This window comes from Amblyomma maculatum, chromosome 10 (assembly GCF_055883805.1).
Source record: "Amblyomma maculatum isolate TAMU_Amacu chromosome 10, ASM5588380v1, whole genome shotgun sequence".
NCBI lineage: Eukaryota > Metazoa > Arthropoda > Arachnida > Ixodida > Ixodidae > Amblyomma > Amblyomma maculatum.
The window spans coordinates 25,125,253-25,196,112 of NC_139353.1; the positions used below are offsets into that span (position 1 = coordinate 25,125,253).

The 70,860-nt window shown below is 43.9% G+C and overlaps 2 protein-coding genes across 6 annotated transcripts in view; both read right to left on the reverse strand.

Moving 5' to 3' along the window:
* Positions 1 to 16,766: 16,766 nt before the first annotated feature.
* LOC146175917 (protein-cysteine N-palmitoyltransferase HHAT-like) lies at positions 16,767 to 44,376 on the reverse strand. Of its 2 annotated transcripts, none has more exons than XM_084582282.1 (12): positions 44,093 to 44,376; positions 39,889 to 39,971; positions 34,808 to 34,884; positions 33,980 to 34,090; positions 31,159 to 31,302; positions 28,197 to 28,436; positions 23,206 to 23,321; positions 22,591 to 22,797; positions 20,751 to 20,786; positions 20,007 to 20,208; positions 18,633 to 18,774; positions 16,767 to 17,434 (listed from the first exon to the last, which is right to left on the reverse strand). In XM_084582282.1, the coding sequence occupies exons 1-12, from the start codon at positions 44,149 to 44,151 to the stop codon at positions 17,268 to 17,270; spliced, it is 1,584 nt and encodes a 527-aa protein (XP_084438408.1). In that variant the 5' UTR covers positions 44,152 to 44,376; the 3' UTR covers positions 16,767 to 17,267. The 2 variants fall into 2 exon arrangements, with proteins under 2 accessions (XP_084438408.1, XP_084438407.1); XM_084582281.1 differs by having other exon boundaries at positions 31,159 to 31,353; positions 44,093 to 44,372.
* Positions 44,377 to 51,409: 7,033 nt separating this feature from the next.
* LOC146175918 (uncharacterized) overlaps positions 51,410 to 70,860 on the reverse strand; it is a 23,800-nt gene continuing 4,349 nt past the window's right edge. The window contains exons 2-3 of one of the 4 annotated variants that reach the window (XM_084582287.1): positions 59,745 to 59,878; positions 51,410 to 54,325 (exon numbers count right to left, since the gene is read on the reverse strand). In XM_084582287.1, the coding sequence (XP_084438413.1) occupies positions 54,227 to 54,325; positions 59,745 to 59,878 (233 nt within the window). In that variant the 3' untranslated portion in view covers positions 51,410 to 54,226. Of the gene's footprint in view, positions 54,326 to 57,305; positions 59,879 to 60,450; positions 65,735 to 65,809; positions 67,312 to 70,860 lie in introns of those variants that run through there. The other 3 variants (XM_084582286.1, XM_084582285.1, XR_014701479.1) reach the window with 3 other exon arrangements.

Genomic DNA, 70,860 nt, shown 5'->3' on the forward strand with positions numbered 1-70,860 from the left:
CTGCCAGTGATAAATTAATGGATTCGCACTATAGTCTCTAGCGCTAAGGGTTTTTATCCAGCGCATAAATCGTCTTGAAGCTTTCGCATTTGATATCACGCAGACAAAGTGCTCAGTGCCATCAAGCACTTACTATTTAGCCAGAGTGGTCGCTCATTCTGACACCAAAAATGAAACTCATCCTTTAAGAGAAATTAGCTTTCGGGCAACACAACGTAACTTCTCGCCTCCATGAAAAGCCTGCAAGCTTTCTACTAAAGAGCTCGAAAAATTGCAGCTCCGAAAGCACCCTGTGTGTCTGGCAGCAGAAGATTCATGCAGTGGCGTTTAAAGTTCCTAAATCATTTTGCCGTGAAAATATAAATGCAGCCGTTCTTCTAATTTGCTTTACCCTAGAACACTGCCAGCTTCCTCGGTGCGGTGACTCAGGGGTTATAGCCATAGAGTTTCTTACTCTTACCTAGAGGGAAAGCTGTGCTGCTATCTATGGGAGTTTACATGGAGTTTCCAGGCGACCAGTTCAGCCACCATGGGCGCTCAAAGCATCATGGGCCAGAGAGCTACCGAGTGCAGAACTACAGTTCAGTTCAGTCGTTCAGTCGTGTCCGACTCTTCGTGACCCTATGAACCATGTCACGCCACGCTTTCCGGTCTCTCACTATCTTCCTAACATCACATAACTTCATCTGCAGTGCCTCGAGGATGCCATCTAACCATCGCGTTCGCTGTCTACCCCTTCTCCGGCGACCCTCAACCTTTCCCAACATCAAATATTTCTCCAGCGACTCCTCTCTTCTCATCAGATGACCAAAGTAGCTGAGCTTTAACTTTAGAATTTGACCCTCCAATGAGCAGTCAGGGTTTATGGTCGCCAATATCGACTGATTTGATCTTCTGGCAGTCCAAGGAACTCTCAAGAGTCTTCGCCAGCACCACAATTCAAACGCGTCAATTCTTCGGCGGTCAGCCTTTTTCACAGTCCAACTCTCGCATCCATACATCACAACTGGAAAGACCATAGCACGAGTTATACGGATCTTGGTTGGCAGACTAATGTCTCTGCTCTTTACTAGGCGGTCAAGGCTAACCATTCCTCCCTTTCCCAGAAGCAGGCGTCTCCTAATTTCATGGCTGCAGTCTCCTTCCGAGGTAATCTTGGAGCCTAAGAAGAGAAAATCTGTCACAGCTTCCACTTCTTGTCCATTGATGCTCCAGGACTTGATAGGGCAAAACGCCATGATCTTTGTCTTTTTAATGTTCAGTTTAAGCCCAAACTTCTCACTCTCTTCTTGTACGCGCATCAGAAGTCTCTTGAGTTCCACTTCACTTTCTGCCATTAAAGTGGTATCATCCGCATATCTAAGGTTGTTGATACATTTTCCAGCAATCTTCACTCCAGCCGAAGACGTCCAGGCCGGCCTTCCTCATGATGCACTCTGCATATAGGTTAAATAGGCAGGGCGACAGTATGCAGCCTTGCCTCACTCCTTTCTTAATCGGAAACCAATCAGTAAGACCATGCCCAGTTCTGACTGTAGCCTCTTGCCCTTCATACAGGTTCCTGAGGAGACAGATGAGGTGAATTGGAACTCCCATCTCTTGGAGAGCTTGCCACAATCTGCTGTGATCTACGCAGTCAAACGCTTTCGCATAATCAATAAAGCAGAAGTAGATGGGTTTCTGGAACTCTCTTGCTTTTTCCATGATCCAGCGAAGGTTGGCAGTTTGGTCTCTAGTTCCTCTGCCCTTGCGAAACCCAGCTTGCACGTCCGGAAGCTCCCGATCCACATACTGCTGCAGCCTACCTTGGAGAATTTTCAACATCACCTTGCTAGCATGCGAAATAAGCGCGATCGTGCGGTAGTTGGAACAATCTTTGGCACTGCCTTTCTTTGGAATAGGGATGTAAACTGACCTCCTCTAATCCTGTGGCCACTGCAGGGTTGTCCAAATCTTCTGACATAATGTATGCAGAATGTTAACAGTGTCATGGTTGAGGTTTTGAAGCAACTCAGCTGGAATGCCATCAATGCAAAACTACAACTTTTCACCAAAAGTAATACAAAGATAAACGTTGCTCTACCATAAATAATGTTCTAACATTCAATTTTGCGACTATAAATTGCAAAAAGAGAGAGAAACAGCATGGTCAGTGTGAAATGTATCCAATATAAGCGATGGCTCTTTCTCCTATTGGCTTAGATTTGAGCAGCACAAAATACCAATATTTTGCACTTAATAGGCACACTTTGCAAAGAAATGTTTTGGAAATACTTATGGTTGCGCAATCGCTTAAGGAAGTTTTTAGTGGCATTTCGGGAAACAGAAACATTTTATTGGCGACGTCTGCTTTTGCGCCTTCGCTATTATGGCTTTTGCGGTCTATGTACGCACCTCAAAACGATGATGACGATGATGAAAAAAAAAAAAACATCCTAGTAACGCCACTCCGTGCACCCGATAAAAACTGACTGTCCCGCACCAAGTAGTACACCGGCCCATGATCCTTAGCGCGCCCATGGTGGCTGAAGTGCAGCGCCCTCAGTTTTCCCTCTAGTTAAGAGTGTAAGAAACTCTATGATTAGAGCGCTTGATTACTGAACCGGTGGACCAGCGTACAACCCGGTCAGCCGTGGAAGCCGCATTTCTATGGAGGATGAACGCGAGGCGCCCGCGTGCTATTATCAGAAATATGGCACAACAAACACAAACACAAACACAAGAGAAGATACACAACACACGCGCGTGTGTTGTGTATCTTCTCTTGTGTTTGTGTTTGTTGAGCCACATTTCTGAATACGATGCAGCACCAACTAGCCCCTCAAGCCGTTATTTTGTGCTATTATTCGTTGTGCGGCATCTGTGCATGTGTGCGCTGATACCGCTCGCACAGTGCATGGTTGAGAACCCAAGGTAGTCAAAATATTCGGGGCCTCCCACTGTGGTGTCCCTGCAAGCATGAGTCGCTTCGGGAAATTAAACCGTTAAGCCCCATAAGCCATAACCAGAACACTGATAGCTACGTCCTAGTGCACCTGTGAACTGCGCATGCCTATCATCCATTCCATGGATAATTAATATAGCACTTGATTAAGCAATTATGTAATAGTAGTAGTAATAATTGAGTCACCAAAACGGTTAATTGGTTCAATAAATGATTCAGCAGATTAATTTCTTGAATTATTAAATTTCTAAGAAATTGATGGGTCATTTAATCGTATAGGTGAATTAGGTAATTAGCCATGTCGTCTAAATTATTTATTATAATTGATCCGATTATTAATTGCTTGAATGAATAGTTACATGGATTTGTCAATTGCTTGAAAATTGGTGGGTCACTAAGTAATATAGGTTATCCGTTAATTATTAATTTAGTCAATCAATCACATTACATAATTTATTAATCGACAAAGACATGAAGTAACGAACACGCAGCAACATAATCGACAATAGTCAGAGCAATGCCTTCGCATTACTGCGCTTTAACAGACGTAAGTGCAACCCCGATTTTTTAATTTATTGATTCGGCGTATCTATATAGTGATTTTTATCGGAGCGGGTTTCTTTTTCTTTTTTGCCTGCAGACACGCAGTCGACAAGGCATAACACTGGCGCAAGCCACTGGGAAATATTGGGCTAATGTGACGACGCATTGGAAAAAGGCATAGAAAACGCATAAATCATCTCCCTTTCACATTGTACATGGCCATGACAATGCAAAATACGTGGAAAGTCTCAAAAAGTTCAAAAAAAAAATTAAGTGCATAACGTTTTGTTTCTTGACAAACCGCTTTTGTAAGCCGTTTCCAAGAAGTTCTCAATTGTTGGCACTCAATCATCGTATCGTTTAGCACCGCTCGCGGAAAAAGGGAAAGCATAAAACGTATTACTTGCGCAGAAAGGTTCTTCTAGTTTGAGTTCATTCTTAGGACGCATTTCTCTGGAAATATTGAAGGTAATGTATATGGGAAGGTCAACATTTAAGCTTGTTAGGCAAGAGCACATAAAGAAACTTTAGCCGATAGGTCATCGCGTGACTAGCTGCCGTATCGAGCCCAATTTCAGACAGCATCTGTATCAGTGAATCGGTGCACCTATATTTCCTATAGGGGGTGTCCTGCGTAATTTTAGCCAAAGTTAAAAAATAAAATATTTTAGATAGGCCAGGGAAACTAGTTGTATAAATCTGCCAGCCGTCTTGAGTGCCACAGGCATTTTTTTTGTCTTGCAGTAAATTAATTAGTCAATAAAATATGTTTCCTAAACTACCAAGCATGACTGTTAGATTTGCAGAGTTCGAGAGCACCTTCAGAAACTCCCATTCCATTTTTTTTTTTTTTTTGCGATAAAAAAAGTCTCGCGTGTATCTTTTTTCCTAGCGCCAAAGAAAGCCTGCGAAAAAAAAATTAGCTGCGGTTTAGCTTGTCGTTGAACCTGGAGTTACGCGAAAGCAATCTGCATGGCTACGCTTAGGCTCGCGCTTGAAAGTAAAGACATGGATTTTGTACACAATAGTTTCCTCTATGGTTTCAGCTTTATTTATGCCATAGGGAAATCACTTCTCGTATGAGCACCCCTTGCCTCTCATCAATGGCCATTCTCGTTCGAGTGTACAGTCTTCTCCTTCTTCTTCTTCTTCTTCTTCCTCCTCCTCCTCCTCCTCCTCCTCCTCCTCCTCCTCCACGGCGCCACGGTAACAGTGTCACGCCGATGGCTTGACAACCTAGCGCAGTGTAGCTTTCGGTACAATACAAAAAAATATCACGTGACGCGCATTCGCGCACCACGATTGAACTGCTCTCAACAGTGGTTTTTAAGTAAACGAAAACAGCTAAGGCATGGCTCCATGGCCCCGTGTCAGCGGCAGGCCGATATGACTGCGATGGTTTCGTTACCCGCGTCAGCCAGTCGACGCACGTAACGGTGCAAGTTAGAGCGGGCTCGACCACCGCCAGCATATAAGCCTACCGCAGGAACTGGGCCGTTGAGTTCAATTCAGTTCAGTCGTTCAGTCGTGTCCGACTCTTCGTGACCCTATGGACCATGCCACGCCACGCTTTCCGGTCTCTCACTATCTTCCTAACATCACATAACTTCATCTGCAGTGCCTCGAGGATGCCATCTAACCATCGCGTTCGCTGCCTACCCCTTCTCCGGCGACCCTCAACCTTTCCCAACATCAAATCTTTCTCCAGCGACTCCTCTCTTCTCATCAGATGACCAAAGTAGCTGAGCTTTAACTTTAGAATTTGACCCTCCAATGAGCAGTCAGGGTTTATGGTCGACAATATCGACTGATTTGATCTTCTGGCAGTCCAAGAAACTCTCAAGAGTCTTCGCCAGCACCACAAGAGTCTTCGCCAGCACCACAATTCAAACGCGTCAATTCTTCAACGGTGAGCCTTTTTCACAGTCCAACTCTCGCATCCATACATCACAACTGGAAAGACCATAGCCCGAGTTATACGAATCCTGGTTGGCAGACTAATGTCTCTGCTCTTTACTAGGCGGTCAAGGCTAACCATTGCTCTCTTTCCCAGAAGCAGGCGTCTCCTAATTTCATGGCTGCAGTCTCCTTCCGAGGTAATCTTGGAGCCCAAGAAGAGAAAATCTGTCACAGCTTCCACTTCTTGTCCATTGATGCTCCAGGACTTGATAGGGCAAGACGCCATGATCTTTGTCTTTTTAATATTCAGTTTAAGCCCAAACTTCTCACTCTCTTCTTGTACGCGCATCAGAAGTCTCTTGAGTTCCACTTCACTTTCTGCCATTAAAGTGGTATCATCCGCATATATAAGGCTGTTGATACGTTTTCCAGCAATCTTCACTCCAGCTGAAGACTCGTCCAGACCGGCCTTCCTCATGATGCACTCTGCATATAGGCTAAATAGGCAGGGCGACAGTATGCAGCCTTGCCTCACTCCTTTCTCAATCGGAAACCAATCAGTATGACCATACCCAGTTCTGACTGTGGCCTCTTGCCCTTCATACAGGTTCCTGAGGAGACAGATGAGGTGAATTGGAACTCCCATCTCTTGGAGAGCTTGCCACAATCTGCTGTGATCTACGCAGTCAAACGCTTTCGCATAATCAATAAAGCAGAAGTAGATGGGTTTCTGGAACTCTCTTGCTTTTTCCATGATCCAGCGAAGGTTGGCAATTTGGTCTCTAGTTCCTCTGCCCTTGCGAAACCCAGCTTGCACGTCCGCAAGCTCCCGATCCACATACTGCTGCAGCCTACCTTGGAGGAGTTTCAACATCACCTTGCTAGCATGCGAAATAAGCGCGATCGTGCGGTAGTTGGAACAATCTTCGGCACTGCCTTTTTTTGGAATGGGGATGTAAACTGACCTCCTCCAATCCTGTGGCCACTGCAGGGTTGTCCAAATCTTCTGACGTAATGTATGCAGAATGTTAACAGTGTCATGGTTGAGGTTTTGAAGCTACTCAGCTGGAATGCCATCAATTCCGCTAGCTTTGTTCTTAGCAAGGCTGGCTAAGGCCCATTCAACTTCACTCTTCAGGATGCCCGGCTCGAGATCAGTAATCACAACCGTCTTATGTTGGGTTTGCACATTCGGGTCCTTCTTCTACAGTTCTTCTAACTGCTGCAATTAATTTATTTCATTCAAACGATGATTGGAAGCATCACAATCGTGGTGCGCGAATGCGCTAGTCACGTGAAAGTTTTTGTATTTCGCGGGCTTTTTTTGGAACTCTGGAAAAGATACATGTGAGGCTTTATTTATAGGAAATAAATGAAAGGGGGATTTTAAAAAGTTATCTTCAGTTTTCAAATCACAATTGTAGTCTAAAAGCAGTATTAAGTTAGAAAAACTAGCTTAATTTCTATTCAATTACTTGAAAATAAAAAAATTGCATGTATTGAGCCAGGCGGTTCACAGGTGTATTCAAGTGGTTTCCTTAGCTTACCTCGAACGTTTTATTCTTTAACCATTGGCTAAAGTTAACTTCGACATCCTGTATATGAAACGCACATATTTTCACTGGTCGGCCTCCAGCATTAGTGATGTGATCTTACGTAAAAGGAAACCAGGCGAAGTTCGGCGTTTGCGTATTTTGGTTTGGTTTGGTTTGTGGGCTTTAATGTCCCAAAGCAACTAAGGCTATGAGAGACGCCGTAGTGGAGGTCTCCGAAAATTTATACCACCTGGGGTTCTTTAACGTGCACTCACATCGCACAGCACACGGACGTAACTCCGTTTCGCCTCCATCGAAACGCAGCCGCTGAGGTTGGGTTCGAATCCGGGTACTCCGGCACAGTAGTCAGGCGTCTTACCACTGCACCACCCCGGCGGGACGTTTGTGTAGATCGGACGTATGATAGTTACACACATACGCCAAAAGCGCCACTTCCTTCAAGGAATATCGCAAGGATCGTTTCAGAAATATCAGCTTTCGCACCACTTTATTTGCTACTCGCTTTATACATGAGCAGTCCTTCCCAGACTGGATGATATAGTGACCTTTAAGTATGTATCTTCGATGATAGTCTTGAGTTTAGCGCTGATTTAGCCGTAAGGAAAACTAAGTTTAGATTCCTTTTTCGTTATCGTAAAAACTGTTTTTGTCAAAGTGCCATTTGACACTTCGTACACCAGTCAGCTATCCTTACGATATCATATTGTTCAAGATTATTTGATCTTCTCGGCTTTTTTTTCTTTCTTTTTGTCTACAGTACGCAATCATCTGCAAACGACCTCAGTTTGGCTTCTGCCTAGTTTGCAGTTATGAACAGAAAAAACAGAATTAGGGTTGAATTAGGGGGATGGGGGACAAGGGTCACCCGACTAAAAAGAAGAGCATGTGAAGTGTGGCTGCTGAGCTGCATGAACTAGCGACGGTCAATTAAATAATTGGCGGTCCACTTAAATATTGGCCCATCTCATATCATGTGATTTAGTTTCTGTAACAATTTAGCGTGGCAAACTCGATCGAAGGCACTTGAGATGTCTAGAAAGGTTTCATCTATTTGTCTTTGGCAGTTTATTGCATTCGCGAAATCGTGTAGAATGTCGACAAGTTTCGTTACAGTTACCAAACCGGGTATGAAGCCATGCAGACGAGGATGGAGTATTGTTTGACTCAACTAACTCTATAGTGGATTTCAGGATATTGTGTTGTAATATTTCACAGGAAGTGCATATAAGAGAAATAGGCCTGTTATTTTATTAACAAGACCTATCACCTGATTTATGAACTTGTTTTACTCTTGCAACTTTGCAATCCGCTGGGAGGCAACGCTCGCAGACCGACTTATTGAACACAAGGCGTAGGTACTTGCTTATAGGTTAGGCATAACATTTGAGGAAGACATTAGGCAAGGCATTCTGTCAGGATCACTCCTTCTCCGGATATATCATGGGGTGCATATTACACGGTATATTGCGCTCTATCATGCTTGCCTACAATGATGCGTAACGTAATTGTCACGTGTAAATGCGAATCGGAAAAATGCGTTAAACGTTTTCGATGATCTCCCTCTTCATAGGGAGGCAAAATATTGGCGTTTTTTTTTTTTTTTGTTCGCTAATAGAGCTCCAGAATTTGTGGGGCCATTCTTTGCAAACATTTCTAACTGTACTTCTGCAGAAACGCTGATTTGCCTCCTTCGTCTTTGCGTTTCATTGAGCGCTTTGTTTAATGTATTAATCTTTTGGCAGTAGTCTGAGACCAGTCTTGACCTGTTGAATTTTCTCAACCCTTTAGTGGCATTAATGATGAAAATTCTAGCATTTCTTCAATCATTAAAAAAAGCGGAAGAATTGAAATTGTATACATAATAGAGAATTTTATAACAGGGTGGCCATATCGATTAGAAAAGGGAAGTAGGGGAGTAACAGGGTTCCAGTGCGCGTGACAGTGTGCTACGCTCAAAAGGCGAAGGGTATAGAGCAGAACCCTTACTACGCCTCCTCTCGTGGTGCACACTTGCGACGTCAGACCACGTCAAAATGCTGCTCCAGCCTGTTGGGCACAATGTTAGGTGACTGCGGCTATGAGTAGTCGGTCGCTTGACTGTGCGGGAGCAGCTATGGGCGTGCCCTTGCTGCGCTTGCTTGCCCGGTATATTGACCATCATCGTTCATGCCGTCGTACCCGATGCTCATCATGTGCACGCTGCAAAACGTAGAAAGCACGAAACGAGGCCCAAACGTCGACTAAGTGCTGCCAGCTTTGCTTGTCTTCGGCGCAGCTACAAGTAGGTGTTGACATCACATGCCCCGCCTTGCACACGAAGCCAGCTGTCCCTGTATTCGGCCACGCACACGACCATAGAACGTAAAAAACAATCCTGATAAACCCGCTGAAATGTCGATAAAGTGGCTTCCCAATAAAGTAAATTCATTTTCTAACAAGGCATCTTAAAGCTTCTTCTTCTGCTGGATAATGAGAATGCGCCATTTGCAATTATGGGACCCACGTTTGTCACCCATGTGACCCAGAATAGGAAAGGGCCGTGACAGGAGCATCGTGCATGTCACATGGACCGGCTTCGGTCCAATGAGACTGCGATGCCAGTAAGGGTCTCGATGTAACAAATTCATTCAAGTGAAAAAAGTTCGATTTTTGCCTGATCCTGTCCACATCTCTGTGGTGTAAATATATATGAAATGAAATGAAATTATGATGATCCTGAGCAGCAACTGCGTCCATAAGGGTTTTACGAACTGCTTGATAACGTAGTTTTTCTAGAACGAAAGCACAGTCTACATTTCAAGCTCTCGACTACGAATGCTGACGCAAAATCTGTCGTTCTGTCTTCACTAAGGACACGAGCAATTCTGGTCGGTTTGCTTATTAGTACGGGGCTAATGACAAATTAACAATCATTTTCGACCTTAATTTTCCTTATCTGGTTGTTAACTTTGCTATAGCTGGCGCGATCCTTCGTCTTTTTAGGTAACCTTCAAACTAGAAAGGAGAAGCTTCAGGCCTAGCGTATACCTCCAAGCGTCAAAATTTTTAAGGCCTAACATGTCACGACAGCGATCAAAGGATGGCGCTCTATGGTTCATTCAAGTGAGGAATTGGAAACGGGAAGGGTCGAGCTTGTATAGCCTTCAGGGCTGGCACAGCGGTGTCATTTATTAAAACAGTTGTTTGATTGTAAAATTCGAGGACAGCTTTTTTAAATCAGTTGATAAAACGAAGTCATGCCCAATGTGACGACAGTAGCTTTTCGGAGACAATATGCCGCCCCCATTTTTTATAGATCCAGTGTAGATTAAATTACCAGGCGAACGGTGTTAAGAGCGCAGTGACATCGGCGCACTGAAACATGCCTGATATTTTCTATTTGCTTTTTAGAACCTCACTGCAGCTTTAAGAACTATTTTCCTTACCTCTATTTTACTTGGTGGTTGCATTTACAACCGTTTCTACCCTTCGCGAAACGTGTTCTGAATGCGAGTGAGCAGACTTCTGCAACAATGTCCCCTCGATCAAATAGGCACCGTTTGAATCCAAAGTATTAAAAATGAAGTACTGCGTTATCTTCATCGATGCCTTCTTTCCCGAAAAAGATGCTGTATTGTACTAAATCGGGTGACGCAAAACATTGCAAAAATATTGCATAAACGTTGGGTGAGTGTGTTGCAATAAATTTACCTGCGATATTCTAACGCTTATGTGAAGTTAATAAAGAAAACAGATGTTTGCAACGGGGCTCAGTACTTAGAGTATCCGCCTCGTATGTACGGGGCTCGAATCCCAGTGCTACCGGCTGCCCACCGGCGATGCAATGGGTACAAGCAGATCCTTTTTTAGTACAGAGCCTGCAGCTTCGGCGCGCGCAGTGTATGTTTCGCTCAGGTACAGTGTGCTGGCGGTAGCCTATTACCCAACCTGGCAAGGTCTCTCTCTCTCTCTCTCTCTCTCTCTCTCTCTCTCTCTCTCTCTCTCTCTCTCTCTCTCTCTCTCTCTCTCTCTCTCTCTCTTTTTTTGAGGGGGGGGGGAGCATTCGACGCGTTGCACTGCGAAGCAGTAGAATGAAGATGAGGAAGTTGAAGAGCTTTTGCTTTTTGTGGTTTTTTGCTCTTTGCGTGTTGTATGCTCGTTTTCGTGAGTTTTGTGTTTTGGGAGATAGTTCGTACTCATTGCAAGTGCATACAAAGTACACCAACAGCCACTAGTGGCAAGAAAAGCATAAAAAATTTTGGTGTTGGTTAATGTGAATTAATATGATTATGAGGTAACTCATTAGAAAGCAAGTATAATAAATAATTTGTAGCAGTTTAACCATCGTCGAACCGAGTTATCGAGCGATAGCTTCGTTTCGCATGATTTTGCGATATTATTCACCGAGACCTTTACCGATATATAACTTAATTCTGTAGCATAAATCTATTTTAGTCACAATCAATTAATTAATGGTCCTAATTAGGATCTTTAGTTAGAATTGTTCCTTTGTACTCGATATAAGCTAGCCAACAATATATGATTTCATGCTGCAGCATAAAATTGTTTAATCTACAATTACCTCATTAACGATAATCAATATGCATAATTAGTTCAGTGCAATAATACTCGCCAGAAGATCTTCAACGATATATAACTTGATGCTGTGGAAAGTTTATTTTAATCACAGTTAACTAATTAATGGTAATTGATAGTACCAACAATTTGTCTAGTTAAGGATTTTACTTGATGACACCTTTACAACGATGTATGACATCACTTTGCATAAAATTCAATATCTGATGAAGATTAACTAACAGTATTTAATAAGTACAAGTATACCTAACCTCAGTCGTACTGATAAAAGCTAACCAATAATACATCAATTAATTATGTAGCATGATGTTCCATTTTTATTCGCAATTAACTAAAATACAATAAAGATCTATGTTTGTGTAGGGTATAACATCCGACATAAACTATCCCGCGATAATAACGATGTACAGTAATGTTTAATAATTCACCGCAATTAATTATTTAAATGTAATTAATTATGACGTGCAATAACTAAAGCGGTCAGTTAGTCATGTGGTCATGCACCTGTTCATCACAGCACACTACATGAACGAGACTTGTCGCTGGGCAAGCGAAGCCCCAGTTTGACCTTGGCTGAGCTTGAAGGTCAGGTTGGCAGAATCAGCATTTCCTGGGCTTGTGCCGGGAGTACAGCAGAGCTACTTGCGCTAAAAATTGGCCAACGATTGCGATAACCAGTAATGCGAAATTTGAGTTCTGCTCTCCGGATATTTTGGTTCTGCCATATGCTGAGGCAAAGAATACCGCATGTATGTATATTTGGATATCAGTTTCGCAATCATCACTCAACTGACGCTTATTTCTCAGTTGATTGTTAAAAGGAAGCATGTTATCGCAGAAGTTTTTCAGGTGTCGGATCAACGCGTGCTTCTGAAAGCCGAGGTCTGTTCATGAACATGATGTCACAGAGTGAGAGGAGTCGCCGTACCTCCTCAACTTCGCCGGCATGTTTCTCTTCAGCGCGCCCATATTTCTGCATAGCACGTTACGCAACAGAGGGTACAAACTAAGCGCGAGCTGCGCGACCGCTCTGCTAGCCCCCGCTTTTCACTTCACGCTTCTGCATTTCCTCTTTTGCCACTGCTCTCTTTTTTCTTCAGCCAAATTCCCTTCATCCGCATTTCATTGTTTCCTTCGTATTGTGTCATCCACCTGTTCTCGCAATAACCGTTTTCTTTTACGGTACTCATCCTTCTGGCTCACGTAGCCCTACCCTGTAGTTGCGCCTTACTTGGCACTTGTCAAGACCTCCTCTTTTTACGGTAGCCATCCTGCGGGCTCTTCACCCATAGCGGCCACCTTCCGGTTGCGCACGCCTCCGTTCTCGCCGGGGGATTTCTTTCCGCTTATGCATGGGTTCTGTTGAGTGATGACATTTCCATGGTGGGAGTGGGTTTTGCTCCATTGTTGCGTGCGCTTCTGGTAGATAGATGCCTTTCGGGAGTGTGGGTAGGCTTGAGTTTCCTTGTGTTTCTTTGTGGGCTTCTGGTGGAAGGAGGCCTCCACCATGCAGCATCCATGCAGCATCGTTCCGCTGCTGCATGGAGACTTCTTGAAGGTAATGGTCGGTGTTGGCATGGAAGGAAGGTTGTGCTTTTAGAAGAAGGGGATTTTAAGATCTCTGACATGTCGATGCAGGATTTTGCTCAACACCGCTAATACTGTCGTCGCTGAAAAAGAAAAGTGGCTTTCAATATTTGAAGCGCTTGGATGTTGGATGGGCAGCGGGCGGCGTTTCTGGAAGCCGGAGCTTTAGTGTGTACTAGCTGGGGACGTGATCAAGGGTACCGGCAGTTCGGTTGGTGAGTGGGTGGACGCCCCTGATGCTAGGAAGGTATGATGAGGAGGTTGCCGGTGATTCCTGGGGGCGAAGGCTTCACTCACCGATAAAATCAGCATATTCCTCAAGTGCCGCTTTTACTAATATCACGGTAGAAAAGGCAAGGTAGTGCACACAAGGAAAGTGAGCAGTGTAGAGCCTCTGTCAAGAATAAAAAGTCCAGCAGGTTGGCTTTGGTGCCGCGCTAGTCGTGCTGTTCGTTACGCATTGCCAGTGTTTTACGACTTTTACAAGGGAACAAGAACTGTCATTCACATCCCTCCAAAAACTATTACATCAATGGAGCTTACAAGAGACTCTCCTAAGATAAGCCCAACAAAATACACGAGTTACTGTCCTTGGTGCGGTGCAAGCCCCACACTCTATCACATCTCTTGGGAATGCCAGGACAAACCTGACCCAACGTTAATAGTGCCATGCCCGACACACGAGCAGTGGGAGGCGGCCCTGACCAGCGACAACCTGGGCCAGCAAGCCTGGATTATCCAGCTAGTCCGCAAGTCAGCTGCTGCCAGCGGAGCCCTGGACTAGGGGCACCGACCACCCAGCTCCTGCGAATTCTTACTGATTATTATGCTCATTAAAAGTTTTTTTTTCTCTCTCTCTCTCCTATCGACCTAGAAGCCCACTGGTAAGAGTCTTAGTTTTGACAAAGGGTGCACAAACGTTTATTACATGAGGACATTATGATTGCATTTTCCAGTTTTCAAGGCTTTATTAACATTTATTCATGCTAGCTGGTTCGTAAAACAGCCACCTAGACTGTAAAAGCGAAGCGAATAAATACCATTTACCATTTTATTCGTCCCCTCGAACTGAGAAAAAAAAAACATAAAAAATTGAGGGGGTGCCCGGACCAGCAAAAGCTTTGCCAGGCTTAAACCAATTAAAAATAAATAAAAACGAGCATCAGCTGGAGATAAAAAAAAAAAAACACTTTTTAAAAGCGATAGAAGGTATTAAAAAAATACAAAAAAAAACAAACAAACGAGGTCCATGTCGAAAGGTGGTCCACGCTGGTTTAAGAAGAATAAAAGGAAAACCCCTGAAGGTAGCATCCAGACCTGCAAGTGAAACAAAACACGAACCAGAACCAGAAAAGAAGAGAACAGCAGCAAAACCACCACCACACAAAATGACAAATAACAATACGGGGAGGGAGGCAGACGTACGAAACTCAAAGCATAAAAAAAGAGAGACTGGGGTAGAAAAGTAAACAGGACAGTCCCCAACAAGGAAATAAAAATCGGGTGAACAATAGAGAATTTGCTGTCTCCTACGGCATTGTAATCGTTGGTCCACAAATTAAAGAGAGAAAATACTGATTTTAGGAACAGAAGAATCAAGCAAAAGAAAAAAATTAACTGCCGACACCACAGAGAAGAGGTAGGGGATGAGAAAGAATGGCAAAACCTAGACAAAACATTAAGAGAGAAAAAAAAAACTATTAAATCTAGTCTGATGCGAAAAGACGTCCGTCACTATGCCAGATTATATTAACTGCAAAATGCACGGGTAAGAGAAAAGGTGGAAGAAGATTCATATAAAAAAAAAAAAAAACTACTGCACCACTATACCGGACTCGTGTGACAACCGCAGCAGAAAAGGCAAAATACGTAAAATGTCACATATCACAGAGGAATAAGAAAACAAAAAAATAACTCTACTCAATTCATAGCAGTATGCATGCTGCCCATACGGACCTGGCTCTGTAGGCAAGAGTGCCTGCAGTCACGGGCACATCCAGGAAAACTGAAAGGCATGCCTTAAGCACTCTGCTCAACACAGGAGCACGGAGCCCTCCCCTGTGCAGAGCGTGGTAGGGGGTCTTCAGGACCCTCCGACGAGACCCTCGCCCCCACCACCATCAGGCTCAAGCACAGGATCAGCAGGTCGTCCGCTGGTGCTTGTAAAAACCAAGATGGAGAGTTGGCGGCATCGAAGGGCACGCCACGACGAAATACCATTGGACACGTAGAAACGTGATCCAGTAGGCATAAGTGACCTGCGCACTACAGCCATAGGCGCCTCCATGCAGGCACGTGGGCGTGTCCGTATCAGACAGGCTGAAAGGAAGAGCAATCTTCCTCCTCTGTACTGAGCGTGGTTGGGGGTCGGCAGGAAACTCCGAGGAGTCCCTCATCCCCAGTCTCAAGTACAGTACGGATCTAACGGAAATCCACTGGTGCTTGTAGAGCCAGGGATGGACTGTTGGCAGCAGCAGCGTGCACGCCACAACAGGAAACAGGTCAAAATTGCACCCAAGTAATAAGGCAGCCAGAAAAAAAAAATAAAAATAAAGGGTACCTGAGAAGAAAAACCACACATTTCTGGCTTCTAAATATAGCTTAATGTAACAGGAGATACAGAATGTGCATTGCGAGCATGAAGAGAACGTTAAAAGCGACGCCAAGAGTAAAAGCATGCTAAGTCATGCGACAAGTGACACGGCATATGTACTTTATCTCCCATTATTATTAACGGGTCATGTGATGCGAAAAATGCAATATTCTGTGGACGAACGACAAAACAAGGGCAAAATTATATGTGGATTATGGTGGCAACTTGACCTCGCCTTTATATATTCGTCTTGGGAAATGGCTAAAAAGGTGCTAACAGAGAGTGGTAAGAGGTTCTCAGCGTCCTTCTTGTCTATGCACCGTCTTTTCGCCGTTTTGCAAAATAGTCATCATCATCATCATCAGCCTGACTATACCCACTGCAGGGCGAAGGTCTCTCCCATATTTCTCCACTTAACCCGGTTCTGTGCTAGCTGCATCCACTTGACCCCTGCGAACTTCTTAACCTCATCCGCCCACCTAACTTTCTGCCACCCCCTGCTACGCTTTCTTTCCCTTGGAATCCAGTGTGTTACCCTAAGCGACCATCGGTTATCTTCTCTTCGCACTACATGTCCTGCCCATGTCCATTTCTTCTTCTTAATTTCCGCTAGAATGTCGGTAACTTGAGTTATTTCTCTGACCCACTCTGCACGCTTCCTATCTCTTAATGTTAATGGGCTATGGAACGAAAAATGGTAGGGGTAACATTAAGAGATAGGCAAAATAGTAAGTTATGACAAATGGCTTATTCACTTTTACGCACCAATGAAGTGCCTGTGAGCCAGAACGCGTGGTGAAAGGATCTAGATTTATTTCTATCACGCAAACGCATTGCGTTCTCACACAGCTTTCGGCAGTTTCCGGGGCCCGGCCCACACCTGAGTCAAGCAAGTGAAGATGAGGGTCGGCTTATACTTTTTTAATATGAATCTACATATTTTGTGCGTATTTTTTTCTGCTCCGGCAATGATTTGTGCCTTATATGCCGCGCCGTCTAAAAAATTATTCACTGAAAGTTTCTGCGCGCTGTCTGTTTTTATTTTGAGCAGTAAATAAAGGAGTCAAAGTTCCTGCCTTCCTTTATTGTGTTCGTCCCGTTTTGCACTCGTTTTCATACACGGTACGCCTGAGGGACAAACAAATTGTACTGCACTCAGTCGTTGCCAAATACAGAAGGGATTGCTCATGATGTTTTAAGATAAGTCTTTCAGTCACGCTCGACTACGATGTCCACCACCATGTTTCTACACTCCGCAAGCAAAATGCACCAGCGCTTCCATTGTACTCCGACTTCGCTTTAAAGCTTTAAACGTACTCAATGCGACAATGAGGCAAAGCACGAAGCAACGTTGACGCTGCTACACTCAACCAGATATGAATCGCAATAAGACAGAAAAGCAAGCCAGTGTAAAATGTTTGTAAAGGAATAACCGTTATGAGAAGAAGCAACGCAAAACGGCAAAACGGGGCACAGAACAGTGGGTGGCAGTGTTCTGTGTTGTGTTGCACCATTTTATGCTGGCTTTCTGTTTTCAAACCTAGGTGCAACGTTTGTTTAAGCCATTTGATCACAAGGCTTCCACAGGGTGGACCTTGGAGTGCTTGGTCACCGGCAATGTGCGGCCTGGCGCTGTTTCTCTTGTAGCACCTGATGCCTCAAAGTCCATGGCATCCTGTGAAGCGTGGGCGCCGAAGTACAGGGCCACAAGCACCGGAACTAAAGGCAGGGGGAATCCTGAGACATGAATAAGAAGAGCAAGGAGGACTTCGTTCAGAGCAAGGATATACGAAATGAGCGAGCACTGCACCCGCTGCAGCAAAAATACGATTTTCAGCACTTAAGAAGGCAGCACCAGCTCTCCATTTGTGAGTTGTGAACTGTACCCTGGATATATGGGGTATCTGAGAAAGCAACTATCTAGTAGCTAACTTTCGCGTCCACTTCATTTTCACTATGTATTTGCGCTTTAGGCTCGACTTGGTTCTTTACCTCATCTGCGCTGTTTAACCGTTACTTTGTAAAGAACAAAATGACCCGGTGTCGGTAAGTGGGTACGATACGAGAGAGCACCAATGGTCCCAGTCTGGATCTCCAAACTACTGATTTGCCCAGCCATCGCATTAGAGGATTCAATAAAGCCCCGGACGTTTTGGGTGGAGGTGCTGGGTATATTGCTTATTTCTGCAGAATTGTATGTTTCTCTTTGCTTCAAAAACAATATACATATGTTTCGCTATTTTTTTGCAAGCAGCCGCTTTACGAAAAGGTTCGCTTTCACCATTGTAACGGCAATTTGCTGTAGTCTGCTCCATGAAAGAAAGAAGATATGCGAAGTGCACAAAGAAAATGGAATTTTAAAAGTGGTTATATAAGCAACACCAATTAAAAAAAAAAAAAACTCAGACCACTGCAGGTAGAAGCCCTGATGAGCTAATCATAGTTACGAACAGTAGACTAACGCAAGGTTTGGTCAGAAATACTTGCATTAACACGCCACGCGGCAACAATACCAAGAGAAAAGCCAAACCCTTTCACGGGTGACTCCATTTCTAACATTTGCGATTATTACCTACCTGGAAAACACAAATACATTTTCTGGATTTTGATAGCTTGAAAGGACGCAAAAACCATTAAAAAGGACAAGCAATAATAAAAAATGAAGTGGGGTATCTATCTCTGACAAAAATGATCATGTGTCTGCTTTATGTGTGTCTCATGTTACGTAATTATCAGATAAGTGTCGTACGAGCTCTTATGCTATATGCGCTCGTATCCCTCGTATGCGCAAGGAAAAAAAACGCATATATGTGTGTTTTATGTGTGACACGTACTATACCTGTGATAAGTGCCCACATATACGATATGTGTGTTAATCATGCACAAGTCCACAGGCGAGGACTCGAGGCAAAAACTGGGGAAAGTGCAAGCTCACCGAGAATAACCCTCTTGAAGAACATGGTGGTCACCGTCATGTCGGCGAGGTAGAACATGCAGGCGAATATGGTGAGCAGGTAGTGGGGCGATCCTAGTACTGCCTTGATGAACCTTCTTCGCACAGGATTCATGTGCTTAGACTGCAAAGAGGGGCGATTCGATTAGACTGATGCCTAAGCCGATCACCAATCTTCGTAAAAACATATATTCAGGCTAATTTTGCGCCGGCACTTCGACGTCACATTTTGCCTCTGCACTGCAGCTCCTGAATCCGGGCTTGCGTTTGTCTGGGCAAAATTACAGAGAACCGCCACATCTTTAAAAGCGCGCGCTGTACCCCCGGTGTTGGTTATGTGGATCAGATTTCGTGAATGTGCCCGCCTCCCCCTCCCCCCTCTTCGAAAAAAAAAGAACAAAAATAAGGAAATACCATGCAGTTCCTATGGATTACAATGCGGACACTGCGTACCATAGTTGGGTTATGCACCAGCCAGTGCAGCACATTACTCGAGCCAGCAGCTGAAGAATCATTGCATAGCCGAATTTACGAAAGTGGGAACAAAAACTGCATAAATAAAAGCACGTGCCTCGTACATCAAGAGCAACCATGTACGGCTGGCGGTGATCATTCAAGCCATCATAACATCGAAACATATGCTGTGCGGTGCAACCACACGGGGACCCGAGTTTGTTACTCCAACAGCTACAACTATGACCACCTGGGCAACGCATTCTCATAATCCGCTTCAGTAAAACAGTGGTGTTTTCCGAAAGCATTAGCCTTTTTCCATCCATCGAATCATGGATAGAATCTGCAATGGTGCTGAATAAAAAACGATACATCGCTGACGACCTTGACACCACCTCGCGACCACGACGGGACAATGTACTATATGAAGCAGTGACCGATTTATCGAGCCAATCACGAAAGTTCTCATGCCATTATTGGATAGCAACGCCTTCGGTAAGCCGCACCCGATTTGAGGAGACCGTTGGCTTCCAAAGCTTCTGATGCATAATTTCGATGAGGCACAATGATCTTTGTCATGGTAGAGCGAGCCCGGTTATGTTCACTGCAAAACAGTGGCCTTTCCTATGCGCCCCTTTCCTGGTCAAGCTGCGCCTACCCTTTCGCCACGGGTTTCTTCATTTCGTCTCGATATCTCACTATGCCACCCCTGCCTGTACATCTTCCTTCAATTGAAATCGACTTTTTTACACTCATTACCGATCATCGGTTTCTTTTCTTCCGTACGCTGCATCCCCCACCTAAGTACACGGGACGTAGTACCAAGTCAGGGTAAATAAAACATAGCGTTTCGTCCATTTATGATAACTCCTTTAAAAGCGGTAGATGGTGGCGTATACGTACTTCGAAGTTCTTCAAGCAGTCCAGCCTCCTGGCTTGGGCTAGCAGGACCTCGAGGGCGATGCCCAAGAAGCTGAGCGAGGCCCAGAAGGTGACAGCAGTAGTCATGCCATGCCACACCCAAACGCTCGTAAAGGCCATAGCGACGGCAAGCAGTTTCCGGTGCGCCTTCCTCTGGGTCCCCACGATGGGCAGATAGATGTACCTGCGGGCGCAAAGACCGAGTTCTTGTTCGATGCCGGAGCAAAAAAGAACAAAAAAGGAAGAACTAACGACTCGTCAAAATTCTTCTCCCTTTATCAGGAATGAATATGCCGCTGAAATATATGCAACTCGGACAGCTTGTCCAGGCCATCGTCAAACTTTATTGACTGATTAATTGGCGTTAAGGTTATATATAGTTTAACGTTCAAGTCCGTAATCAACTAGAGGAACAGATGTAACCACGTGTTCTGGTCTACAAAAGGCTTCCCATGATGACCACCAGTTATTGATGTTACATGCCGATTGTGACCGTCTAAGCTCTGGAAACTTCCCGACCTCGAAAGCTCAACGAACACTGCCGATCCCTGCAACGCTTGCCTACGCTGCGAATCCACTCAGAGAGTCTATCAAATGGCTACCTTCCCCTTAGCATTATATGCGCAAAGTAAATTTCATCGTCTCCTTCATATTAACTAGCATTCGTTAGCTCGCATTGGTTTCTTAACTCACTATTTCCTGCCATCAATAGTAAGTGCACCATACTTCTTAATCCACAGGTGAAGGCCATGGTCCAGATATCTGCAAAAAAAGCAAGAAATGAAGTTATTCTTGTGCAAGTTTCTTCTCGAGCACGTGTAATATGGTTAGGCAGCCCAAAAATAATAAAAAATAATATGGCTCTGCCTGTTCCACTAAGTATAACGGGCTTTTCCTCGAGCAAAGTAAAAGCTTTTCACCGCTAGACGCGAAAAAGACTTTATGGTGAGTATTCTCATTTTGTAAACTCTATGAAAAAAAAATTCTGCAGCCGCTCATGGGCGTCAGCAGGGAGCTGCAAAAGAAGCACTTGCTTGTCTCCCCCCCCCCCGCCCCCCCCCCCCCCCCACCCCACCTAACGCCTCCAAGCCACAACATGCAAAGACAAAATACTGCCGATGCCTATTGTGCCGTTAACTATTGGAACAAATTCAGCGCAGGAGGTAGCAACGAACATGAAAGTATTGAAGCAGATGGCTGCAATTGAGTTGTTTTCATCTGCATTTCTCTCAGCTGCCTTGCGTTTTCTTTTAGGTCATTCAGAAATACCAGCGCGAAATATCCCCAAGCTTTAACACCTCTTCAAATGTGCTCAAATTATATTTCAAGATTTTAAGAATCAGTCATGTGCTATAGGTTCCTAACCTCACGTGGAACTAAGAAAATCAAAGTCATCTACAGTTATTGAACTATCACTCGATTTCATGTGATACGTAAAAATTATAGAGGGACGCTCAACTGTCGCTTAAGAGTACTCGCGCACCTTGGACACCGCTTTATTATTCCGTGAATTTTCATCGCGGTCGCTTGGCTTCTGCCTCTCTGGCTAGCACCATGCGGATCGTCCAGTCGCTGTTGACGTCTGAGCGACTTCACGGCCACGTAGTTCGGTGTACTCACTTCGCCTTTGACATTTGGCTTCCATCTGTCCTACACAGTACTCAGTATGTCCTGCCAGCTTCTACGTTGCGTCCGCCTCCCTCGCTCGGTACTTAATCCTGCCGCATTGTCTCCGCCAGTCTCGCACGATAATAACACGGAGCCCTCAGCCCGCTTCTGGCACTTTGCGTCAGTGTCTTTTGCCATCAGCTTCTCGGCATTTTCGCATCACCTGACCATCACCGCACCTGCACTGCTAGCGTTCGTCTCCGCACACTCACCCTACGCGAGCGTACCCGGCGCCGAGTAGCAGCAGACGTAGACGCCTCATCCGCATTCGCAGGATACGATGATTTATGTGGGTGCCCCGCGCTGATAGACGGCGCCGCGTCCATCGCACACGCGTTCAAGAAACGTGCATACTTCGCTTCTTTACACTATGACGAGGATTACGTTGTTGTGGCCAGCCTCTTTAAAGCGCAGGACACGAAATGTTCTGACCTGATGAATGAGAGATTACATAGATTACATACGCTTTTTTGCTCGCGCGCCATACTTCGTGGTAGCACCGTACTTTCGCGCCACATGCGGCGCTGAAATCGCAGGTAAGTAAAGCGGGCGGGAGATATGCGGAAATGTACGCTGGTACTTGCTTAACTATTACGTCTGTAATCTGTGTATTTCCAATGATGCAACTACTCATTAGCTGACAGTCGTGAGGCAATGCATGCACTAGGCCTATCTTTATTCGAAGCACGCGCGGTTCTTTGGCTGAAAGGTGGAGGGCGCTCCTTGCAAAATTCATGAAGGGACTGAGTTCGATTTCGTGGTGAGCAAGACATTTTTTTCTTCTTCTTTGGTTCCTTCAGATAGTTTGAGTTACAACTATGACAGCTCTAACACCGGTTTTCCTGCGACACTGGGGGCATGCCACTGTCGCGTTAAAAATGTACTAGGGTGAATTTACCTCCAGAAGTGCGAACACAGGTAGCTCCTAAAGACACACTTGGGAGGCGCCGGAAGCCGATGACCCTCTATCATGGCAACGCTTCCGGACAAGCCGTACTGGATGCGGTACTTCATGAAGAACAGCATGTTGAGCGCGAGCCCATGGCCCACGAGGCTGGTGAGGTCCAGTCTCGCGACCAAGTGGGGTGCCTTATTCAAAGCGGAACTGCGTGGCATACAGCGAAAATAAGACAGAGACGCTTAACACTGTTTAGGTGTCAAAATGCGAAAGCATTTTAGTGATTATCAGTCAAGTCACTATCAGTGATATTTTAGCGTAGATAGCAGAAAAAATGCTACACCGTCATTCACTTCAAAGCGATGGCAAACTGCGTCCTTTTCGGTACGACGTCACCAGTTTTACTCTGTACTGGTAGGGATCGCTATAAAACAAATTTTGTCGGGGATAAATGTATCTTTTTCCGCCGGAACTATACTTCAGATAGAGGAGAAATAATGGCATGGATGAACAGTCCTCAGAGTTCATTTTATGTTTCAAAATACTACAAAATTTCCTCTTTTGATTCAAACAAAGGTTACGTCATCTATCTGCTTCACTTAGGCTATGGTTTACCTGTAGAAGTAGTGGCACATCAGGTCCATGAACAGGAAGTGAACAGCGAAACGGAGCAGTCCGGTGCCGCAAGCAACCAGCTCACGCAGAGTCAACGCCGGCTTCTGTTGTTCTTCCTGCGAATTATTGCGCCAGAATACCGTTCGCCACGTTCGTTACGTGCTTCCTAGAGTGCATCTTCAGCGTGTCGTTACTTTCAGTGATCGCCTGTCTTAAGCCTGCAGTACGATCGCGTTATTCCTCCTAGTATATAAGAAAATCTCTGTTGTGCATGACAAATATAAGGAGAAAAATTACTCGTTCTGAGCAGATGTCATTGAAAACTGGTGGATTAACAAAATATTCTTAATACCTGTCTTCTCCAGAAAATATGGCGTCGACGTTGCGAGCAAAAAATTACGAGCATGCATCTGACAGGTGGTACTAGTTAATAGGTGAAATGGCCGGGCACTTATTGGTCAATGGGTCGTGTGACGTCACAAGACCTACAGGAGGTGGCCGAGTCGAAATGAGCTTCCAACTTAGGAAATGCTTCTCATACGGAAGGATGAGATGTTAATTGAACACACCGGGACCCTCGCACCCTCGAATAATCACAAGCATGCCTAGGTCTGACTGGTGACACACGGCTGGGGAGTGATTGGGCTGGAGGTTTCCTAACAGGAAATTGGCAGAGCATAAGAAATGACTCCAAAGTGAGTATCAACATATCTGTCATTCCTTTACGTAGGCGACAACATAATCATGTATCGTGCTGCAGAAAACTAACGTGCACGCGTGTGAGCAGCATGAATCTCATTGATTGCACTTGGGCGGATACTAATGAGTAGAATTCTACTCCGGCATTGGTGTATGCGCCTGAACTTTGGACTAACACAGATTCCACTTCGAGTTACTGATAAATTCTCTCGTCCTACTATACTGCTAGTCTTTTTCGTTAGATCAGCTGGTAGAGCGAATGCCTCGGACATGCGGTGGTCCCGGTTTCGAACTTCGGACGAGGACGAATTTCTCTTTAATCTCGAAGCTTCTGATGAAACTACGCAGCTTTCCTTTCTTTGCACTTCTGTGGATGCTAAGGGGTAATCACCTTCTTAAACTTGACGTTATCACGCCAATTTCATATTTCTAGTATCTAGAATGCCCACACGTAAGTCATTGGCCTTGGCCACCACTAAGAACCACCGTCAGGTCATTGAACCGTCCCGGGGCGCCTAGCGATTGGAGCTGCGGCGTACCACGCGGCAGGCCTCTCTTGTTCGGCCGACGCAACCCATTACTTAAGCCTAGCGCCTTCAACTTAACAACAGGGGTGCCAGCGGAAACACAAAGACGCGTACACATGAAAGAGGAGGTAGACGCGGACGGACGCTGGACTATCAACTGTGCTTTATTGTGTACGCGTCTTTGTGTTTCGGCTGGCACCCCTGTTATTAAGTTCAACATGCCCCAACTGGCCTAAGAGCTAACGTTATAGCGCCTTCAGCCGCATTGCACGACCCGCCGGCGTCGCCACGTTGTCCGTCAAATATGAACTCCTTGGATGACGAGTAAGGCTCAATTTTTCCCGCGCATTCGTCTTGTAAGGAGAGATCACCAACGACTGCGATGAAATGCACAGACATCACTAACTAATCAGCCCTCATATCTGCAAAAACTTCGAACATTTCACCCTTCATGACACCTGCCTGTACAAGTAAGAGCGTTCGGAAGCTGCACATCAAGCTATGCTCGACACAAAATGTTTTCGCTACTGAGACTTACCGAGAGTCTGCGACCTGCAATCTCCTAACCATGACTTAGGTCACATAACTTATATGAGGGTGAAGTTTTAGGCCAGTGGGTGAGACAGACCGAACGGAAACCGCTGCAGACACTGTACAGAGTCAGAGAACAGCACAGTACTCTCGTCTTGCTTTGTTGTCTGCCTACGTCCCGCGCCTATTACGGTTTTAAACCCACCCTCTCGGGCAACAAGACACACTGTGTGCGCATACAGGCTCATATCATCCCCCCAACATCAGAGCAGTGCTGCACGTGGTAGCCCTTGATTTCTGTACTGGCCAAAATTCGGAAAGAACTCTGCCTACGGCCGCCGAATTACCAATGTCCGTCGCTTAGGTAAGTCGCATTCCATTCTCATTGCCATAGAACATTGCAACCAGCAGCATTTTCTTGCTTAGTGGACATCCGCCTGTACACTCCTCGCGTCAATTACAGACAGTGCGTGCACTGCCTTAATCTACATAATGGCACCGACGTTTGCAACTGTTTCATACTGACCAAAACCCTAAGAAACTCGCCACTACTGTGAGGTCTGCTGTCAAAACAGCCATAAGAGCATCCCGCTAATCAACCCCACCTGTTAAGCCGTCGCGTGGCAAGCCTAGAGCTGGTCGAAGTCGCGTAAACAAACCAGCCTTCCTTAATCTACTGATGCCAGTGCATGCCCAGCGCTCCCTGTGTCGAATCGCTACGCTGCTTAGGAGAACTTATGCAGCCAAAGCTGATGTCGGAGTCTCCAAGCAGTCGGAGGTTGTCAGAGCCAGAATCAGGGCCAACAGCAACGCAACCGACCCGCGATGTGCGTGCGCATCAGCCACCTATCTCTGCTATCGCGCAGCTGCAAGCACCACACGTCCCGCCGTTATCTTCTGTAGGTAAGAGTGACCATGCCCGACCATTACCTGCGTCAGAGTACCATCGCGCATACACAGAATCAGACAGTGCACCCGCATCTCTGCAGGATAGTGGCCCACCTTCCACCCCTGAGCTTTCTATAATGTCTCCCATAGCTCCATCCTAGCAAATACTCGAGAAACCCATCCAGGAGACTGCCTATTCAACTATATTAAAACGTTTCTGTCCGATTGGACAGCAAGCCTCATTGGCCCAAATAATCAGCCCTCGCCACCTGTCCCAATCGAACGGTGCACATCATAAGGTTCGATTCTTTCCCCGGCGTAATATAATTTCATTATAAAAAGTCTTCAGGCTAAACTTGCCGCCGTTTCCCGCCCCCAATACGCCATTTGTTCAGATGTGACATCACGTTCTGCATGGTTTGCTCGTGGTAACTGAGGGTGTCAAGAAGCTATCGTCTAAGAAGGCCTAGGTATAACTCAAGCCCATGCTGCTACCGTGGGGCAGAATGCTCACCCGAAAAGACAACGCACTGCTGTTCGGAACCACGAGAGGAATCCCCATAATGCCTAACGTAAACTACACTGAAAATTGACAACCTCCCTATTCCACTGCAGCCAACTGTTCGCACAGTGAGCTTCACCTGGCAACCGGATGGCAAAAGCCCGACGTGGACATGAATAATCATCCGACAGATAAACAACTCCACCCCCCCCCCCCCCCCACATACACACATGCTCAATTAAATGCAGTACCTGTACCAGAGTCCCTCAAAAGCATTGGAGGACTCTGCTTGTACCAACCATGGACGCAATGAACAAGAGCTCCACAAGATTGTCATAGCAACTGTATACTCTCACGAGTCTACATGTATGCTTGCCCACACTTTCGCCTAATGAAAACTCCACAACAAAATTGAAGTCATCTACAAATGCTTACCCATGACCACGGAGCTTAGTGTCGCGGAATGCGCGGATAACTATCCCATTCAACAGACCGCCTTGCACAACACACTAGAGGGAAAGACCGCCGCGCATCATGAACCTCAGAACCACCGTTTAAAACCTCCCTTCAAGACCGTGCGAAGCTGGAAACATTTGGACAGAGCACACGCCTCCCAACGATCACCGATTTTCGACCTCCTTGGGGGCAATCTTCCCCTCGTCGACATCCTGCCTACAGGCCGAAACATGATCCCGGAGAGAGATTCGGCACTCCATAAAGCAAGAAAATGTCACCTCACAAACTCATCACATGACAGACCAAGCCTTCGATGACTCTAACCCAGCATCATCAGATGGCTCCAGCCACAGGGAAGTTCACTGGCGTTGGGAATGAGACGTCCTCTGAAACGCAGGCAATCGCTGAAGTGATCATTCGCCCCACGCAGCAAACTTTGACCATCACCGCGCGCAACGACATCCAGAACGCCCTCCGTGACTTCGCCATCATGGTGCTTCAGAAACATATTCACGTTCAGCAAAGCACCTACCTTTAATATCATCCAAACCTTCACGTCCCTCTGGAATGGGCCCGCGGTCACCAGATAACAGACAGGAACGTACGGCCGCACGTTCCTTATGTATAATTGATTACAGCCCCAAGGACGAGCGGGCTGCAACACCGAAAACACTGAAGAGAAAAACACTACATGTCGCCTCCTTCTAACACCTTCTCTACAACTTACTCTACATCGCCGGGAACCTACTTTCAGCAGACAAGAGCAAACAAGTTCTCTACCATGTGACCTACTAACCCTCCCCATATCCAAACGCTCAGGTCATTCCCATTGTCAGGTACATGGCTGCTATCCTGAAAACACGCACACATATTGGACCTTCGATATTTTACCGGCGCTGCGACAGGGGACGAGGAACAAGAAGAGACGACAAGACAAGCGCTCGCACTAACAACTGAAGGTTTAATGAAACATACAAGGAAATATATTCTCACATGACATGTCTTGTCGTCTCTTCTTGTTCCTCGTCCCCTGTCGCAGCGCCGATAAAATATCGAAGATGAACCAACTAGCTCAAATCTCTGTGTTACTACATATTGAACCTTCCCACGTGCCACGCAATCACCACACTACCTGCAAAGGTTCCTACCATCCCACTTGTCCTATTACTGGGAAAGCTTGGGCGCTCCTCTTGCTTAACTCTTTCCATTACTCCGGCAACAGATCATATTCCCATATCGCCCACGAGTTGAGTGATATAGGCTCCAACTCATCGGCTTGGGGCGACGACGCGGACCAGGGTGAATAATAAATGTTTCTTCTCTCTGTCTCTCTATCAATTTGCGATCAGTGACCGTGAAAGTTTACAAGAATAAAAAGAACGGCTCACCGAGGAGAGGAAGTCCTCGTAGTTTTGGAGCGGACCCAAGTATAAGGGAGGCAGGTAGATGGCGTAGGACAGTGTCTTCCAGTAACTGAGCAGGTGTCGCCGCCCTCTCCTGTTTCCGACGGCCTCGTCTTCGCTGTAGGAGTTGCAGTCCATGCAGAAACTGAGACAGCGCAGCACCGTCCAGTAGAAGGCGACCACAGTGACGAAGTACGAGTTGTAGCCGTGTCTCACAAGCACAATCTGTGGAAGTCGCAAAGACAGTTACGCCAGTCTAGTATACAGTATACTAAGTTATCGCTACGATTGATTGATTGATTAATTGATTGATTGATTGATTGATTGATTGATTGATTGATTGATTGATTGATTTATTGATTGATTGATTGATTGGGTGAGTGAGTGATTCGCTCATTTGTGCCCTTAGGATCTCCCTCTCCAGGCTAATGTAAGAATTTCGTAATTGGCACCTATATGTCGCAGTTATATTGCAATCATTCTTAGATGTTCATGTAACTTACAAGACGCGATCTATCGTCGTTTAAAGCTTGGAATTCATGAGTGCCTATTAGGCGTTACAAGAGATAGCTCGGGGATGCACCCCGTGTAACGTGCAACGGATACAGGATTCCCTGTCTGAAGCGACCTCAGCGCCACCTTTACATTTCAGCCAATAGGTACCACGCAAGTACTGTTTTGCTGCGAAAACAGTGCTGCTGTCCGTTCCCACCATGAGTCTAATGTTATTTTCAGACAGAGGAAACACTTTAAGAGCACTACAGAAGTGGCACGGAGAGTTGCGAAAGCATAGATGTTGCTGCTGCTGTCGCGAGACTAGACGCGTCGTCATTTTCTTTTTCGTTTTTCATTCTTTTATTCTGAATTTAATTTTAATTTTATTGCTTCATTCTGTAATATTTGTTCTTTTCATATTCTATATTTTTCTCTCAAAGCCCGCCAGAATCGTTATGCTAAACAAGGAGAATTATGAGCACGTTCTTATAAAGTCGACATAGAGTAGTAGTTAACGCGCTCGCCTGGGACACGGAGGGATGTTGGTTCAATTCCTAGAGTGAACGTATTTTGTTTATTAATTGGCAGCTCGTGAGGACACGCCGTAACGACACACTCTGATGGCACACTCTGTCCACGGGTCTCGTACACGCCACTCTAAAGGCAAGAAATGCTTTCGCATTAAAAGCAGTACGATGAAAAACAGCGCAGCGCAGTACGGTGCTGCGAGAAAGGCGAGGTGTCAGTAGTCATAAATGCAAAATGTAAAGCCCAAACTCATATGGCGGCGGCGTTGTGTTAGAGCCACGGTGTAATTCTTACACCGTGGTTAGAGCAAGTTAGTTTAGCCTATGTCAGGTTCGGCAAAATCAGGTTAGGTTAAGTTGCGTAACAGTATATGGTTAGGGAATTTTTTTTTTCTTTTCATCACATATACATGTTTTCTTCAATTGACCATTAATTCACTAAACGCTTTGGGAACTGTGATAGTTATAACAGCGGAACTTCACTTAAAGTATCGTCTTCTTCCACGAGTCGTATGGCTAATTCATCGACCTTTGATTTGTCTGCGATTCTGGGAACTCGCTGATAACGAAGCAATTTTGCTGCTGTGTCATTTAAGATAACTTCGTCAAAGTTTGCTCGGCGAAGCGGATTAGATAGTGGAAACAAAAGTAAAAAAAAAATCAAGGCAGGCGGATGTACGGGAGAAATTTCTTCTCGCAATTCTGCTTATATAATACACCAAGAACCAGATTGTTGAAGCAATCAAGCGAGGACTGCATAACCAGTAGTTCTGCATGCGTACTCTTAAGTCAATGTGGCACTGTACTGCGGTGCGCTTTCTATCACCTTGCTGTTTGTTTTTTTTCTCTCTTCTCTTCTCTCTTTGTGCTGCTTTTCTGTGCTGACCCGTCGCTGTGCTGCTGACTTTTTCTTCCAGCGCACTGTTCGACGCCTATACCGTCGTTCCTTTCCCTGTTTTGACCGCCATCATCAGTTCCTTTTCGCTGTTTTGTCATATGTATTTTTAGGTAGCAAACCGGTTTCTTTTACGGGCTAACCTCCCTGCCTTTCCTCCTCATCTTCCTCCTCCTCCCATCAGCCAAAGTCAATCTGTCCGGCCGCTTGACCTTCAACGTGCCAGAGGTCACAGTTTGGTTATATTGCTTAACCATGGTACCACCTGTGGCGTGCCTCCATTTGACCTTTAACGGCAGATGCAGCATCGCGTGATCCCTGTTGTAGATGACGGCATCCTCGACTTCATATTCTCGGTAATTCAATCGTTGCAAAACCATGTCTGCCCATGTCTAAACCTAAGCCTAACCAAAGCAAAACCAAGCAAAACCATGCTTTCGCTTCGCCTAACTAGGTTTAGCACGGTTGAACCGCAGCCAAGTTTTGTGCGCTGTTTTTACGCATGCCGCTTGATGGTGTACTATTTTTCTATAGGGCTGCTTATCAGATGCCTCAGAAGAGCGTGTTGTCGGGCTAGTTGGTTCTGCATAGTATATAAGAGAAATGAGCAATAACTTAGACAGCACACAGGAAGAAACACATACAACAGTTCACGAGCACTTGAACTGTTGTATGTGTTTCTTCCTGTGTCCTGTCTAAGTTATTGCGCATTTCTCTTATATACTATCAGATGCCTGTTCGATTAGCACTATTTTTTTTTTAACTAGAAATGCTACGTACAGATTCTTAATGCCCTCCAAGGTCTTCAAATGGTAACCTTATAATTCAGGATTAACAGGACTGCCTCGTGAATAGCGCTATAATGCCTGTTGCGTAATGGTATGTCAGAGGTAATGTGTTACTGCTGAATAAGCCCTTGCGGGGTCTACCCGTTCATTAGGTAGAATAGAAAAACCAACGGTTGAGTACGCCGGAAAGCCCAATCAAAGGCACCCCGAGGAAGATATTCACTCGATGCCAGTGGACTTACTCGGAAAAAGTCGTAGCCGAAGAGGTCGAAGTGTGACACCATGAAGAACGCGACCGCGTAGGTGAGCACGGGCAGTCTCAGCCAGGCCAGCGCGAAGAAGACAGTGTGCTCGAATACGAAGATGGCCGCGCTCTGCAAACCCAACTTCAGGGACACGAACAGCAGTGAGTAGGCGACGTGGTAGTGAGGTACAAACTGCAAAACAATTGAAAAACGTGTCAGTAGTTTGTTATCCTAACCATCATCATCAGCAGCCGCATCAGCCAGCTTTACGACCATTTCAGGGCAAAGGTCTCTCCCACATCTATCCGATTAACCCATTCCTAATCCCCGCACTACGCTTCCCTTCTCTTGGAATTCAGTCAGATACCCATAGTGTACATCGGTTATTATCTGTTTTTAATTAGCTAACACTAAGTCTATTCTGCCGCCTTTCAATTTGCTTGTGCGTTAATAAAAAGACTAGCGCATGCAACAAGGACACATATATAGAAGAAGACAGAAATGCCGCTCATCGTAACCGACATCGGGAAGTAGATGCTGAAGGTCTGTGCTATGGTGGTTGAGGTGTTGAAGTGTGTACTGGGAGAGTTTAATGTCATGAAGTGTGAATAAAACATGCAAAAAGTTTAACGGTACGTACAACTATAGGCTTCCGTTTTCACATTCTTAAAATGTTCAAGTCCTCCGTATTTTTCATTTTAATAATCCAATCCCCCATTCAGTGCATCATTTCACTACTCCTCCACATGCCTCCGGTGCACTGCACTTAAAATGCAGATAATACACTCGTTCGAACGGTAGAAATTTTGCTTTCACTATCGCCTACATTGCATAGTTGTGCTAATTAGTATATGCGACCCGAAGGCGAAATGAGCACCGAATTGCTAGCGCTCCTAAATGTCATTTTACCTTGTCATGGCTCATTTTTAGACACAAGAATACAAACTTGCTCAAGTAATCGATTCTATAGTGATGCACATATAGAAGGCATTTAATGAAATGCATGAAACAATTAGCTGGTGGTTTCACATTGATTAACCCTAGAGGGAAGCGAAAGCTTCATGTATATGGCTACGCTCATTGCCAAGCTTGAATTAAGCACATTTTGCGTTTCTCCAAACGTAAAGCCCGTCCTTCATCGGTCTCTTCGGCACGCCGCCTTTTCAGGGCCTCATTACGACGTGCCTTCTTCGCGTTCCGACGCAGCAGGGTGTTCATCCTCCTACATCTCGCGCAGTGTTGTAACCTAGGCAGGAGCCCGGAGGCTCTTATTTATACACGGATCGTCCCTCTAGCGCCCTATATTTCCAAGTCACACACGTCACCTCACGTGACATTGACCCTGTCAATATAGTCACGGGCCACCTGTTGGCCTACGTGACTATGCCCCAAAGTCGCATAGCGACCACCAGGCTTAACATAGTTTGACCTCTAAATCTTCCTCAAGGTGAAAACCGTGCATACCCAACGGCTCGAACTACCTGGCGTAGTGAAGCTTTAGCTTCGAAACTTCGTTTGTTGACGCATTATAGCGTGTGTGGCGCAATTATACGCATACTGTCGAACGTTTCTCCCAGTTAAACCGTTGGATTCCTAGAGCCAGTAGTTTACTGTACCAAACTTATTTGGAGCACTTGCGTGATTAGATCGGAAGTCGAATATTCCTGTCGTCTACAGCGACAACAGAGCAAAACAAACTGCTGTCCTAGCGATGGCACAGGCAGTTCCATCTCGTGTTCCAAGCTGGAAAACATGTTTTGCGAGAACGCCTCAAATTTAGTGCAGTTTTGGCCAAGCTATGTTTTGGTCGTCATCATTAATAAATAAATTGATAAAGCTCTTGAAACCTTCCGTATGACAACTCCACCCATGTACGTTCCTTCGTTGAATCTCAATGGCGGCGTTGCTCCAAACCAAATCAGATGTCGCCACCAGCGCCATCGCTTTTACAGTGGCTTGTTTTGTTTTGTCGTCGCCACAGATGCCGCGAATATCTGACAAATTGCGAATCAGGCAAGGTGAACGAACACAGTTTGTAAAATAATATACAGCCGACTGAATGCCATTCTGTGCAAAATTTGAGTTCAAAGATTGAGCGGTTTAGCTAGGATAAGCATTCTATGGAATGCGTATAACTCTGCAGCGTGCTAATAGGTCCCGGTTTAGCTAGGATAAGCATTCTATGGAATGCGTATAACTCTGCAGCGTGCTAATAGGTCCCGAGAAAAACGTACATAATCATTTAAAGTTACCAGAAGCTTTTCCAGTTACTCCATTCATCCCTTCGATGCAACGCCGCCTACGTTCCTTCCATCCCGGCATGCTTCGGTCGTCCATCTCGAGCAATACCGCCACTGCGCCTCCCTTTAGCCATAGTAACATTTTTCTGTCAGAGATGGCGCTCCCTGTCAGAAGCAGCAGCGCCGCTCACCGGTGCTTTGGAAGCCTTATGTTCTTTGCTGCGAAATGATGCCTGTGAGCACGTGCTGACCCCGCCACATCTTCACGCAGTCGGGTGTGAAGGAGGTCCACACAGACGGCTATGGGAAGCCACGGTTCACGGTAAAAACCAGCGCGCCTTCCTTATGCGGTTATGGCCACTTGTTCGTAGTTGTGACGCCTGTGTCATGATGTGCGATACATTACTAAGCCAGCCAATGGCGACGTTTCACTCTCTTGAAGTTGTAAATGACACTACAATCTACGAAAACCGACCATACCGATGGTTGGAAAAGAATGGGAAAAGCTGACGGGGTGGGAGCTCCTTCAAGTCAGGGACAAAATGACGTCCAGGCATTAACAGGGATGCAGGACTCACCGATGGCACGACATAACCGAGTGCCCGGGCCACAACGGAGTGAAGTATCAGCCAGGGCCAGGCCTTCAGCACGAACCACCTGCATTCTTTCCATTCATGGTCCGTAAGGTCCTGCGGTCGCGGCATACAGTCAGGCCTACAGCCACACATCATATAGTCAGGCCTCAATGAAAGCTGGACATGCATTAGCCGTATTTTTCAACTCTGCATCGAGATAATCTTTTACAACCGGTTTATGCATACGCACGTCGATAGGGCGACTACACAGAAACACGAATTAGGTTAGTTTTGCACTATACAGCTAGGCGTACACTGGAGAAATGCTTCATTTTGCTCTCGGGTGCTCTTACAAGATGCGCCTCTGCGTGTTTCACACTGAGCTTTGAGTTTAAGGCTACATATTAATCATGCTTGAAAGATTGCGCAAGAATAAACACCTTGATATATATTTTTCAACGCCAGTAGTAGTAGTTATGGTAGCAACAGTAGCATTTTAATCTTGCTGTTTTATTCACGCACTTGCTCTTTCCCGGTGGCCCCTGGAGCTTTCAGATTGATTGATTGATTGATTGATTGATTGATTGATTGATTGATTGATTGATTGATTGATTGATTGATTGATTAGCGGCACTCACTGTAGTCGTAACATGCACATTAAAAATCTACAGTATGTCGTACAATAACGATCAGCTAATCGAATCCAAAGTTAGTGTCACCGCTTCTTATCACTCTTAGCACCTTTGAGAGGAGACTGCCCTATTAGCTGCCGTTGGGAATGCGTACCATAGAAAAACGGATAGACAGGACGAGCAAAGCAATATATCTCACCCATTTCCTAGAGAGGCCATACGGGCTGCGCCTCATGTCAATAAACACGAAAGGAATCTGTTCGGGGAGGCTTGTGCCTGAAAGAGACGAGTGAGATTCCATTGGCTTACGTATGCCCTGTCACATATCAGCAAAAAATATTAATAGAAGACGCTGTCATGCACAGAGAGAAAATTTCACACTTCTTGCCGACACTGCTTTCCAACTGCTTTACACAGAAGAATTGCAGCAAGGTGTATTCGTGATGGCTTCCGACGAGTTTCGCAGTATTCCGCATTAGTGGAAAACCTTTTCCTACAGCTTCCTTGCTTGCATTATCATGGCCACAACGGGCTGCGGCCAGAGAAATTTTGAGACACGCAACATTAGCCATGGAGGCCATATGAAGTCTTTTTTACGCCAGTATACCAGTTATCCCAGCTAAGGGTGTCCAAGCTTTTAAAAAGACGGAATTCTCCAGCTCAGAGAAACTGGCTAAGAGCTGTTAAAGTCGCGTTACCTTTTCAATATTTTTTCTTTCTCCGAAGTTAATGTGTTAGTTAATACTAATCATTTAGCATTGAAGTTATTGCTTTAGATGTGTCCCTTCAGAAGTAGGTGGTCCTAGAAAAACATTTTGCTGCAGTGTTTGCACCAAGGTGCCATTTGCGTGGTCTTTTTGACCGGTCCTAAAGAGCAACTAACAAAACTCAAAAGATTACACGTGGCAGCAATGCTGCCACAGCGCTGCCCACCACCAGCTTTGCGTGAGCACTGCACAAGAGATATGCGGCAGCAGATGACACGCACATCAGTTTAATTTAATTTTCAGTATATAAAATGTGCAACTGGTACTAGTTCGTACAGGCATTTCGGCCAGCTTCTTTACTGTATAGTAGGAGTCGATGCTATGCTCCTCATTCAGTTCAGTTCAGTTCAGGCGTTCAGTCGTGTCCGACTCTTCGTGACCCTATGGACCATGTCACGCCACGCTTTCCGGTCTCTCACTATCTTCTTAACATCACATAACTTCATCTGCAGTGCCTCGAGGATGCCATCTAACCATCGCGTTCGCTGCCTACCCCTTCTCCGGCGACCCTCAACCTTTCCCAACATCAAATCTTTCTCCAGCGACTCCTCTCTTCTCATCAGATGACCAAAGTAGCTGAGCTTTAACTTTAGAATTTGACCCTCCAATGAGCAGTCAGGGTTTATGGTCGACAATATCGACTGATTTGATCTTCTGGCAGTCCAAGGAACTCTCAAGAGTCTTCGCCAGCACCACAATTCAAACGCGTCAATTCTTCGACGGTCAGCCTTTTTTCACAGTCCAACTCTCGCATCCATACATCACAACTGGAAAGACCATAGCACGAGTTATACGGATCTTGGTTGGCAGACTAATGTCTCTGCTCTTTACTAGGCGGTCAAGGCTAACCATTGCTCTCTTTCCCAGAAGCAGGCGTCTCCTAATTTCATGGCTGCGGTCTCCTTCCGAGGTAATCTTGGAGCCCAAGAACAGAAAATCTGTCACAGCTTCCACTTCTTGTCCATTGATGCTCCAGGACTTGATAGGGCAAGACGCCATGATCTTTGTCTTTTTAATGTTCAGTTTAAGCCCAAACTTCTCACTCTCTTCTTGTACGCGCATCAGAAGTCTCTTGAGTTCTACTTCACTTTCTGCCATTAAAGTGGTATCATCCGCATATCTAAGGTTGTTGATACGTTTTCCAGCAATCTTCACTCCAGCTGAAGACTCGTCCAGACCGGCCTTCCTCATGATGCACTCTGCATATAGGTTAAATAGACAGGGCGATAGTATGCAGCCTTGCCTCACCCCTTTCTCAATCGGAAACCAATCAGTAAGACCATGCCCAGTTCTGACTGTGGCCTCTTGCCCTTCATACAGGTTTCTGAGTAGACAGATGAGGTGAATTGGAACTCCCATCTCTTGGAGAGCTTGCCACAATCTGCTGTGATCTACGCAGTCAAACGCTTTCGCATAATCAATAAAGCAGAAGTAAATGGGTTTCTGGAACTCTCTTGCTTTTTCCATGATCCAGCGAAGGTTGGCAATTTGATCTCTAGTTCCTCTGCCCTTGCGAAACCCAGCTTGCACGTCCGGAAGCTCCCGATCCACATACTGCTGCAGCCTACCTTGGGGTATTTTCAACATCACCTTGCTAGCGTGCGAAATAAGCGCGATCGTGCGGTAGTTGGAACAATCTTTGGCACTGCCTTTCTTTGGAATGGGGATGTAAACTGACCTCCTCCAATCCTGTGGCCACTGCAGGGTTGTCCAAATCTTCTGACATAATGTATGCAGAATGTTAACAGCGTCATGGTTGATGTTTTGAAGCAACTCAGCTGGAATACCATCAATTCCGCTAGCTTTGTTCTTAGCAAGGCTGGCTAAGGCCCATTCAACTTCACTCTTCAGGGTGCCCGGCTCGAGATCAGTAATCACAACTTTCTTATGTTGGGTTTGCACATCCGGGTCCTTCTTGTACAGTTCTTCTGTGTATTCCTGCCACCTCTTCTTTATCTCTGAGGCTTCAGTGAGGTCCTTGCCTCGTTTGTCCTTTATCACGCCCAGCTTAGCACAGAAGCTTCCTTTGATATCTTTGATATCTTTGATTGTCTTATACAGAGCTCTTGTGTTCCTTAATTGGCTGTTGTCCTCAACTGCTTGGCACTGTATGTTCAGGAAGGCATTCTTATCTCTCCTTGCTATTTTCTGAAAATCCGCATTGAGAACCTTGTATCTTTCTCTTTCCCCCATAACTTTTGCCATCCTCCTTTCCTCAGCTATTTGCAAAGCCTCTTCAGATAACCAGTTTGCTTTTTTGCATTTCTTTTGCTTTGGAACTACCTTAGTAGCAACTTCTTGTATTATATCACGAACATCAGTCCACATCTCTTCGGGCTCTTTGTCTTCTAGATCTAATTCTTGAAATCGATTCCTCACTTCCACAGCATATTCTAATGGAATTTGATCCACATCATACCTGAAAGGCCTTCTAGTTTTCTGCGTTTTCCTCAATCGAAGCTTAATTTTGGCAACAAGAAGCTGATGATCGGTGCCACAATCGGCCCCAGGCCTTGTTTTTACTGCTTGTATAGCGCTTCTCCATCTCTGCCGGCAAATAATATAATCGATCTGATTTCTGTACAGACCGTCCGGTGAAATCCACGTGTACAGGCGCCTCTTGTGCTGTTGAAAATGAGTATTCGCTATGGTCAGGTTGTTTTCTTGACAAAACTCTACTAGCCTCTGCCCAGCTTCATTTGGCTCACCAAGACCGAACTTGCCTGTAATTCCGGATATTTCTTCACTCCCGACCTTAGCATTCCAGTCTCCTATGAGAAAAACGACGTCTGATGATGGGGTGCGGTCTAAAAGGCATTGTAGGTCCGCATAAAATCTCTCAACGTCAGCTTCTTCAGCCTCTGCTGTGTAGGGCCACCCAAGATAGACAGGTCACGGCAGAGAGTTCTGACAAAATGTGATTCACTGGAGAAGGTAATGGCAACCCACTCCAGTATTTCCTGCCAAGAAAACCCTATGCTCCTCATTACAATAATACAAAATTTATCTCCTTAGTATAAATAAATTGACTTTGTAAAGCATCCCTAAGTTTGCTTTGTTGAGTTAGTAGACCCCATTTTTTTTTTTCCTTAACGTTAGCGGCAGGACCTGGTGTGTTACATGTTCGAAAAATTCCGAGAGCACTGTGGAATCTACACTGCAGAAATGCGAAAGCCTGAGCGTTGCTGGTACACACGGGAAATCACATTTGCTCTCATTATCATTATCAACTAAATGCACCGTCATTATCATTGCTAATACAATCATTGTCATTATCACTAATTTCAGCGTCATTGTGACCGCTACTATCATCCTCACTGTAGAAAAGGAGAATTATTATTCGTGTTTCACGATCCCAGACATGGCGCAGTTGGTTAAAACATTCGGCTGGGGATCCAAGGGATGAAGGCTCGATTCCCGATGGAGATAGGACGTTTATTTTTCTGATGACGTCATGAGGGTGATCAACAGCTAATTCCCTCCTCATACATCAGTTATTAGCAAGTGAAACAGCGCACAGGTCCGACGCACAGATCTTGCGCACGAGATTTCGTTCTATGAGCCTAGAAAGGTTTTCGATCAACATGAAAAAGTTTTAATATGTCGTTTTAGCCAAAGGTAGGCGAACGATTTGTATGCTTGTATGTACTTTGTTGACCGGCAATAAAGAAAGAAAAGACCGGGCGTGGCGCAGTTGGTCGGCTCGGTATCAGAGGTTCGATTCCCGGTGGAGATCGGAATTTTATTTTTCTGATGACGTTAGTTTCGTTTTCGGGTGATGACGTCATTTGATTGACAGTATGAGCCATTAAAGGCTTTCACCTTAATAAGGACGATACCCAACGACCATTTATATTCTCAACTAAAACGCTGTGGTTTTTCCATGGAAATGTTGTATATCGCAAGAGCTGGCAGCAGGATATGGTGTCGCGTACAACCCCAGTGAATGTGTGCTTAAGTGGTAATTTGGTTTCAGGTGGTTTCGTATTTCCCGTCGGTGGTTGATGAGAGTCTCGAATGGTAAATAATTGATAGTGTCCGGAGTTAGCGTAGCACAGTGGCTTCACTCCGGGTAAAGAGGCGGGGGGCGACAGATAAAAGCGCCTAATCTCCTTAACAAGGTTTGTAATTTCGGCAAAAATCTGTGAGGTCCTCAGTGGGCGTGGCTGGGGCAGAGGGAGTGACTGCCCGCCTTGTTAGTCCACGGGCTAAACAGTCAGGATCGCTGCTCTGAAGCTGCTACGATCGCTTCCCTTTCCACTTAGAATAGCTGTAGATATGGCAAGAAGTGGAGAAGGAGTTTTTGTACCACGACATCGAGTACAACTATGAACTTTGTCGTAGTGAACTATATAAAGCTTTTGCCTTAAATCCGCCTTCAAAAAGTTCTGCTGCTATGCACGGGAAGCTGCAGACGCTGTTTCCCTTCACATTGAGCAAACATTTGCAGTTCATAAAAAGCTGTCAGAGACGTGAGGGCTCTCTTACAGCGACAAAAACATGACGGACTTACTAACATCACAGGTGACGAAGCGGCTCATTGCATAGCACACCAGAGAAATCCACATGAGCCAGTGAAACACACGGGTGCAATATCTACAGGCAAAAATAAAAATTTCATTAGGACGGCGCAGAAAAAGATCCTACGTCAGACATATATCGGGAACTCGTGGCATTTGATGTAGGCCACCGAACTATATCGTTATGTTCTTAGTATTGCAACTGCAAACGTACGCAGCATGTTTACTCACCTTTCAGGATTCTTCAAGTATTTCCTTTTTCTTCTATGAACCATGTTTAACAAGTTATTGTATTCTTATCTTTCTCAATCTGACATATCTACCCTCTACAGTTATGTTTTCCTCATTTGTCGTCAAAACGTTATCTGTCGTGCATTTGTTTTGTTGTTTTTTTCATCACATCGTTGCTCTCAGGGGTGGCTACATGGGAGGCGCTTGTTCTTTATTAAAGTTTACTTCCCCAATGAGAGGAACGTGCAAATTAAATACCGGGTTAGGAGGGAGAGTGGCGGAGGTAATGCAGCTGGCCTAATACAAAGCAATTGCGAAAAAAAAAAAAAAACGGCAGTCGGAAAACGAGCAATTAATGATATATAAAATAGAGCAGAGGTTACAAGTGCGCGAGATTTCAAGAAAAAAATTCTTAATCGTGCTGATTGAAAAGTTACAACGAAGAGAAGCTTTAACCATGGGAAACACCAAATCGAATTAAGTGAAAGAAAAAAAAAGCAACACAAAAAAAAAGTGAAGCAGTAAGACTAAGAATCATGTGCAAACAGTATTGTTTCATATAGGCTTGGCAACACTGCTGACACCTCTAATCAGGATCAAATAATTTATTTTCATTCATACAAACTTCTACACCTGAGACGACGAGTACTTACCATGTGGCAAAAAAATAATCGCAAACATGAGTTTCAGAAGAAAATAATTCAGCGTTTAGCAGCTGCGGCCTCGCGAATGCCAGGCACAAAGCCCATATATATTATATATCCATAACATTTTCACGCATACAAATAGGGCAGCAAACAGAGGACTATCGCAGCCGGGGGAGATTCCAGCACTGCCTTGTTTAAGGGGCACTGTGAATAAATTGAAGTTGACCAGCTGCACTGAAGAAATTGTTTTAAGTTTACTGACTTCACTAACTTCGATTTAAAGCATATGCGAGGTACATATGCGTGAAATATGTAAGAGTTGCGCGGCAATCAACACATTATATTCGTGAGAGCTTGATGATTAGACAACTATTGAATTAAAATGAACTTATCGGTTTTTCTCATTTTAAGGTCCAATATCTTTTTGAAGAAGACAGCTGGTTTTGATTAAGTGACTGCAACATTACAACTAGCGTGTAAAAGAAAAGGGACTGCGACACAAAGCAGCCGATGGGAAAAGCTTCCCTTTTACACGCTAGTTGCAATGTTACAGCCACTTAAAACATTCCGAGAGCACTGTTGAATCTACACTGCAGAAATGCGAAAGTCTGAGCTGCTGTACAGCTGCATCACGTCTGTTCTCATTATCAACTAAATTCATCATCATTGCCATCGCTACTATCATCCTCACGGTTGACAAGGATAATTATGATGTACGTTTCACGATTCCTGGCGTTTCCTACTTGTTCGTTTCTCCCCAGAGTTCCTGTTTTCTATATCGCGGAAGAGCTTGTACAAATATTTAATTTCTATGCTCTTTCCTCCACCCATGTACCGTTCGGTGTTTTTTGGTTTATTGGGACATAATGCACTCAAAAGAGTACGGAAAAGGCCGCTCTCGCCATGTATGAAGACTTTATTTTATAAGTTACACACTGAGACCCTGCTTGTTAAAACTTGGTTAGGGAAAAAGATGGCATTTTTGTATCTACAGTAAATTGTCGCCTTTGTGATTATCCGGAAACCATTGGGCACTGCTTCATCGATTGTAAAGATGCAATATTGTTCTCGGAAATTTTGCAACGGACCTTGAAGAAAATACTTTATTTGACATCGCAATCTTTACGATATCTCACTGCATTGTCATTGGTTGATAAACCTTTAGACATGTTCTTTCTAATTGGATTGCACAGCCTCTGGAAAACGCGAATGGTGGACAGAAATTGTGAATCAGTTGTTTTTACAAAAGACCACTTCTGTAGGATGATTGTCCATTTAAAGGACTTATATGTACAGGCTGACTTAGAACCGAAGTGGCACTCACTCTTTGCCACTTCGGTTCTAAGTCAGCCTGTACATATAAGTCCTTTAAATGGACAATCATCCTACAGAAGTGGTCTTTTGTAAAAACAACTGATTCACAATTTCTGTCCACCATTCGCGTTTTCCAGAGGCTGTGCAATCCAATTAGAAAGAACATGTCTAAAGGTTTATCAACCAATGACAATGCAGTGAGATATCGTAAAGATTGCGATGTCAAATAAAGTATTTTCTTCAAGGTCCGTTGCAAAATTTCCGAGAACAATATTGCATCTTTACAATCGATGAAGCAGTGCCCAATGGTTTCCGGATAATCACAAAGGCGGCAATTTACTGTAGATACAAAAATGCCATCTTTTTCCCTAACCAAGTTTTAACAAGCAGGGTCTCAGTGTGTAACTTATAAAATAAAGTCTTCATACATGGCGAGAGCGGCCTTTTCCGTACTCTTTTGATGTGCCCTACATTGTCTCTTGTTTAAAGTTTTGTTGACTTTGTTTATACTATTGGTCATCGTGTTGATTTGATATTTTTTCTAAATCATTTGTATATAGTCCATGTACATAGGACATTGTTTCACTGTAATAAATACCATATTTGAAAAAAAAAAAATCCGGGCGTGGCTTAGTTGGTTAAAGCGCTCGACTGGGGATCCGATGGGATTGAGATTTAATTCCGAGTGCAGACAGAATTTTTATTTTTCTGATGACATCATAATGATTTCATTTGATTGACAGCTATAGTGTGACCGGACGGACGCCGACAGTATCAGCCAGTAAAGGCTTTCGCATTAATATCATCGGCTTGAAGGCCGTCAACATCTAAAGCAGCAGCCCAGTTGTTGTTTTTTAATTCGGCAATATGCTTCGAAATATCGAATGTTAACTCCATTTCATAAGTATCTGACACGGGAGAGCCCCAAGTCAATGAATTTTCAAATGCGCATTTTTAGCATTCGATATTTCAATCTAAAATCCCTGATTAAGGCAATTTAGAAACTGGACACATATGTGGCATTGATGGCCTTCGATTCGTAATACAATAAATTTCTCGAAATAAGAAATAAAAGTTATATTGATTATTTTAATTATTTATCGTATAATCATTATACTCTACAATGGACATAATGTGCTCCTTGCACACCATACCAGCATATTTCTAGGAGGATTTGAAATGAAGATCTGCAAAAGGAAAAGAAAAACCGCTTGGTAGATGGGGTTCCATATTCTGAACAGAAATTGTTGTTGCATAGCACTCAGTTATTATAACCTATAGAGAAGACCCCAAGGAAACGTGAAATATTTTTCATGTGTCGCCGTCAATAGTCTATTATGCAACCAAAATGCACGTCAATAGTGAATTCTTTTTGATGCGCATGCTAGAGGATATATGCTACGGTAAGCAGCTCTTTTCTGTAAAGGCATCAAGAATCTATATCGACTAGAGGGAAGATTTTTAAACCAGATCTTATTGACAGTAACTGGGTACCCTGCTGCTGGACAAACGTCGGCGTCACCAAAAACAGACAAATATTTATTTTAGTGCGAAAGCCCTAATTCGCGAGGCATAACCGGCTCACACACCATTTACAGGGTCGCTGAATTCGCAGAAGCTGCCATCTCAGACTTCGCCATTGAAATGGGAGGGTGAGATCGGAATTCCGCTTTCCAGGGCCCATGGAACCCGTGTTAGACATGCCGTCAAGTCACGCAGGCATGTTCGTATACGGTTTAGTTAATGGAGGCTTTTATACCTGTGTCGCTCACCTCAACGCTGGCAACTATCATCATGGTCCTTTCCACGTGGATGATCCTGGCAAGTGATGGCGAGGAGACAGCGACAAATTAAATTACATCTACCATCTACCAAATCATACTACGCCAAACTAGTGTTTTCTCTCGTTATCCTATTAATCTACCCATATTAAATAACTGTAATTGTTTACTGACAACAGTAGCTGCACATGGATCAGTCCTCAATGTCCCTTTAAATGAAATACCTTTGTTCTGAATTGGATTCTTCTTGATCGGAGCTCGTGGCGCTTTGTTCTTCAGCCATCACAGAAAGCGTTGAATGAGGGCGAGCACTCGGGAAGTACACGCGGCAGTTGGCTGTGTCCAAACAGTCGCTAGCCAATCCACCGTTCTGCAGCACCCCTCAAACTATCTGCACGCTAAAACCGCCTAGCATACTGATCGTTTCAGGGCGCAAAAAGCAGCTGTTCGCAAGACCGTGATCTTAAGAAAGCGAACGTAAACAGAACAATGTGTGACCGTGCACTCAGTTTTGTTTTTCATTTTAACGAGCGGCCGAGGCATTTAAAGAGCGGGCAGCGATATTCCCTTGCCTTGAAGGTCAGAACGCGAGAGCACGGGTCTACAAAGAAACAGTCAATCCGTGACGGGCAATGAAAAAAAAAAAAAAAAACGCTGCGAGTCTTCGGCACGTCTAGTGGAGGCCAGATGTCGAGCAAATGGGCGCCGCGCCGTCGGGAACCGTTGCATTACGAGGAAGAAAGACACGGTTCTTATTCCATTTTCATGAGTACAGTGTGATTAAGTTAATGAATGTAAAGGAGATTATGTCTGTTGAGACGTACCAATGTGCAAATTCATATTCCATCAGTCAGATGCTTGGTAATGATCGATGAGCAAATTGGGCTTCGGCCGTTCATGTGGAAATATTAAGTGCTTATTTCCATAGCGGAACGCTCTTGAACTTAATTGTAACAACACTGTTATATGCAAATCCGGAGAAGCACCAGAGAAAAGACTCTAAATGCTACTTTCTAGTTTTCACCACCATAAGGCGGCCCGCCGCTGTGGAACAGCGGTTTAAACGCCCGACTACTGTTCCGGAGTACCCGGGTTCGAACTGACCGCCAGCAGCTGCGTTTCACTGCAGGCGAAATGGAGTGGCGTTCATGTGTTATGCGATCAGGTGTTCGAAATTTCCGGAGACCTCAACCACGGCGGCTCTTTGGGCAAACCAAACCAAACCGAACATCAAAAATTGGAAAGAACTGGACCAAGCGAGTGCTGCGCTAGATGTCATTGTGGCTTTTTCGTCGGTAGTGGACACAAGTTTGTTCGGCATCCCTTGGGCACATTATTACGAAGCAGACTCAACGAAAAGGTGTGCATAGCGAGTTAGCCGAGACTCCCGTTCAGCGCACATGATCAGAGAGGAAGGGAAAAACTCTTGAAACCGGTTAAGTGATTTACTTCACAGAACCTATATCTGTTATCAATAGACGCATTAGGAAACGGCATTTCTCAAATTATAAAATAGATAACGGGCTAACAATTCTTGTTTGACGCGGCGCATTTCGCTCGACATATGCTTATGAAGCTCTTGTCCTTGCTATACTCTTCGAAACACACCAGTGTTAACTTCTTTACTAAAAAGCACCGCAAGAGGACGAGGCGCTGCATACAAGTTCTCGAAGTTATTTTCAAGTATACTTGCAGCAATTAAATTCAGTGAGCCTGCTTAACATTTTCGCGCAGTCGCAGTGCCAGGCTGTTTTTTTTTTATCGTCTTTTTATTATTCTACTCTGGGCGGTCCCTCACTTCGGTACAGGATTAATAAGAATGAAATACTCTCGGATATCAACGGAACAGACATGAACGCCCCGCTGTGCAGAAAATCCAGCGTCTAAGTTGCGAGCGAGAAACAACGTCCATGCTACTAGCAGGTGGTAGTAGGCAATGATATGGTAGCTGCCCATCCACGTCGGTAGCCTTTTGGAGTCGTTTCGAAACGTTTATAAGACGTTCTATGTTTCGTGGGAGGGACTGTTCGGTGGAATGTTGGACGTCACGAGACCACATGACATGACCGAATTGAACCGTTAAACCCGGTACCCTTGGATCCCCAGTCAGACAAAACTTCCCCCATATGCACGTTCGTAGAGCTTGCTTGAAGCGGAGCTTTATATGTCGAGTAAATGTACTAGCTTACGACCGCAAACTAAAGGATTAGTGATCAGCCGCGTAGCAAAGTGAATGAGCATCCGCAAGGGGAGCCGCAGACGATCATTAGTGGTGTCACGTGATACACTTTAAGGCGGCGCTCGAGTGTCCCCGAAACTTAATCAATTCTGCCCGAAACGTCGGCATGCTGCGATGTCCAAGTCCAATTTGGAGATCGAAATCGTGGCTGGTGAGAGCTTTCCCGCCGAGGAGTAAGCGGCGTCATGAGCAGTTTGCAAACGTGGTCTGCATACGTCAATCAGTGATTTGAGAAATGTAGCGATGTAGGGAAGATTTGCTGGTTCGTGAAATACCGCCGGTGAAGGGTGAAAATCGTGTTGGGTGTAGATTGCCCAAGGATATTTAAGTGTTGTAACTTCGTGATTTGGTGCGTTTCGAGTGGCCACACCGAGTGGTTTCTAACGCGTTTGATTGCTCTTTCGTAAGAACTCTGGTATAAAAAAAAAAAGTACTAGTAAAATTCCGAGCAAGCGCCCCCCCCCCCCCCTCTAGCAAGTCGAATCACTGGCAAAGTAGGGGGGGGGGGCGCTATCCCGGAACGGCGCCGAAATTCAAGATGGCGGCGACATTTCCCCGCCAGAAAAAAAAAAAAAAAAAAAAGCACGTCCTGCCGCTCTTTCCCCCTCGAAGAACTCGAAGAGCGCATCGTCCACGTACTCGCTGAAAACTGGCGCGCCGTTACTCAACTTTCTTCGGAGTTTTGCTCTCCCATAGTTTTGTTGAAGCAACTTCTCGAAATATTTGTCCCATTCTCGTACCCGTTTGCGGTCGAGCTTGAAATGCCGAGACGTTTGGTGCACGTTTCTTCCGTTTTCCCGATGCCATTGCACAACCTCAACTTTCTTCGCCACTGTGTACGAATGCATCGCCATCGCGAACTTCTCTAAGCAAAAACAAGTCGACAAATGGCGCGTGCGAACGAGCATATGTGGGCATGCATGCGGGTGGATTGAAAAGCAGGATTGGATTGGATTGTTGGACGGGATGTGGTAGACCAGTGTTGCTTGGGCGCGATGCGTGACAAGGGCGGCGGGTGGGAGGGGGCGCTTTCCCGGAACGGCGCGGAAATTTGAAATTGACAGTGAAATTAGGGGGGGCGCTTGCATGGGTGGGGGCGCTTGTTCGGAATTTTACTAAGTGCTTACGTTCGTGGCCTCCGCGATAGAGCGCGGCGCGCCGCCGGAGTCGATCGCCGCGGCCACGCTACGTTAAACGCAACATGAAAGCATTTCTCTATTTGACAGCAGTCTCTATTAATGACAAAAGTCTCTATTTAGCTTACCGTGATCCGAGATCCGCCACCATAACCCTCTACTGCGCATGGGCGGAGAACACAGTTGATTGGTCCCGACGCGGCAGGTCTATGTGCCGACGTGGCGCCATCTATCGGCGTCAAGGTGGTCTGGGCATGCGCAGTGGAACGCGCGGTGGCGGATCATGGTAAACTAAAACTCTATTAAAGCCGGGTAGCCGGTTCACTTCATTTGGGACAGAGGAGGTTCGATTCCAGCCCTTAACCCGTCAATATTTTTTTCTGCAAAACTGTTTGGCTGTGATGTTACGCCTCTCAATAAATCAGAATTTTTTCAACATGGCAAGTGGGGCCGACATCTCATATTCCACCGAACGGGAACATTTCACTTTATCGCCTTAAAACATCGACCAGTGGCTTTAGGTGACCTTCTGACTACCGGCGCGGAAGCCTCACAAGGCGTGATGAAACTCAGTCTTCCAACACTCATAACCAGCGCCGTTTGCTTTGACGTTTCGTCTAGGCACGATGAGAATGCCGGAAGCCTTGATACCGAGGCCTCGTTGAAGGATATGCATCGCTAGGATTTGGTTTCTAGCGCACCGGTTGGTGAAATATACATGCATACATACATACATACATACATACATACATACATACATACATACATACATACATACATACATACATACATACATACATACATACATACATACATACATACATACATACATACATACATACATACATACATACATACATACATACATACATACATACATACATACATACATAACTCCATACAGAAGAGGACGCAGTAACCAGGAATCAGCGGCGTTTCAAACTGATTTATAAGAATGAAAAGACTCTGTATCTGTCACGCTATACTCTGCTTCAGGTCCTGAATAGCTGCCTGGACTGCAAGGTTTACCTGTTGTAGAATAATCTGTTAGAGCATGAGCCTGTTTTCTTTTTTTTTCAGTTATCGTTTTATTCTGTCGTTAAAATTTGATTTCCAGTATGTTAAGACGTGCCTCTATGTCCTCTGAGAAGGACACTACGGTTTTTGAGGTGCTAGTGCGGCCTGATATTTCCGACCCGGACTCCTGCTCCTCGTCTATGCTGGCCGAGACCTGCATAGACTCCGGATCTGGTTGTAGTGAAGCGTGCATTGCTTTGAGCCTGGTTTTCCCGCTCTAGAATGTTTTTGTAAAATTTGTTTTTTCATTTCGATTTCGGAAGGGTAGGGGGAGGCAATACCGGGAGACTGAGAGGCGAATCGTGCCCCACTGCTCACCTTTTGCTACGGGCTTACTAGCGGCCGACGGACTAACGAAAAAACTTTATTGTCCAACGGATACAGATCACCTTACGCCTAGACAACGGCCGTTAGCCGTCGGTACGTGTCTTCGGCCGAGGGGACAAATTTAAAACAATAAAAAATGTTAAAAAGTACAGGTGTGGAATATTTGAAGTTGCGAATAGTTTGTGAACGGTATTTCTTACTCAATTCGATTCGTACAGCATTTTTGCTATTCAAACCATCTGAATCACCAACACACACAGAAATTATTAAAGTTCTGTTCATCAGAACTTGCAGTAAAACATTGTGACATATCCAAACAGTACACGCTAGTTAAAATTTGCATCTTCAACATCAACTGCTTAGAATGCTAGTATGTCCTTGCAAAACCAACACCCAGCACAGAGAAAAAGTAAGCATGTGATAGCACCAATTCTCGGCTAAAGCAGATGCACTGAAGGCAAATAAAGGTTGCAGCAGCGAGAACTTTGCATGATGGTGGGCAGAGAGAAATGAAATGCACCAATCCATAGAGGGTCATTCCAGCGTGCCACAATGAAGTCAAGTATTGGCTGTGAGTATGCCAGCTATGAATGTATATGGACACCAGCGAAACTTATGCTTTCGGTCATGATATTAAGAGATGCACACAAAAACGGCCGGCGCAGGTGGAGAGCCAAACGAGCAAAGCTGTTGCCTCACGTGCTCTGCTCCAGTTGTTTAACAGTGACCACTTTCACCTTTCACAAGACAGCTTACACAGACATGAACGCTGAACCAAGCTCGAGAAACCATGCACTGTACACTGCGGCCCACGTGCAGGGAAAACAGAACTACGCCAGCCATGTAGTCTCCTTTTTAATTTTTTTTTTTTGTTAGTTGGGTAAGGAAAACTTCGAGTCCACACAGGGCTTGCAGTAGGCCAAAACAGCTTATGCAATAGCTATGCAGCTAGGTTTCGCCATGAACAGCTGTTTGAAACGGCATTACAAGCACTTTGCATGCTGGTTGTAAGGGACCGACGGGCGCTACGGATTAGCGCGGGAAGTCGGGGAAAGTATATGGCTATGAGCCCAGCTGGTGGTGGTGGTAGTGGTTTTTTTTTTTTTAATAATCAAAAAGAAGCAAAAGAGTATTGCCGGCCGCGGCAACTGCTGTCTAAAAAACTGAAGCACTTGAGCGGCGACCGGCGGGAAAGAAAAGGGGATAGGGAGAGGATAGCGAGGGGAAGTATAGAGGGGAGCGATAGGAAGAAAGGACAGGGGGAGCTTTGTACATTATTTACAAAGCACAGACTGTCAACGAGTCGCGTCGCTCGCGCGCAAGTGTCCGAGCACTGTCCACCAATGCCTGCGCGAGAGCGGCCACTGCAATTGTTTACAATATATATATATATATATATATATATATATATATATATATATATATATAGTACCATTGATGTATATACATAGTCGCACGCACGTAGCGTCCTGTCGCAGACAGATCGCGCGCGCGACACAATGCACCAGCTGCCAGGGTGGGGCGCCCGGCAGCGTACGTCCAAGGTAGCACACACGGAGCGTTCAGGTCACGCACGCACTACCTGGCGAAGAGCAAGCGAGGCTTCAAGCCCGCCTGCTCGATGAACGCACAGAGGCTCACCATTGTCCTGTTACGGGTGCGCGCACTGCCTCGCGGCCATAGCGTCTCGATGCTGTCCGGGATGATTCCGAGACGCGAGCATCTCCTCTTGACACTCTTGGAGCATGAGTGGACACAGGTGGCGCGCAGACAGGAGGGCACACCAGCTTGAGCGTGCCGTGAGCCCACAGTCGCAGGTTAGACGCCCATTCACACCGGAACTTTATGGAATGTGGTGGCGAGCACCTAAAAAAGCGGTACGGCCATAGCGACCATAGCGACAGGCGAGCGGTGGCAGGGCCACTGACCGCTCTTTTCTTTTTCTTTTTTTTTGCCCCATTAAGCCGGAGTCGCGAATTTGGCAAGTCACTGCAGGCGAGGGGTGAGAGACGGTGGCTGTCGACCAAGAGGCAACATTACTCATTGACTCCTACGTTGTGTAATGCACCCTGTAATGTAAGAAAGACATGACCCTAGGAGTTTTCCATTCCTTTTTGTTTTCTCAGTGAGAGAGGGTTTAGTCCTCTTAAAGTTTAAGTGGGGGTGAACATCACAGCGAACTAATCATGTTGATGTTTGTGATGATTGCACGTTGTGGAAATTAGGGCTGGACCTCAGAGGGGTAAAACTGAGCCCGAGGGCCCAGTCCGGCGTTCTGGGCTAGCTTTAGATGCTCTGCATCTTCGGCTATGCCGTGGTGGGAATATTTCCCTGTTAGCCAGTTCCAACTTGTATCTCTGTTGTACATGTTGTACATGTTTGCTGTGTAATTAAATATCCAGTTATTCTTCTCGCAAACTGCTGCACTCAAGTCTTCGCTACATACAGTCTCCGACTCTGATGGTGGACCCCTGGTGCACAAAGGAAAAAGAACCTACAACGGAACTTTACTCTGGTGCTCTAAGAAGTTCCTGCTTGCTTAGTAGCTCAAGTTGTTATTTTTGTACCCATTTCATGAGCTGCCTAGTTGTGTTTCGTAAGCAATGCCATGCGCCTTGCCCCTCCAACAAACGGCTGCCGACATTGTTTCCTGCAGTGAATAAGTGTCTGCTATGTGTTGTATCGCAGGCGCCTGTGCAAAGAGCACGGAAGAAAGGACACACCGGGCGGAAAGCCCCAAGCTCAAGTAATGGTGAACACAACAAAGAGAGCGTTTATTTTCAGCAGCGAACTTATATAACCTACAGCACATGGTTATTAGCACACTTAGTGAGTTACAAAGGTTGCCAACAGGCAACGTGAAAAAGCTAAACACTGAAACACCACACTGTGGAAACATAGCAGTCAGCTGTTGTGACTGTGCATCACAACAGCTTTTGGTCAGCTTTCTTATGTATGCATTAAGTAACACTGTCATATTAGGCATTGTTAGGTGAACCTAATTCTTGTTAAGAAACTGTAAACAAGGTAACATGATCTACAACATGGTTACTTCTCCTATGACTACTCGATATAGTATCCCCCTCCCCAATCAATTTAAAGCCTACAAGACCTTGTTGCACATACAGTAAAATTATCCTCAAGATGGGTGAAAACAAAATGTGTAATACCCATTTCTTTTCACTGTTATGCACTTTGTGGATAAAGGTTTCCTTTCAGTGTACACATATCGATATTAAAAATTACTGAAAAAAAAGTTCTGCATTGATATCTGAATCTACTCGGACACATTCCATTCAATTTGCAGCTAATTTTTATAATTATTCACTTAACAATTATAAATTTTATATTTGCATACCTTTACTGTACTTTTGAGCAATTACTGCACTTTTGGTATATGTATCCTGATTCCAAATGGTAAAATGTTATCTGCTAAAGCACTACAAAGCTTTTGAATTCCAACACAAAAAATAAACCAACCAAATCAGTAGATTTAGATCATTTTATGGCCCCAAATGTAGCAAACACTCATGCGAACTAAGCAGTACCCGACAAAAAAAAAAAAAAAAAGAATATGCAAGCTCACAACACACTGAAGAATTCTGCATTTCATTTCAGCAAAAGTTTCTGTGGGCACATCAGCTTGCTTTACACATTTAAAAGTGCACACACAATGACAACCTGAAAAGTTTTATCAGCAATCACAGATCAGTCACCTCTTGCCAGCATAGAAAGTTTTGTGCTTGCAAGGAATAACGATGTGAATGAGGGAAGACGTTTCAGCAAACGTGAATGATGCTTCGGATGTTATGTAAGTGTTGCAACAAAGTGAAGCACCATAAACACTGCTTTTTTGACATTTCGGAACAGTTTCAGCCAAATTACAAAGACTTTCGAAGCAAGACTGAAGATGTTAGTGTCACCATTGGAAACACAGATATATGCCATGTGGGCATACATAAGAGACACTGATGTGATGACTGTTACTGAATAAGACACTGGAGCCGAGAATACTTGAAGCTAGACTATCCCTTCTCATACCGTTGATTAATGCGGCTACACCTATGCTTTTATGTAAATGTAACTGAGACAACTATATACTGCCTAATGTACAAATTTGCAAACCAGTACCAAAAATGCATGCGCAGCACCTACTACAAGGACACAGAGAGATGTCCTTTTCTAGGCATTCTTGTGGCTAGACGCAAACAGTCTGCATCAGTAAAAAAAGTTTTCACTGCAGATGGGAGAGCGATATTTGGAGGACAATAGAACTACGAGGCAGAATGAAAAGTGAACTCCTCGGCTTTGCATTTGCTGCTGTTGTGCAAATTTGTGGCTATTCTGGCTAACGGTTTTAGGGCATTTATAATTCAGATGACTGCACTTCCTCCTTGAGCCAAAGCTATGGCTCACAAATAAACAAATAGATCTGCTGCCTCTAATATGGTGTACTTCTGCTCAAAATGCAAACAATTTAGAGCCCCTTCTGTAAACTGCACATGATGTTAAGAATCCCTGAGGACAACTTCATGAGTTGCAAAAGTTCTTTGTGAGCACAAATATGATTGTTCAGTGGCAAAAGATGCATTTCCAGCCAACATAGGAAAAAAATTGTCCAGGTCATTGCAGTTTTTTTGCAGTAATGGTAGGCGGCAGCAATGCCTGGCCTTAAAAGCCTTTCTTATCTTTAAACTCTTTTCTCAGCGCCAGCACCACCTTCCTCATTAGAACTAGGCAATCTGTCAATACACGCAAGTTAAATTCGTTTTTGGTGTTCTTTTAGTGTAGACTGCCCTTGCAAATTTTAGTCACAAATGTGAAGATATTTCTTTTGTGGGAAGAGATCCTGTCAGTGAGCTATAATTTAAACCTTCAAGCATCTGAAGGGGCTTAGTAAAAGTGTGCTTCATCTGAAATTATGGCAGTTGAACTGGCTCCATGCAAGTGTGCTTTGTACACAATCAAATTTTTCTCTCACTGGAATTAACGAACATTAGCAGCTAGGTAGATATATGAATGGCTGTCATTGTAGATGTCATTGAATGGAATCACATCATGGAACTAGAGTGTCCGAAGTGTGCTCTCTCTTTCCATGCTGCTTAATTATTTCATTGAATTTAATGCCTTTGGGCAGAAGTGCCACTGCAATTTTCCATGCTTGTGAGTTTGCACATGTTCAGCACAGTTGTAGTGTTTAGCGAAGGCCATAGGGTGCAGCTTGCACTTATAAGGCCTCTCATCTGTGCCTGTGCAAACTTACTGCTGCTGTACTTACATTTGTATGAACGTTCATCTGTGTGGGTGCAGGTGTGTTGAACAAAGACGTTTTTGTTCACAAACCTAATGCTGTGGCACTCGCATTTTTATGGACGCTCGCCGTATGTGGGTGCGGGTGTGTCGAACAAAGGCATTTTTGTGCGAAAACCTACTGCCGCAGTGATCGCATTTGTACGGACGCTCGCCCGTGTGGACGCGGGTGTGTTCGGACAGGTGGTCTTGCCTTGAAAAAGATTTTCTGCAGTACTTGCAGTGAAGCATCTGCCTGCCTGAGTGTTGACTCTGATGGCTATCCAAGTTCACAGGAAGTGCTGGAATATGGTAGCCGATGGGGTGCACTCCGGGAAGAGAACCTTGTCTTGGAAATGCGGTGTCCACACGATGCATTCCCAGCAAGCCTGCATTACGTAAACCAAGTCAACGTCAGCCACACTGCTGTACATCTTGACTAATTTGGCAGCAAGGTAGTGCGCTAGTCAATGTGAATATCTCAGACAACTGTACAAGTATAGAAGTCAGATTTAACATCCCTTCAAAAACAATTTGGCTCTAAAACAAGGTCTTCTAAATCAATGTTCCATTAAAGATATGTCTGCTCTAGCTTCAAATTAAATAGATAATATCAAGTGTTCAGCATGCTAAAGGAAACCAAGTTATTCTGTCAAATGTTCAGGCTCCACAGTAAATACAATACAAATGTGTTGAGGCCAAGACTTGTCCAACTTTGCTGTGGCAGCTGTCAGTGTCCTGTAAATCTGCACACTGCTAGGGAAAGCATATTTTCTATCTTGTGCAGTATCCATGCCCATTACCCATCAAACAAAACAAATTCTCTACAGAATGGCAACTTGTTGAAAAGAACTCCTGACGATTAGTTTTGATAAACTTTTAGGAAGAGACTCTAGAAAGCCACAAATAACCTGGCAAACAGAATCACAGTTTTCAATAAAAATGTGCACATCCATTCCTAAGTTCGCACCAAGCCCATCAGCTTTACAACTGCTCTTCAAACTGCAATGTTTTTAGAACTTTTTTCTGCACCCGTGAAGCTATCTGCTTGAATTTCAGTCTGTCCATGACAGGAAAACTGCACTGAAAGCCCACTTCAGGTTGGGTCAGAATTTCAGGTTTTGGCACCAAATGTTCAAGATGGACCCAAATACTGAGGTGAAGGATGGTAAGCAGGTAAGGGCTTTTAATGCATGTAGACAACTGGGCCAACATGGCGACCAACCAAAATGCAGGTGCTTACATCTCTTCCCCACTAGCAGTCTTCCTTTTTGCTGGCGCAGTAACAGCGATGGCACGAAAAATTTAACACGCTTTGTTCAGTCTTGGGTTGTTTTGAGCAATAGCTGGTTTACTCAGCAAAGCATGCAGCTGTACAGAAACCATGGGTATGCTATTTTCTTTAAACAGGCTCAATATAAATGTTTCCAACTAGTGGTTGAGCAAGATTTGGTATGAGATAGGACTAAATGCAAGCAAGAAATGTCCTAAGGAATTGACAAATAAATGAACAAAAATATTTCTTTATAAAACAGATTGTAGCCTGCTATCACGACAAACCTAAATGTGGAGCTGGAAACCTCAGGCTGGAAGCTAGAGGCTGAAAGCAAGATACTGTTCGGAGAGAGACACGCTGTCCTAAACTAGCAAGCCTGCTACCAACTTAGTGGCTAATACACAAGCCGCAAAGGGCTCAAATAAACAAAAATTTAAATTGAAAGAGCTTTCATTGTAATGAAATCCTTTCGACTTCAGGGATCCTGTTTAAACAGCTAAGTGACTGCTACATCGTCATCCTAGGTCCCATAAGCCCATAGAAAAACTGCAATAGTTACTTCAACTTATGCAATTCTGGCCCTCCAGCAGGCTGGCTTCAGTGTTGTAATGAATTTAAGTGACCAAGCAAGTAAATTTCATGCCAAGCATTACCTATACTGATGCTTGGCATCATAGACCGCTTAGCCTAACGAAACTAGAATGAGTAAAAGTAAAAAAAATTTTATTTAGAGGCTGTGGATAAATATCAAGAGGTCACCAATGTGTATTATCGTCTTATGCATTAATAGAAAGAAGGAAGCAAAAAACTAGTTAATGTGCCCTGCTGGTAACTGAAAACTGAAATCTCTAGTGTACTGAACTTGTATTGAAAATTCCCCGAGTCACCAGGAGTATGGCAGCTGCTACTGAGACACAGAAATGCATTTGGTTGCAAATAAAAATGGCTTCTGTGTAAAAGTTCAGTGACACATGGGAACAACTGGCTTTTAAGGCAATAGCAATAAAGGCCCCGGTCGCCTAAAATCCGGCATCGGCGGCCGTCTGGGAGCCGGCGTTGGGAGCGAAAAATTCCGAGCATGGTGCTAGCAAATGATACCTGGCAGCCGACATGGCCGAGCACTAACTGGACGTAGGGTTGATTGATGTTACGTTTGACAGGAGCTGCCAACTCGGGCCTATCCTTTCATATATGTGTACAGTATCGACCTGCGAGGACCGTTGCATTCACGTTACCCCTATGCCACACAGGCACGTTCATACGCCTTGTTTAAAGCAGGGCTTTATGTGTGGGCTGGTAGCTTACGCTTATCACATCATAGCCTGCTTAAGAGTCCCCATAATTTTGCTCGCTCTGTTAAAAAAGATGCAATGCAACAACTAAATCGAGGTCCCGTTAAAGCTTCATTTCATGTCACTTAAACCGCGCAATACCTAGAGGTGAAAATTTTAAGTGGGATGTCTAGAAAAAAAATTTAAGAGGTGCAATTAAGTCTGCTTAGGTGCGATAATGTCAAAGTATTTCTATTACTGCTGCCAATTATGCTGCTGCATAACCAATCAATATCTAAGTGATTTACGAATACAAATTATTAATTCATTGCATTCATGACTTGAATAAGTGAGTATTATATAAGCATTCTAATATTATCGTTCTATTAATTACATAACTGCTTATTCAACTATTATTTACTCATGAAATCAATGATCAGCAGTTCAGGTGGACTCTTTGATGACAGGCTGTCCACACTGCAGACACTCTAGTGATATCCTTCATGAGACAATAACAGCTTAGGAAAGGAAAGGCAGCAGGTTTCCAGACAAAGGAAAATCCAAGGTGTGCATTTTCGGAGCTTGCACAACTGTCTAGTATGAGATGAGAGTAATTAGTCTACTGCAGCTGGTGCAATAAGGTTTCATTATTCCATGCCATTTGTTTCCAACTATTAACACTTGCAACATATTACCCAGATCGAAAAAGTAAGGACACCTACTAAGGAAAGCGACAGTTCATAACATATCACAGTCTTCATCGAAGCATATGTAAGATTGGTTAGGGATGTTCAAACCATTAAAAAGTCTAGTAACACTCTCTAAAAAGCAGTCAAATCTATCAAGCTACTGCGTGAAGTTGGAGCAGAATGGCCTCCATATGAGCACACACGGTGTGAAAATTTCAAGAAAGGAAGACAAGACACGGAGTGCTGATTTAACTCTAATGTCCTTTATATCACACATCAGCATCAATGGTGCGTTACACATACACATGCAAGAAGCAAATGACAAATATAGAGTACAAGTGGAACAAACTAAAATAAATTACAAATGCAATCACATCACTCTTCATGAGCACCCACACCAGAACAAAAAAAAAAAAAAAAAAGATATAAAGGTTTCAGAAAAAAAGATTGAAAAAAGACAAAGCTTTACCAATTATATAAATAAATGGTACTTAAGGAAGCTTGTGTCATTCCCTGACTCAATGCTTAAAACCACATTCAAAGCAAAACAAAAAATATGAAAATGTGAATAAAATAACAAAGAAAAAACAAAGCATTGCCAATAATCTAAACAAATGGTCTTTTACTACCTAGGTGTAACAAATACTTTCACTTAGCCGGCAGTTCTCACCGCAGCATGGATTCCCCCAGGGAGAAATTCGAAACCACTGAGGAATTTTGATAATTTTAATACCTTCAAATTCATCCCAAAGGGCAACCTATCTTAAGTAACTATGATTGAAAAAGTAGAGGTATGGAAATATGATAAATGTCAAATAGAGTGCAAATAATATTTACAACAAAATTTAATTTACAATGCATTTTCAGTATTCAAAGCATTTAAATTACATAACTAAAATTATACAATTTTTATTCATAAAAGTCGCAGTTCTTGTTGCAACATATCCAAACGGTGGTCACTATATAAAGTTCCACCTGCCACATCAATTACTTTCCATTTCCTCACAGAACCAACAGCCAGGATGCAGAAAAGTGCACTGAAGGCTAACTAACAAGAGCTGCCATGATGAGACCATCACGTGATCACAGGTAGGAAAGCAAAGCGCAGCACTCCACGGCAAGTCACTCCAGTGTGCTGCGATAGTCATGATTGGCTATGAGCATGCCAGCTATGACAGCGTATGGACACCAATTATTCTCTCTTTTTATTATGGCAATAAGAGAAGCATGATCTTAACAATTATAAGATGCACACAAAAGCAGTGCTAGTGAAGGACACCTGAATGAGCAGATGTGTCCCACATGCATTGCCAGTGACTGCTTTTATCCTTCACATGATTAAGGCTTATGCATGAAATATGAGCATCAAATCAAGACCAAGCATCCGCACAATGAACGCCGCAATCCGCATGCAAGGGAAATGAGCATGCTTGGCATGGTTCGCATGGTTCGCATGGTTCGCATAGTTCCCTTTTCACCACTTTAGTTTCCGACAGTGCTTGGGCTCATCATAAGGTTTGCAGTTGGACATAAAACAGCACAGAGCTAAGTGGGCTAGCTATTGTTTTCAACGCTACATTTGGAACGGCATTACGGCAGCATGAGACGATCCTGTTTGCTTGGCAACTCAAGTTGCCACTTCTCTTTAAATTTCATGAGTTGCCACCAACCCTGCTACTACAAGATTCCCTTACCCTATTCTATGCCTGAAATGACTAATGCATATAAATTATCTTTTTAATGGGCGAAAGCATCTGCAAAACCTGTTTTTTTTTTTTTTTTTCATAGATGTCTTTTGTGAAAACATTTTTAGCTTTAGTGTACACTGCATCTACTTATTTTTGAATTATTTATAAATAGCCTGCAATAACATTCAAAACTATTAGAAAATAGTCTACTCAATTTACAACCCATCTCGTCAAGTTCTTTGATGTTCCTTTGATACAGCTTGCCCTTGCAAATTTTAGCCGTGAACATGAAAATATTATTCCTATGGGAAGAGATCCTGCTAATGCATGCCCTGAATTCAAACCTTATCAAGCAACTTAAGGTGCTTAGTATAAATGTCCTTCATCTGAAAGGATAGCAGTTGGACTTGCTCTGTGCCATTGTGCTTTTCGCACTATCAAATGCTTGTCTGCCTGGATTTAACGCAACAAACATAAGCACCTAAACTGAATAGAAATACTTCTCATTGCTGGCACTGCTGAACAGAATAACAGCCTCATGGAGCTGAAGTATCTGGAGGGTGCTCTTTCTCTGCATGATATTTTAAATATTTCTTTGAACTGAACACCTTTTCACAGAAGTTGCACGGGAATTTTTCATTATTGTGGGTCTTAACGTGCACAGTAAGGTTGTAGTATTTAGCGAAGGCCATAGGGCACAGCTGGCACTTGTAAGGCCTCTCGCCCGTGTGGGTGCGGATATGCTCTACAAAGGCATATTTGTGTGAAAACGTACTGCTGCAATGCTCGCATTTGTACGGACGCTCGCCCGTGTGGATGCGGATGTGTTCGGACAGGTGGTCTGGCCTTGAAAAGGTTTTGCCACAGTACCTACAGTGAAGTACCTGCCTGCCTGAGGGTTTACTCTGCTGGCTAGCCGTATCTGTAGGAAGTGTCACAGGGTAGCTGATGAGGTACATGACAGGAAGAGGACCTTGTCCGGGAGATGCTGAGCCCTTGTGATGTGTTGCCAGCAGGCCTGCATTATATAAACCAAGTTAACATCAACCCTGACACCCTACATCTCTGCTAACTTGGTTAGAAGGAAATACACTAGTCAATGTGAATATATTAAACTGTACAAGCATGAAATCTGATTCAGATTCAAAATGAGCTCAAAATCAACTAGCTCTATCATAGTAAACCATGGGATCTACAGAAACCATGGGGACACTACTGCCTAAAAAGAAATGATTGGCCGAGAACTGGTACAATTCCAGATTGGAAAGAACAAAATTTAGTATATACACAATAGCCTTAAGTGTTCTAAATAAACTTGACAAATAAATGTAAAAAATATTACTTTGTACAACATATTGTGGACTGCTGTCATGACACACCTAAATGCAGAGCTAAATACGTGAGGCCAAAACGTGAGGCTGTAAGTTAGAACCTGAAAGCGAGATGCTGTTCGGACAGTGTAACTGCTGCATGCATTAGACATCAAAGAAGTATTTGCCCCCTTTAAAGAAAATATACTTGTCTGCATACACCTTATCCACACAGTCATATTTAACCCCCCCCCCCCCCCCCCCTCTTACAGAGCGCTTGACTCACTTTGTACTCACTGCAAGACACACTGGCCTCATCCAGCAAGCCTACCAACTCAGCGGCTCACACAAGCTGTGAACAGTTTGAGTTTCGCCTCTCCAGTCTGTTTCCAACTGATGAAAAGCTTTATCAAAAGTCATCCTAGTTCGTGCAAGGCATTAACAAAACTGCAATAAAATTGTCAAATCACTAGCTGTAATTTGCTCTTCTTCAGGTTGCACAATAGCCCGCTTCATCAATGATGAATAGCAAAGAAAAGCTTCTAACGTATAAGACCTATTCTCAAGAGTTGCACATAAGTTCGACACCCATCTCAGCCCATTCTTTCCAAAAAGTACTCATCCAAGTATGTTTCGCCTTGTACAAAGAGCATGTATATGCACAGAACTTTTGCTTCATGCCAATGTATATATTAAAAACATCGGAAATAGTTGTAAAGTGACGACTGACAATGCATGTGCATATATTTTAAATACTATAGACAATTGCTCTACTAGAGCTGGTGAAACAAGGCTTAGTTACCACATGCCACTTGCTTTCCACTGTTAACAATAGCAAAATATTACTCAGATTGCAAAAAAAGAAAAGGACAGCTGCTAGAAAAAAAGGTGACAGTGCACACAATATGACAATCTTCACAGCGGCGCTTATAACATGCGACAGTGGTGCCCAAGCCGTTAAGGCCTAATGATACTCTTACTCCAAAAAGCATTCAAATCTTGCAGTTGGAGCTCGCTGACCCCCATGTACACACACATGGCGAGAAATTTTTACAGAAGCAGACAAGACACTGAATGATGATTTAACTATAATGTCCTTTATATTACAAGTCAGCATCAATGATACGTTACAAACACACGCAAGGAGCAAATGACAAATATGGTGTACAAGTGGTACTAAAAAATGACAAATGCAATCACATCTCACTATGCATGACATGTCGAAACCAAAACTTCACGAGTCTCAAAACAGAAGAGCAAGCAATGCCAAAAAATAAGAAACATTTAAGAAAACAGCAAAAAAACTAAATTTTGCCAATAATCTAAACCAGGGGTTATCAAACTGTTTTGCCTCAGGGAACCCCAAAAGCCATCAATATATGACAAAAAACAGCCCCCTCTCTACCATCGATTTGTCCAGATTTTTCTCTCATTTAGTCCTTTTGTAAGCATTTTTGTTTTCTTGAGTTTGGCAATCGGCATTATTTATCAAATATCCAGCGTCACTCATCCTCAGGCCTCTAAATCAAGAACAAGAATGCTAAAATTTGGCAACCAGCTTTTTTTTTTTATTAACTGCCCCTTTCTCAGTCACGATCAGGTGTCTAATAATATAATAATTGGTTCACAAGAAAGGAAAGGCGCAGTATCTGTCACACTTGTTCCTGTGGACACGAAAGAGGAGCCGTAGTGGAGGGCTACGGAGTAATTTCTACCACCTGGGGATCTCTAATGTGCGCTGATATCGCACAGCACACGGGCGCCTCTTCGTTTCGCCTCCATCGAAACGCAACCGCCATGGTCGGGATCGAACCCGGGTACTCCGGCACAGTAGTCGGGCGTCTTAAGAACAAGGACTCAAAAAAACTGCAGTCAAAAGACTAACATTCCATAAAATTTGCGCGCTCGGCCAAGGCTCTTGGAACTTATGAAAGCAGCCTGTGGAACCCAGTTCGAGAACCCCTGATCTAAAGAAATGAGGTTGAGGGAGCTTGTCATTCCCTGAATCCATTCTTTGTCATGCAAAATGCAGTAAAATACCACTTATAATTACCTCTTCACTCCAAGGCCATTTCACTACCTAGGCGTAACAAATATTTTCACCCAGTAAGCAGTTCTCATCACAGCACAGATTCCTTCAAGAATCAATTTCAAACCACTAAAATATAGCCAAGTTCTTAAAAGAAAACCTACCATAATTGTGATCTAAAAAGTAGAGGTATGGGAATATTTAAAATGCCAAACAGTTCGTCAGTAGCATTTTGTAAAATTCGATTTGCATTGCATTTTCACTATTCAAACCATTTGAATTACCTAACTACTCCAAAATGACAAAATTCTTATTCATAAACTCGTGGTTAAGCATTGCAGCATATCCAAACAGCACTCGCTAGTTAAAATCACACCTCCCCTATCAATTATTAAAAATGTTATTTCCTCAGAGAACCAGCAACTTGCACGCAAAAAAAGCACACTTACAGCAATGTCAAGCCCTGTGTAAAAAAGATGAACTGAAGGCTAACAAGAAGCTGCCTCTGCGAGAGCACTGCATGATCGCAGGTAAGAAAACCAAGTGCAGCATTTCAAAGAAGGCTGCTAGTGAGTGCTGTGGAATTGACTTTTGGCTGTCAGTATGCCAGCTACTTAAATGTATGGGAGTCAATGATCCTCTTGCTTTTGATTACAACAAAAAGAAATACACACAAAAACGAGACAAACAGAGTATAGCAGAATGCGCATAGCTGTGTCCCACATTGCTATGGCTGTTTGCAGGCGACTACTTTCATCCTTCGCGAAGTACGCTTATGCGAGAAATAGGAATGTTGAAACCAGCTCAAGAAACAGCACAATGTACACCTAGGCCCACACGCACAGGAAACAAAGCCCAACCGCGTGGCATATGGTTTCACTTTTAAGACTTCGTTTGGCAACAGTGTCTGGGCCCATCCTGGGACTGACATAAACAGCACACAAGAGCTAAACGGGCTAGCTATCACTGTTAACACCATATTTTGAATGGAATTACAGTAATATCTTCGTATACAGACACGCATGGAGCACGAAACAAATGGTCCTGCTGACCTTGTTGCTCGATTTATCCATTTTATGAGCTATAAGAAAGTTGCTATGCCTACTACTACATGACTACATGGCATTAATTTAAGCTTAAAATAGCTTATATGTATAGCTAATTAGCCTTGTAATGGATGAAAGCGAAATCTGCAGTAACTGACTGATGCCTTTCGTGAAAACATTTTTACCTCCAGAGAACGCCACATGGACGCCGCATATTTGAAGTTAGTCAAAAATAACCTGCAATGACATTTGAAACTATTAGAAAATGTTGTACTTGATTAGTTACCAATTTTTACTATGCGTACTCGCTTCGAAACAAAAAATTTCACAATCACGCACCTCTACTAAAAGCATGCATTGTGCAGATTTCTTTAGACAAGACTGCACATACAACGGTGAGTCAATGAAATAGTCACAGATCAGTCACCTCTTGTAAGCACGGCATATTTTGTGACTGCACGGAAAAACTGTGAATAAGGGAAGGTGTTTCAGAAAACATGAAATGCGTTTCAGATGTCACATAAAGTTGAAACAAAGCAAAGCACCGTAGCCACTGCTCTTTTCACAATTTGAAACAGTCTCAGTCAAACTACAAAGTATTTAAAAGCAAGATCAATAATGTTATCTCACCATTAGGAAGGAACACCAATATATGCCAGGTGTATGTTCACAACAGAGACAATATGAAAAATGTTAATGGAGAGGCCAGTACTGTGAAACATTGAAGTTAGGCATTACCCTATGCCTTCTTATACCTTTCACTAAACCAGCTAGATCAATGTAAAAATAACATAACAGAACATTGCTTTATGCCTGTGCTTTAATACAAATGTTAACTAAGAGTAACTATGCACAATGTGCAAACATGCAAACCAATACAAAAAAATACATGCGCAGCACACACTGCATTGAGACAGATAGGAGCCCTTTTCTTTTCCCAGCATTCTTTTATGTGGACCGGAAAAGCCTGCACCAGTAAAAGAATTTTTCGTAGAGATGCAAGTGCAATATTTGGTGGACATCAGGCTGAGGCAGATATGAAACCGAACTGCTGGCTTCGAATACCAGTTGCCTCCAAAACACTACCATTCTGCTCAAATTGCAAACAGTTTAAAAGCCGTTGGCAAACTCATATCCCCTAAAAATTTGACCAAACTCCATATTGTGCCGAAGAATCACTGAAGACAGCCTTATCTAGTCGGTTAGTAATAATTCTTAACCTATTTAATAAAATAATAACTTCTCAGCAGCAAAAGCTGTGTTTATACCTAACAAAACCACATTTAAAAAAACAAAATTTTTCAACACTCCTTGCGAACTGAAATAAACATGAAAAAGGAATTCAAAAATACTATTTGGGAGAAATGGCAGTGTAACATAACTTCATGGATCCATGGGAAAAGAAAAACTGTCCAAGTCACTCCAATTTTCTTGGAAAAGTGTACGTAGGTGGCAGCAATGCCTGGCTTTAAAAACATTTCTTAGCTTATAAAGCCTCTTTCTAATTGCAAGTACCCTGTTCATCATTAGGACTTCACAACATACCTATGTGTGCAAAGCTTATCTTTGGCGTTCCTTTAAAGCAGAGTAAAGGTTTGTGCGCTCTGGTCATACATGCTGAGCAAAGCATGGCGCAGCCAGAAACATAAGGACAAACTGATGCTGGCGTGTGTATATCTTTAATTCGTCTTTGCCTTTCCAGACACATCATCCTTTGTTCAGTTTAAAAGCAGCTCGGGCTTATAAACTTTAGCCACAAATGTGAAAATATTGTTCCTGTGCGAAGAGATCCTGTCAATGCATGCACAAACCTAAACCTTGCTGTGCATGTTTTGGAGCTTAGTAAAGATGTGCTTCACCCAAAAGTATGGTAATTGGAGAGAATCTGTGCCAGTGTGTTTTGTGCACTATGAAATGTTTTTCTCATCGGACTTAATAAACATAAAAAACCTAACCAGCCAGGAATGATCGTCATTGGTAATATCACTGAAAGAAGCCACAGCATCATGGAACCGGAGCATCTGAAGTGTGCTCTCTCTTTTCATGGTGTTTCAAATATTTTTTTGAACTGAAAGCCTTTGTGCAGAAGCGGCACTGGAATTTCTCGTGCTTATGGGTTTGCACATGCACAGCGAGGTTGTAGTATTTTGCAAAGGCCTTAGGACACAGCTGGCACTTGTATGGCCTCTCACCAGTGTGGATGCGAATGTGCTCCACAAAGGCGTATTTGTGTGAAAACCTACTGCTACAGTACTCGCATTTGTAAGGACGTTCGCCCGTGTGGGTGCGAATGTGCTCATTCAGGTAGGCCGACCTTGTGAAGCTTTTGCCACAATACTTGCAGTGCAGCATCTGTCTGCCTGTGTGTTGACTCTGGTGGCTACTCGTGATCATAGAAAGAGCTGGCATATGGTAGCCAATAGGGTACACTCCAGGAAGAAAACCTTGTCCTGGAGATGTGGTGTCCACATGATGTGTCTCCAGCAAGCCTGCGTCATATAAACAAAGTTAACATCAACCACACTACCGTATGTCTCAGCTAATTTGGCAGTAAGGTAGGAAACTAGACAATATTAATATTTTAAAAAACTGCACAAGCATACAGGTCATGTTCAACATCACCTCAAAGACAAATTGGCTCTAAACCAGATGTTCAAATTCAACCACTCCTCATTGATAAGTCTGTTCCAATTTGAAAGTAAAATGGACAATATCAAGAGTATCGGACACAATAAGATGCCAAGTTATAATCACATCAAATGCTTTAATTTCAGAATAGGGGCAATGTAAATGTGACAAGGCCTCCTTCAAGAACAATGCAGAAGCAGTTTCCAATGTACTGTAAATCACAGCACTGCTACTTCTAGACCAAATGTCTACAGAAACGCAACTGAACCAATGAACATGTACAACACTGTTCATACCAAAGTCTAAGCCATACTAGTTTTGAATTTAAAAATGCAACTACTAAGCCATCTGCTTTGTCGCAGCTCTTAAAGCAGCATTTGTTTTTCAGTACAATCTGCTTAGATTTATGTCTGGAGCTGTTTTGAGAAAAAGGTTGGCTTTATCAATAAACCATACAGCTTTACGAAACCTTGGGGTAGATCTTCTTCAAGCAGGCCCATAATAAGGTAAACGAGTTGCAGACATATGGGTGGCAGAGAAGTGGCACGATTCCAGATTTGAAAGAAATGACAATGCACACACAATAGCTTTAGTCTTCATATAACACATACTGGCCTGCCGTCACAGGAAACCTATAAGCGTAATTAGAGACCTCAAGCTGGAAACTACAGGCTCTAAGCAGGAGACACTATTCAGTTCACTAATGCTGCATATACATTCGAATAAACATCAAAGGAAACTGTGTCTGCCCCTCCCCTCCTCCAAAAAAATATCTGAATGCACCTTAACCGTACAATAATCCCACATGTCCCTCTGTGAAGATTTAAACCACTTGCGCGTTGACATCATATGACACAGAAAACATTTTTAGAATTCAAGAACCCCAAGGCAGGTTACAGAGTATATGCTTTAACACGATACATCCATGTTAACTAGACACTAGAGTTAGCATCAGTTACATCAATGCCCATTAAATTTCTGAATTCACACCAACAAAAAACCTCCCTTGCTGGTTTTCCAGTGAAGGTTCCACCACATCCTCATGAATAGCCATAAAACAAAATACAGCTTCTAAGAAGCAATACACAAATATATATTGAGCTAAATTCAATGACAAAAGGATCAGAGCAGCAACGACAGCACATTCGCAAATGACCACTGCCTTTCTAGCATAAGATTTTCTCTGCACTATGCCACGTCAATCTTTCAAAACATGCATCATTCACATTTAAGTCAACTGGACCAGCCCTTGGCATTACAGTGTTCCATCTACAGCCGCATTTGATACACAAGCATCAGATATTAAAATCACTGGACATTCTATTTTCCATGCCATGGACATCAGTCTATAAATGTTGACCATCTTCTAGTGATTCTTCTGAATGGCTTTTCGTCTGAGAGCTTGCACTCCTTGGCTTGGTGGTACTCAGTCATAAGCCTATAAAGTAAAAAAAAAAAATCAACACCGCCTAAGTTAACAGAAGCCTGAATGCCAAAAGCAACAATGCAAATACATTGTACATTAATCACAATTTGTAGACCTCACTTCTGAACATTAGTGACTTGCAACAAAAGCCCTTAAGTATCTGCTGATCAGATGTGAAAATGAAAGTGTGAAAAGAATTTGGGTAAAAATGTTTACCAAAAGGAAAGGGCACAGTTTACCCAACCGGAAGTCACCAATACCATCTAGCACTGCAAGAGGCTGTCATGAAGCAGCCATTCTACATGAACACAGATGTGTGTGTGTACGGGTAGACCGGTTATTACCCTCAAGGCAAAGGGTTATAACTAGTCTACCCATACACATGCTCACCTGTGTTCAGAACTCTATAACCAGTCTACCCACACACACGCGGATCTGTGTTCATGTGGAATGGTTCATCTGTGTTCATGTGTTCAGAGATACAAGAGATGCTGCTACTGCAATTACGCAGAAGTTTCACACATCACTTCTTATTCAAGAAAGCAGCTTAAATGATGTGCCGGTAAGGCCAGTAAATTGTGAGAGTGACTGATCAAGCTAGTTGGTGAACAACAGCTTTTTGTAGCATAAGAAACAAAAATAGTATAACTGAAATTAGTGGCATAACTGACAGGGGGGCGAGACACCACAGCAATATGGTGACATTCCTTCGTCCTTGTGTGTTTATTGCCATCTTTTGTATTTTGCTATAAACAGCTAAAGAGAGCAATGCCTCTGCTCCTTGAAGTATCTACAGGGGGCTCAGACCCCACAAAACTATTGATCGGCCTCGGTGAAGCTGATGTAGAACATCAAAGGGAGAACTGCATTCACAAGAATATACAAGGGCGCACTAAGTTACAGATGTGAAGTGAAGAAATACTTTCAGAAAACTGTGACTTACAGGAAATAACTCATAGAGAAATAACTCGGAAAGACCTTAATCATGAATTAAAGGTATTGCTTGAAATCTAAGTATTATAAAAGTGTGTGCTAAACATGAAGTCTCTCCGCAGATTACTCTACAGGGCTTTTATTGCATTTTTTACAGGCTTCACAAATAAATATGTTAATGCAGTCATTTGCCCAAGAGCCACCCTAAATTCATTTAGCTAATGAAGTTTTGATATGATATAGCCACAGCCCTTGAGGTTGGGCACAACCTTAACCTGGGCTCGGCTATAAAAAAAAAAAAGAAAAAAACCAAGAAATTCAGAATGACCTCTCCAAGCAAGGGTTTTCGACCTTTTTGTGGGATGTTCTCCACATTTTTTACACTTGCGTCCTCACACATGGTCAGCTACTGCCGCACCTGCTACTGCTTCCTATGGATCGCATGTCCTTTTTGTCTATGGCTGAATTGGATAGTTCAAGACCATTTTTGAGAGTCAGGTGCTCTGGCTAATCACGTTAGTGGAAGTGCAGGGCCCTGCTGGTAAACCCAGTGCAAAATGACAGCAAGCAAGCAGCATATACAGTAGCAGATGAGCACTATAAAAACTGGCATGAAGGTCACAGAAGAAATGAAATGTGGTTTACAGCTGCAAACCAGTGAGGTGTACAGGACCCAATTGGATGATGCATATTCACAACTGCCCCTTTTTACATGCCGCGTGTGCTTCTTCCTTGCTCTCGAAAGGGAGACCTCCGCCAAGGTGTTAAAAAAACCTCTTTGCGGTGCCAGTAAGCTGTTAATGATTTCGGTATGTGCCACGTTTGTGTACTCCTGTGTGGGCCATGCACAGATGGATATTTGTGAAAGCTCTGTAGAGTCTGGAAGGAAACATTTACCTCAAGCCAATGCGAACTAAGAAAAGCTAATAAGTCCGTAAATGAATAAGACTGAATAGAAGAGGGGCTCCATATGGCACCAACACCGCATCAAAAAGAACTGTCATAAAAACGAAACTTTATTTAATAGTTCAGCCATGCTGTGCCCACTCATCCCAAATGCAGGTAACCATTCTTGACGGCACTGAAGTGTTATGAGCAGAAGAAACGCCAAAAAATTTAGCAACAGCATGCAACTTTAAAGGTCTATTCACTCTTGCAAGTCGTGAAGGGTGCGCGCTGGTTGTCGCACGTGGCCAGAGAGCCGCGCAGCGCGACCAATGTTCACACTTGCGAATGCAACCTGTGGACTGCTTTCCACATCTCGTCTACTTTGACTGTTCACCGCATAGAGTAAAGCTAACTTATGTTCACGTCAGCTGAGCCACTGATTGGTTTAACGGTTTGCGACCAGTAGTCAGTTGCAAAGCTGAAAATTCGAGCAATAGTCAAACAGCCTGCGGCTGTCACTTTTTGACCAAAACGGTCGCGTGACCTTGGCGAGTCGTAATTGTTCTGAAAGGCCCTTAATGCTGCCAAAATGTGGGTTATATACTGGAAACAATGGGAGCGCTTGGTGGCACACTGCACCAATAATAATTGTATATCAGTGGCTTGACGCTTCCCCTGATCGATCAATTCCAGAAAGTGAGGGTGTTTATCTATATCACACATCAATCAACATGGGGGGGAGGGGGGGGGGGGCGAATATAGTAAACAATGTTTCACTCATATATGAAATCAAATGTGATGCACACAAATGGGGGAACAGTGAGGTTGCCGATATTCTACTCCAATTTTAACCCTTTTACTAGCAACCTTGAGCTGTGCTCATTATGGGAGTTTTCACCCAAAATACCAACAAGTCACACTCGTCTGGCCCACTGTTGAGCTGCTTCCGCCGCCAAAGACAGTCGTCAATTGCACTGACTGCAATTTTCAGCCCTAGAGGGTGCTAGTTATCCATGAAAAACCGCATTTCATGCCTTTCGCACGTGTTTCAAGCCTGGCAACTGTCATTTCACAATGGCACTACTTGAGAAGAATGCCAGTGGCAGTGAGCAAAAGAGGTGCTTCTCGGAGCCGTTCTGACAGCAGAAAAATTCCACCAACACACACAACACACAAAAAAAAGCAGGAGCCAAGGCAGAGGTGTGTTATATGCACACATGCCTATTCAAAGGATGCAGCAAAGAAGCATTGTAAAGAAACATAAACATGGTGCAAGGACTGGCAAGTTTGGCATGAAAACTTGTTTTATTATGAAGCAAAGTGCATGAACTCTTCAGTGTGTTTGAGTGCATTGCTTCAAATACTAATTTTAGCATGCTGTGAAACATTACCACGGCAGGCACCAAAGAAAAGCTGCCCTCAACAGCTTTTTCTTTTTTAAATTTTTGTGAATTTTTACCAGAAACCAATGATGTATTATATTCTTCAGAACCAGAACTGCATAGAAAAATTTATTACTTAAATAACATTACCAAGTTTGGTATGCTTCTCGGAAGTTAAATTGGTGGTTATTGATTGATTGCAGTTTTATTCAGACAAGCTTTGTCTGATGTGATGGGGCAAAATGCAATTGATTTTTGCCTGACGAGGCCCCGTCACCCCTTACATCTTTTACATAGGGTTAATTCCCAAAAGAATGCACTAAAACCGCCAAATATTTTTTCAGCAGTCATAATATTT

What these genes read in the sequence shown, in the direction of transcription:
- LOC146175917 (XM_084582281.1), bottom strand. Translation starts at nt 44,151, where the DNA reads ATGGCTGAAGAACAAAGCGCCACGAGCTCCGATCAAGAAGAATCCAAT. An exon ending in ATGGCCTCTCTAGGAAATGG is followed by an intron (nt 34,091 to 34,807) that starts GTGAGATATATT and finishes CCGCGACCGCAG; the next exon opens with GACCTTACGGACCATGAATG. An exon ending in ATGTGCCACTACTTCTACAG is followed by an intron (nt 22,798 to 23,205) that starts GTAAACCATAGC and finishes TATGCCACGCAG; the next exon opens with TTCCGCTTTGAATAAGGCAC.